At 33.3% G+C, this 72,089-nt stretch overlaps 1 protein-coding gene across 1 annotated transcript; it reads right to left on the bottom strand.

The window, feature by feature from the left end:
* Window positions 1-46,128: 46,128 nt before the first annotated feature.
* On the bottom strand, window positions 46,129-48,677 carry LOC107945745 (uncharacterized). The gene is made up of 4 exons (XM_016879851.2): window positions 48,024-48,677; window positions 47,730-47,779; window positions 47,186-47,256; window positions 46,129-47,060 (listed from the first exon to the last, which is right to left on the bottom strand). The coding sequence occupies exons 1-4, from the start codon at window positions 48,282-48,284 to the stop codon at window positions 46,369-46,371; spliced, it is 1,074 nt and encodes a 357-aa protein (XP_016735340.1). The 5' UTR covers window positions 48,285-48,677; the 3' UTR covers window positions 46,129-46,368.
* Window positions 48,678-72,089: the final 23,412 nt, after the last annotated feature.

Raw genomic sequence — 72,089 nt, 5'->3', positions numbered from 1 at the left:
AAGTTTTTCTAAGTCATTTTTTGCACCGCCGTCAAAGAAAACAGAAGAAGAATTTAATCAGACACTTTAGCATCTAGGTTTCCATGAAGAAACAAATCATTCAACATGATTCTAAAAATCAGGCTGTCGATAGTGTAGAAAGTGTTTGGAATGCTCCAAATTTAGTTTGTAAGCATTGTGGAAAACTTCATGTTGGTAAATGTAGAACATTTAACTTGATGCGTGTTACAAATGTGGTCCAATCGATCATTTTTTGTGAAATTGCCTAAGAATAGCAGGAGACAATGATGATAGAAGTGATAAACAAATGTCGACACCTCAAAAAGGTAGACGTCTTGGTCAAAATAAAATATTAGAGCAAATCGCAGCGGGACCAAAGATATAGCTGCTCAATCTAAATTTAAAGTGTCTGTGCGAACATACGCTATTCGAGCCAGGGAGGAAGCTATCGCGCCTGATGTTATTGTTGGTATATTCTATCTATTTGATGTTACTGTATATGCACTGATTGACCCTAGGTCAACTCACTCATATATTTTCACTGCATTAGTAATGGGTAATAATTTCCTTATTAAGTCAACAGAGTTTGATGTTCAAGTTAGAAATCCATTGGGTCAGAGCGTGATAGTTAATTTAATATGTCATAAGTGTCCTTTGAAAATTCAGGGTTGTGAATTTATTATTGATCTGATGTTGTTACCCTTTCAGGAATTTGATATTATTCTGGGGATGGATTGGTTGACATTACATGATGCAATGGTAAACTATAGATTAAAACGAATTGGTTTAAGATGTCAAACGGGTGAAATGATTTCAGTGAGTCTAATAGATCAAATAGTGTTACCAAAGTTATGTCAGCAATTACGACACAAAAGCTTATTCGTAAAGTTGATGAGGCATTTTTGGCTTATATACTTGATACTTGAGATTCAGAGTCGAAGCTAGATCAGGTCCTGATTCTAAAAGATTTTACGGACGTGTTTCTGAAACGTGAAGTTGAATTTGTTATTGATTTGACACTTGGAACTACACCGATATCTAACTCACCGTATCAAATGGCACCAATTGAGATGAAAGAATTTAAAGCACAATTGCAAGAATTATTAGACAGAGGTTTTATTCGACCGAGTGTGTCTCCTGGGGTGCACCTGTGTTACTTGTGAAAAATAAAAACAAGTCATTGAGATTATGTATTGGTTACATGTAGCTGTATAAGGTTACAATAAAAAATAAATATCTTTTGCCTCGCATCAACAATTTATTTGATCAGTTGAAGGTGCAACCATGTTTTCAAAATAGATCTCAATTATGGATATTATCAGTTGCGAGTAAAATATTGTTGTAACCCCCTAAACCTAGCCTAGACGTTATCACCAAATCTCGAAGATCACATTGGCCATATTGATGGCACAGGAAATCATTTAGCTATTTTCTCTTAAAAATTTTCGTTGCCAAAAATGTCATTTGTTAAGAAAACCGAATTTTCTTTGAAAATGTTTATCTTTAGAAAACTCAAGTTTTTTATATTTTATTCAGAAAGTGTCATACTTCAATTAAAACGTCGTAGTGGATAATTTGCATATCTAAAACTCGTTTGTCATTTTTAAAAAGTAGATTTAATATATATCTCATAAAATTTCAATTTTGTGAGCAGATAGTGTTAAATTATGAAAACAAAGTATTGAATTTTGAAAACATCCTTGTTGGTCCTTATTTGACTTTGTTATGAAAAATCCATCATAAATTCTCAATTTCACAATCTTTTAAATGATAATTTTAAAACGTAAATCATGCAGAAAAATCCAAAATCAAGATAATCCAAAGTCCAAAAGAAAATCCCAAGCAAAAGTCCACAATAATAAAAACACATCCCCAAAATATCGAGGACCAAAATAATATATTTTTCTGAATATGACCAAGAGCATCCCCATAAGCCATGCCCGCCCTAAACTCAATTATTATCTGAAAAGTTAGAATTAAAAAGGGGTGAGCTTTAAAAGCCCAGTGTGGGGTCAACACAAATATAATCACGTACATATCAAAATATAAATCTCATCATATCAATCATCATAATAATCATAACCTCTAATACTAATACTTATGCATGAACATGTCGAGCATAATTTAGAAATGATGCAATTTTATAAAAATTTCCCACCCATCTCTACTACACACCATATGTTGGGTTTCCCAGAACTCGTCCATCCACTAACACACTATTTGTAGACAAGCCACCACATAAATGTCGATAAAAAACCACATAACACATTGTGGACAAACCACCACATATTTGCCGATAACGGCCACACAATCGCAGGTAAACTACTACATAACTTCTACTTTTAACAAAACCCCACCCCATGCATGTGATATGGTAATTCAAATTTTTAACACATATTATTCACTTTTACACTTAGGCATGTAAACATGCTCTCATAATCACATATCACTTATTGATCACTTATAATCACTTTAACATGTTAAACATGCTTTTCACATTAGATCATGGATCTCAATTTTCACATACACATATATAAGTATTACATTCTTAAATCATCAGATATATCACATATACATCACATATCATGAGGATTAGATTTACACATACATCATAATCACAAGCATAATCATATCGATTATCATGCGTTTCATAGAATCCCTCAGTTAGAGTCACTTACTTGGTGTTCATCTTGTTAAGTTTTTCAACTCTTCATGAATATTTAGTGTATTCATGTTTTAATATAATTAAATTATTAATGTAATAAAATAATTATATCACACAAACAAATGGTAATGATCCCACACCTTATATCGTAGATCTGATTTGACACAATCCTTAATAACGATCTCAATTTGATCTAACTCGGAAGCTGAATCTAACACGTGAATAACATTTATTAGTTAGGATTCGTTTGAAAAATATTCATCACTAATAGATTGATTACCGAAATCCTCACCAACACTTACCCCACGATTTTGGACTCCTAAAAAGATGATTCCCAATGTGAAACTAGGGGTCTCCCCTATGATTATCCTTTCGTCCTTCAAGATTGATACGGCCACATCTCAAGTCCTACCTAGCTCAAGCAAGGAGCCTTTGGAGATGCCTCAAGGTCCTATCAGTCGATCACGTGCCAAACGATTCAAGGAGGCTGTTTCGGCCTTAGTAGACAAAGTTTGGGGCGAGATTTTGGTTGGGCACATTGAAGAAGCTTCGACCAACTCGTTGAGCACTCTGTGCACTCTAATACGAGCTGAATTAACTTCCATTCCAGCTCAATGAGCTCGAATCAGCTCAATTTCAGCTCAAACACTTACAATTCAGCTCAATATCAACTAGACATTAATATAGTAGCTGAAATATTTATTTGAGTCAACTAAATTAGTTTATTACATCTTATTAATATGTTTTATGCATGTTTTTAATATGTCAAGTTTTATTACATGATTTAATTTTGAATTAAGGCTGTCGAATTTAATGAACTGATTGTAGTGTCATTGTTGACCGAATTAATGTGTCAAGGTTTTATTCTTAATTTTGTTCAACTAAATATCACATTAACATTAGTTCATCCTATTTATGTAGGTTGGCCGAATGTGGGGGTTCATTTAGCAAGGTTAGCCGAATGTGGAGATCCATTTAGCAAGGTGCATGCATGATAGGTACATTGCACCTGGCGATACATGTATCAAATTGGTGAGCTGAATTTAACATTCCTAGGTGACTATTTAGCCAAGAGAGCTAACGTTTCCAACTCCAAAGCTGCCCATTAATCCATTCACATTTGTTGGATGCATCTTGGCTATTCGGCTCCATGTGTTCACACTCCATGACTCTTTATTGTTGAGTTTTCACATTTGAATTGGCTGCTCATTGCCCTCTTAATTGCTGGTCACTTTTCGGCCAAAAGTTGCAACATAAATGAGCTAATTTATTCCCATTGGCCGAACCTAGCAATCCATGCATCATCCAAGTTCTTCCAAGTCCATTGTTCCATCTAGAAGGTGACTATTGGAGCTCCATGTTCAGCTGAATCTAGCTAGTTCAATTAAGTGATTCATTTGCTTAATTTTTAAGGAATGTAAGTGACCATTCGGCTAGCTTAGGTGTGGATTATAAATAGCTGAATTTTTACTTTGTAAAGGACTTTTGGCCATTTTATTAATGAATTGCTGCCGAATTTGTGAGGCATTTTCTCTCAAATTTCATTCGAGACCCGTAAGACTTACCTAGCTTCTAGTGGCGTCTTTCCGAGTCTTTTCCGAACTTATCACTCCCTAAACCCGAGTGTGGCGTTCACCTTCATACCTTTGGTTCATACTGTCATAAGTATCGTGTCAAGGTTCCTAAATTGCCAATTTTGACTCTTTTTGGTCTTATAAGTGTTGGGTCAACACTCCTCTTTAGTGTTGGTTCATCCTTGACCTCTTTGAGCCAATTTGGTTCATTTCGTACCAAAAATATCATACCTTTTCATACCATTTATCCATTGCCGAATCTTACCAAAACCAACTCCATTTCTTCATTTCTACTTAAACCGAATTTAACCAACCTATTCACATCTTTCTAACTAGACCAATTCCATATCCCTCTTTGAACGAATCTATTTGACTTCTTTTAAATCAATTATATTTTCTTTTCTCACTTGAATCGATATTTCTAAATATACTTCTTCATTTATGATCGGGAACTAAAACGACTCAAATTCAACTACTAAACCGAGGTCGTATCATTTGGTATCAGAGCTGGTTAAAACGAGAAGTACGAGCACTCGAAGACATTTCGAAATAGGTACGTAAAAAAAAGTTCAAAAATTTTTTTTCAAAATTTAAAAATATATATATGAAATTAAAAAAAAGTGAATTGAAATTAAAAAAAATTCGTGAATTAAAAAAAAGGTGTTGTGATTCAAGTGTTGAAATTGAGAAAGTGTTTCGAGTCTGAAATTCTGATTATTCTTCCTACTCATCTTCTATTCTTCTACGCCACATTTAACTTAAAGCTTTTCTTGTTTCTTTAGCCTATCCATAACCTATCATTGACCATTGTAAAACCTTTTGAGGCCGACCCATTGAACTACGATAAAGTCACGACGAGTCACTTACGAAATCACGAGAGGAAATTGAGTGGAAAAAGGCACAAGAGTTACATCAAGTTAAAAGCCTAAATTGAGTGCAAACACGAGTGTGAGTGACACCATCTTTTCTTTTCGAGAGATTTGTGAGGTTTTTGTTGTGAGGTTTTATTTTCATGTCTCAAATTCCTGAACAAAATATGGCGGGAGGAGGTGGAAGGCAACCAATCCGAAACGTTGCGCCTGGAGGTGGAGTGCCGGATTTGGCTCAACAAGCCATGTTGTGAGAAATTCAACGCATGATCTAAGGCGAGTTAGAATCTGTTAACGAACGATTGGATCGAGTTGAAGTAAGGACTCAACGGGAACGTACACCCCAAGGGCCTTAAAGAGAGCGAGGCCAATTGGAAGTCAATCAAGACGACCTCTATGATCCGAGTGGAGCCGAAAGTGATCAAGGGTCAAACCAAAGTGAAAGACGAAGAGATCCAAGAAACCAAGGCAATCAGGATCAAAGACATATGGATAACGACTTTAGGAACATTAAACTTTCTATTCCATCTTTTCAAGGAAAGTCTGATCCGGAAGCCTACTTGGAGTGGGAAAAGAAGATTGAGTTGGTCTTTGATTGTCACAATTATATCGAGATCAAACAGGTGAAGTTGGCAGCCAGAGAGTTCTCCGATTACGCTATGATTTGGTGGGATCAACTCACCACGAGTCAGAGAAGGAATGGGGAAAGGCCAATATCTACTTGGGCCAAAATGAAGGCTGTGATGCAACGACGTTTCATTCCCTCCTATTACCATCGAGAACTCTATCAAAAACTTCAAAATCTCACTCAAGGTTCAAGGAGTGTTGAGGATTATTTCAAAGAGATGGAGATTGCGATGATCTGCGCTGATGTCCAAGAAGATCGTGAAGCAACGATGGCACGTTTTCTTGCTGGTCTCAATCGAGACATTGCCAACATTGTGGAATTGCAACATTACATCGAGATCATGGACATGGTACATATGGCCATTAAGGTGGAGAAGCAACTTAAACGAAAGAGTACCGCTCGAAGTTATCCTACCACAAGCACAACTAGATGGGGGCAAAGCTCGAGTAAAACTAATCCACCAAGTCGTGCCAAAGAGCCAATAGTGCCTGCCAAAACAAGCAAACCTATGGGCGACACGAGCAAAGGTAAGGCAACCGATTAATTTGCTAATTGTTCAAGGGATATTAAGTGTTTTAAGTGCCTTGGAAGGGGGCATATAGCGAGTCAATGTCCCAACCGCAACATAATGGTGGTTCGTGCAAATGGAGAAATAGAATCGGAGGAAGAAGAACTTGAAGATGAGGCCGAAAACGCTTCTGACAACGAATAAGAAGTTGAACACGCCCTTGACGGAGAACTCCTCGTTGTTAAAAGAAGTATAAGCATCCAAAGTGTCGAAGATGAACAACAACGAGAGAACATCTTCCATACGCGTTGTCAAGTACAAGGGAAACTTTGTAGTGTCATTATCGATAGAGGAAGTTGTACGAACGTGGCGAGCACTCTCATGGTGGAAAAGTTGAATCTATCGACCACCAAGCATCCAAATCCGTACAAACTTCAATGGCTCAATGATGGAGGAGAGCTAAAGGTGACAAAGCAAGTTTTAGTTTCATTCTCCATTGGAAAATATTCCGATGAAGTGCTATGCGATGTTGTTCCAATGCACGCGGGTCATTTGTTCTTGGGCCGTCCATGGCAATTCGATCGTCGAGTCGTGCACGATGGTTACTCAAATCGTTATTCTTTCAAGCATATGGGGAGAAATGTAACCTTAGCCCCATTGATGCCAAAGCAAGTTTATGAGGATCAACTTCAGTTGAAAAATTCCGTAGATCAAATGAGAGAAAAAGAAAAAAGTGAAAATACAAAAGAAAAGAACAATGAAAAAAAGAAAGAAAACTCAAAAAAAGAGAGTGAAAAGAAAGCGAGAAAAGAAAAAGATGAAAAAGAAAAAGTGAGTGAAAAATTGAATGTATTTGCAAAAGAAAGTGATGTTCGAAAGGCGTTTTTGGCAAGACAACCGATCCTTGTACTTATGTATAAGGAAAACTTGTTTAATACTAATGACTTAACCGGAGATCCCCCTTCTTCTGTTTTGACTCTCTTGCAGGATTTCAAAGACGCCTTTCTGGATGAAGTGCCATGTGGGTTGCCACCACTTCGTGGGATTGAGCACCATTTCGATTTTGTGCCCGGAGCCATTATTCCGAACCGACCAGTGTACCGAACCAATCTCAAAGAAACCAAAGAACTTCAACGTCAAGTCAATGAACTCATGGAAAAAGGCTATATTCGAGAGAGCCTTAGCCCATGCGCCGTACCGGTTTTGTTGGTACCAAAGAAGGACGGAACGTGGCGCATGTGTGTCGATTGCCGTGCTGTAATTAAAATTACTATTAAGTATAGGCATCCAATACCGCGCTTAGACAACATGCTCAATGAGTTAAATGGTGCGAAATTGTTCTCAAAAATTGATCTCAAAAGCGGATACCATCAGATTCGAATACGTAAAGGTGATGAGTGGAAAACCGCTTTTAAAACAAAACATGGTTTGTATGAATGGTTGGTCATGTCATTCGGCTTAACCAACGCCCCTAGTACTTTTATGAGACTTATGAACTATGTTTTATGAAATTTCATTGGTAAGTTTTGCGTTGTGTATTTCGATGATATTCTCATATATAGTAAATCATTGGATGAGCATATAATGCATTTGCGATCTGTTTTGGAAGTACTTAGGAATGAGACTTTATATGCTAATCTTAAGAAGTATACATTTTGTTCTAACAAAGTGATTTTCTTAGGTTTCGTGGTCAGCTCGGAGGGCCTTGAAATCGATAACGAAAAGATTAAGGCGATTCAGGAATGGCCGAGACCGACGAGTATAAGTCAAGTGCGAAGCTTCCATGGCCTAGCAAGTTTCTATAGGCGTTTCGTACCCAATTTTAGCACGTTGGCCGCACCGTTGACAAGCACCATCAAGAAGAATTCAACTTTTCATTGGGGCGAAGAGCAAGAAAATTCTTTTAACATTATTAAAGATTATCTTACTAAAGCTCCATTGTTAGCATTGCCTGATTTTTCTAAGACATTTGAAATTGAGTGTGATGCCTCAGGTGTTGGAATAGGTGCCGTGCTAACTCAAGATGGGAGACCGATCGCTTATTTTAGCGAAAAGTTGAATGGAGCCACTTTGAACTATCCCATCTACGACAAGGAGATGTATGCACTCATTCGTGCTCTCGAGACTTGGCAGCACTATTTGTGGCCGAAAGAGTTCGTGATCCATTCGGATCATGAAGCGTTAAAGCACATTAAAGGTCAACACAAATTAAACAAACGCCATGCTAAGTGGGTAGAGTATTTGGAATCATTTCCCTAAGTCATAAAATATAAAAAGGGTAATGAAAATATTGTAGCTGATGCTCTTTCAAGAAGGTATACCCTTTTTTCGTATTTGGACTCTAAACTGCTTGGTTTTACATTATTAAAAGATTTATATCCTACTGGCAATGATTTTGGAGAAATATTTGTTGCGTGTGAAAATGTTGCTATTGATAAGTTTTATAGGTGCGACAGTTTCCTTTTTAGAGAGGGAAAATTATGTGTGCCGCGGAGTTCCGTTCGAGACTTATTAGTACTTGAGGCGGATAGCGGAGGCCTCATGGGCCATTTCGGTGTTGGAAAAACCTTAGCAACTCTCCAAGAGCATTTCTATTGGCTGAAAATGAAAAGGGATGTTGAGCAGATTTGTGTGCGATGTGTGACGTGTAAGAAGGCCAAATCCAAGGTTAAACCGCATGGACTGTATACACCGCTCCCTATACCCGACACACCTTGGGAAGACATTTCCATGGACTTTGTCCTTGGATTGCCTAGGACTAAAACGGGGAAGGACTCGATCTTTGTTGTTGTTGATCGTTTCTCAAAAATGTCTCATTTTATTTCATGTACAAAAACTGATGATGTCGTTCACATTGCTAATCTTTTCTTTAAAGAAATTGTTCGTTTGCATAGCATCCCAAGGACGATTGTTTCTGATCGAGACGCAAAGTTTTTGAGTCACTTTTGGAGGTCGTTGTGGGGAAAGCTCGGAACTAAGTTGTTGTTCTCAACCACCTGCCACCCCCAAACGGATGGCCAAACAGAAGTGGTCAACCGAGTGTTATCAACCATATTGCGGGCCATTATACGGAAAAATATCAAGTCATGGGAAGAGTGTTTACCGCATATTGAATTTGCGTATAATCGATTCATTCACTCAGCAACTAAGCACTCTCCTTTTGAAATTGTTTATGGATTTAATCCGTTAAATCCTTTGGATTTAGCATCTTTACCTAACAATCAACTTATCGATGCAGATGCTAGAAAAAAGGTAGAATATGTAAAGGAATTACATCGAAAAGTTCGAGCCAACATTGAAGCAAGAACCAAAAGTTATGCTCGGAAGGCGAACAAGGGTCATAAAAGAGTTATTTTTGAACCTGGTGATTGGGTTTGGGTTCACATGAGAAAGGAACGTTTCCCAACCCAACGTAGATCAAAGCTACTACCGCGTGGTGACGGACCTTTTCAATTCTTGGAACGAATCAACGAAAACTCCTATCGGCTTGATCTACTAGGTGAGTATAACATAAGTGCGAGTTTTAATGTTTCTGACTTATCCCTTTCTGATGCAGATTCTGATTTGAGGGCAAATCGCTTTGAAGAGGGGGAGGATGATACGGCCACGTCTCAAGTCCTACCTAGCTCAAGCAAGGAGCCTTTGGAGATGCCTCAAGGTCCTATCACCCGATCACGAGCCAAATGATTCAAGGAGGCTGTTTCGGCCTTAGTAGACAAAGTTTGGGGCGAGATTTTGGTTGGGCACATTGAAGAAGCTTGGACCAACTTGATGAGCACTTAAATCACATGGAAAAATTGTAAAAGAATTAAATAAGAAAGTGTGAACATTAGGACTTGAACCTTGGACTATTAGGATAGCTAAGGAGTTAATAAATCATTGGACTACTCACTTCCTTGTTCTCAAACTTGCACAAATAAAAAAAAATATGGGATGACATTTGCTAAGGGTTTGAAACAAATTTGCACTAAATAGAAAATTAATGAGAGCGAAGGGTTTTGAACTTAGATCATCAAGGACAACTCTATCAATACTCAATCACTATAATTTATATTTATTTATTATCAAATGAGAAAAATATTATCGAAATAAAAATTCAGTCGTTACCACTCTCGGTTCATTAACTCAATTTCTACTAACCCAATTTTTGGGATGTGACAATTGTGACGCCCCGAAAACTATTTTTCGAACTTGTTATGGTCATTATTAATTTTTGGTGATGTCGTTCGAATTAGCTAATGCCCCTACTGCTTTTATGGATATAATGAATTGGGTTTTTAACCTCATTTTGATAGACTCATGGTTGTGTTTATTGATGATATGTTGATCTAATGAAATAGTTGTATGCAAAATTCAATAAATGTAAGTTTTGGCTTCGAGAAGTTGAATTTCTTGGTCACATAATTTTTGCAGATAGGACTCATGTTGATCCAATTAAAATTTATGCCATTGTCAACTAGAAAGCTCCAAAAAAAGTTTCAAAGGTACGAAGTTTTCTTGGCTGAGCAGGTTATTATCGCCATTTTGTTAAAATCTTATCTATAGTTGCTTCACCGATGACCAGGTTGTTACAGAAAAATGTTGAGTTTGTTTGGTCATATAAATTCTAACAGAGTTTTGATCAACTGAAAAACATGTTAACAGAAGCTCTAGTACTGACTCAGCTTGAATCTGGGAAAGAATATGTTGTTTACAATGATGCATCACTCAACAGATTGACTTGTGTGTTGATTCATGCTGAAAAAGTAATACAATATGTTTCTCATCAGTTAAAGCTACAAGAGCGAAATTACCCAACTCGCGATTTGGAATTGGCCACAATAGCTTTTAGTCTTAACATTTGGCGACATTATTTGTACGGTGAGAAATGTCATATATTTACGGATCACAAAAGCCTGAAATATTTGTTGACTCAAAAAGAACTAAACTTGAGACAACGACGGTGGCTAGAGTTATTGAAAGATTTTTTATCTGGTAATCGATTATCATCCCGGAAAAGCTAATGTTGTCGCGAATGCCCTAAGTCAAAAATCATTGTTTGCTTTGAGAACGTTGAACACTCGATTGATTAGGAATCATGGTGGTTCTTTTTTTGTTGAGTTAAAAGTTAAGTGATTGTCTCTTCCGCAAATTCAAGAGTTGCAAAATAATGATTCGAAGTTGGTAGCTAAACAAGAACAGGTTCAGGGTGAATCATCTACAGAATACAATGTTGATGTTGATGATACATTGTATTTTTGCAATAGATTATACGCTCTGAATAATTTGGAGTTGAAACGAGACATTTTGTCTGAAGCTCACAGTAGTAGTTACTCTATACATCCGAGTAGTACAAAAATGTTTTGCGATCTAAAATAGATGTATTGGTGGTAGGGTATGAAACACGAAATTTTTGAGTTTGTAGCTAAATGTTTGATTTGTCAACATCTGAAAGCCAAGCATCAAGTATCGTCTAGATTATTATAGCCTATCATGATTCCTAAATTGAAATTGGAGTGGGTCACAATACATTTTGTATTTGGATTGCTTGTATCACTGAGAAAGAAAGATTCAATTTGGGTTATTGTTGACAGATTGGCGAAGTCAGCTCATTTTATTCCAATTAGAACGGATTATTCGCTGGAAAAATTAGTTGAGTTGTATGTGTCCGAGATTGTCAGATTTCATGGAGTGTTGTTGTCTATTATTTCTGACTAGTACCCAAGATTTACCTTTAGATTTTGGGGTAAAATTCACGAGGCTCTGGGCACTAAACTCAATTGTAGTACAACATTTCATCCGAAGACTGGCGGACAGTCAGAATGGGTGATACAAATTCTAGAAGACATGTTATGGTATTGTATTCATAAGTTCGAGGGTAGTTGAGATAAATATATTTCGTTAGATTAATTTTCTTATAATAACAACTATCAATCCAGTATTAAAATGACACCATTTGAAGATGTATAAAGTAGAAAATGTAGACCGACGTTGTACTAGTCTGAGTTTAGCAAATCTAAGTTAGTTGGAAACGATTTGATTTGTGAAACTGAAGACAATGTTCATATTATTCGTGATTGTTTGAAAGCTGCATCTAATTATTAGAAGTCGTACACATATTTGAAAAGAAATGATATAGAATTTGTTGTTAGCGATCGAGTGTTTTTGAAAGTTTACTCGTGGAAGAAAGTACTATGTTTTAGTAGAAAGGGAAAATTGTTAAACTAAGCTTTATTGGATAAAAGATTTTGATATAACAAATTAAAAGTGTTTGTGAATATAAGTTAAAATTGACAAAATAATTTTTAAATTTGAAGTCTAAGAGATAAAACTTTCAAAACCATTTTAAAATCAAGTGCAAATAATTTTAACCAAGTCAAAATGATTTCAATAAAGTTAAAATCATTTTAAAATGATTTTCAAACAAGTCAAATTTGCTCCAGGACAAAAGGTATCGATACCTTATGGACAGCTATTGAGAATTTTGAAAATATCGATACACTTAGAAAAATCGAGACGAAAAAGGCATTCTGTTTTCAAAAACCCTAAAAATTATCAAAACCATATTTTTGGTGTCGATACTTTTTGAAAATAATCGATACCTTTCTTAAAAATGATACCAAAATAGCATTTTGTTTCTCATAAACCCTACGAAGTACCAATCTGGTATCGATACCTATTTTAGGAAGTATCCATAAAATATTTTTTATGTATCGATTATTTCATTCCAACAGTCACTGAATTAGCAGTTATGAAAAATATATCAATACCCTTTTTGGAGGTACCGATACTCGCAGTTGCAGGTGAAATAAATGCTCTAGTTTTACATCCCTAAAGGCCATATTAACTTCACCAACAACCTTAACAATTAGAAACCTATTAGGGGGTAAAAATACCATATTTCAAAGTCCTACAACATCAAAGAAAGCGCTTTAAGCAAAAATCATCAATCAAACAACCTTAGAGCTTAAACTTTCATATTCTTCTTCGATACACTTGTGAGATTTATTTCTATTCTTTTGCTCAAGTGTGTCTTATTGTATTAGTGCTTCGATTTGCAAACAATTTTATCTTGTAAGGATTGTTTATTTGTTTGCTCATTTGTATCTTTTTCGAAAGGTTTGAAACTTAATATTTGGGGTAAAAATCTTAAGAAGTTGTAAGGTTAAGCCTTGTTCTCAATGGTTGAACAAATTAGTAAATTTGAAAGAATCCTTGGTGGTGGAAAGGCAAGGTAGTGCAGTAGGAAATTGGGGCCGAACCACTCTATATTCTTTGTGTTCATTATCTCATTCTTTCCTTTCTTTCATCAAAAATTTTAAAGGCCAATTCACCCCCTTTTGGCATTTTCAGTTGCTTCATCGAGCTAACAATTGGTATTAGAGCTAGAACTCTAAAAATGTTTTACCACCAAGAGAGAATATCATCAAGGTATTAACCATAGAAGCTACAGGTCAAGAATTTCCTTCATGGCATCGGAGCAAAATTCCTCTATATTGGGAGAAGGCCATTCCACTATGAGGCCTCCACTATTTAGTGGCACCAACTACTTATATTGGAGAACAAGAATGAAGCTATTCATCCAAGCTAAAGACTATGAAGTTTGGATGATAGTTACTAATGGGTCATCCATTTCAACAAAAAGGGTCGAAGGTGTTATTGTCTTAAAGGAAGAGAGTGAATGGGATGAAAATGATATCAAGAAGGTACAATTAAATGCAAAGGATATGCACACTCTATTTTGTGCTCTTGGTCCAAATGAGTAAAATAGGGTCTCATTGTGTAACTATGCAAAAGAAATATGGGACAAGCTTGAAGTCACCCATGAAGGGACAAGTAGAGTTAAAGAGTCCAAGATAAGTCTTCTCACCCTTGATTAAGAATTGTTTAAGAAAAAACTGGAATAAGGAATTAAGAGATGGTCGACCGCTTCACTCATATCGTCAATGGTCTCAAAGCTCTTGGGAAGACATATCCTAACAAGGAGATGGTAAAGAAGATGTTGAATAGTCTCCAAACCAGCTACTCCAATGAGTTCTTCTACAAAGCTTGACAAAAATGAGGAAGGTAAATGCGTCGATTTAAAATTATATAGGTCAATGATTGGTTCTTTGTTTTATCTTATTGCAAATAGACTCGACATTATATTTAGTTTATGCTTGTGTGCTAGATATCAATCTTTTCCTAAGGAACCGCATTTACAAGCCCTTAAGAGAAACTTTAGATACCTCGGAGATACTTCAAATTTAGGTCTTTGGTACTCTAGAGACTCATCATTTAGCTTGCATACTTACTTGGATACGGATTTTAGAGGTAGCAAATTTGATAGGAAAAGCACCTCCAGTACTTGTCAATTTTTAAGCAACATGCTAATTTCATGGTTTTCAAAGAAACAAAATAGTGTTGCATTAAGACAACCGAAGCGGAATATATTTCTGCTGGTAGTTGTTGTGCTCAAATTTTATAGATGAAACAACAATTTAAGGACTATGGAATTGATGTACATACCATTCCTATCAAGTGTGACAATATTAGTGTTATTTGTCTCACTAAAAATCCCATCAAACATTCTAGGACTAAACACTTTGAAATTAGACATCACTTCATAAGAGATCATGTCCAAAAGGGTGACATAATTTTAAAGTATATAGACACCTTAAACCAATTAGCTGACATTTCTACAAAACCATTAAACAAAGAAAGATTTTGGACACTTTGGGGAGAACTAGGTTTAACAACCTTGCATTGACTTTGTGTTAAAATCTTTTTTTACCTTATTTGATTATTTTATTGTAAAAAGCTTGTTTAGTATAGATTTCACGGCTTTTATATGCAAAAAGGTAAGGGGAGTTTCATGTGAAAAACTGATCTATTTTGAATTCATTTCCTTTTACTTATTAGAGAAGTGGTATCAATTGGCCATTTCTTTTAACATATTTTTCCTTCATGCATTTCATGCATTTTACTCACACACATATTTTCATGCATATGAAATGTTTAAGAATAGTTTTGGAGTCATTTTAGGACCCTTAGAAAATTGTACAACCTAAAAATCTTGTTTTTGCTATTTTACTACACTTCAAAAACAAAATGGTAATTTGGTATCGATACCAGTTTAAAAATATCGACACTCGTGGAAAAATATCGATACCACTGAGGTTTTAAAGGTATCTGCTACTGTTTTAAAACAAAGAACCCTAAAATTACTTTTCCCTCCACTGAAAAACCTCTAAACTCCTCTCAAAAAATTTTCAAATTTCTTTAATTTTTCGACAAATATTGGCCCTTTTACATCTTCAAACATCCTTTCCACAAGTTTTGCTCATCTTTGCTTGAAGATTTTTCCTATTTCAACATTTTTGAGGTAAATACCTAACACTTTCAACTTCTTTCTTTTGAAAAATGTAGGTAGAAATCATGTTTGTTGATGGTTTGTTAGGATATTTTGAACAATATATATCATGTTTTATTGTAAGAGGCAACCTATTCCTAAAGATTTTTGTTAAAATTTTTCTCAAACCCAACCCACCAAGTGTTTGATAAAATTCCTTAAAGAGATTTTCTTTTTTGGTTTTATTATTTTTCTAAGTGGTTCATAGTTAGAATGGCCCCAGAGAAACATTATAGGACTAGTGCATCTTCTTCTAATCCATCTAGTGAGTTGGAGTCATGGTTTAGCACATGCTTTCAAAATTCACACTCTCGATATATTTTTAACTCATATTTTGCGTCAAAACGTGTTTGGGAGGCTAGGAAAGTTGATACAACCATGTTAGAGGCTATTAGCTTTGCTTATCTCCCTATTTTAAAAAATTGGGAATGGATGACATTTTTATGTATTTCTTCACCAACTTATTTAAATCTTGTTCGAGCTTTCTTTTCAAATGCCATCACCTCATTTTAATTGGGAACTCCTATTCGCCTTACTCTTGAAGAGTTTTGCGATTATCTTCACTCACCTTCTAGAGGTTCCTCCAATGAAAAAGGCAATCCCTCCCTTTTTATCCAGTCTGGATCAGCATCCGAACTCAATTTTCATGATCGTGTCCACCATTTAATTCTCACTTGGAACCTAAGACCTATCAAAAAGCATGACAAGCTTTGAAACACTAATTATTGGTGGCTCGATTGTTTTAAATCCAATAGGCGTCCTGACCTTGCACTTATCTTGTTTAATGACATTATGAAAGCTATTGGACGGGGGATGAATAAAAATGTCACTCTTCCTCATTGCACATATTTGTCATACGTTTTTAGGCAATTAGGTATTAGCACCCATAGAGACTCCCCTATTACTTCTAACCAACCTATTAGTTATGGGGCCCTACATCATGTAGGATATCATTTCGATGCTGCCACTAATACTTCGATTAAACTAACCATCCAGCGAATAATGAACATGACGTGTCGGTGCTACTTTTGACGATGTTTTAGAACCTGAGCCCACTGCTCCACTGGCTTCTTCTTTGCATGCTGCTCAGCCCTCCTCCGACGTTAATAGTGCTATCTTTGGTGTTATCTATTCCTTAAGGAACAACGTTTGAGATCTTAGGGAAGATGTTAACTCTCGTCTCTCGACTTTAGAGACGTAAATGGCATCTCTCTTACCCTTTATTTTCATACATTTCATTTTCATAACATTTACACCTTTATTTTATTTATATATTTATGTCTATATCTTTTTATTGCACTTTATTGCTTTCTTTGTATTTTAAGATACATTTTTTTAAATTTCTCATTCAATTTTATCTATCTTTTGATGAGCTAACTTCTTTTCTCCTTTACCTTTATTTGTCTTTTGATATAACAAAAAAGGGGAGAAGAAAAGGTAAATCAAGGTAAATTAACTGATTACTCTTTAATGATAACTAAATGCAAATTTTTGTTACCAATTTTTTTTAAAGTAAAAGTTAATGACAAATTTTATTTTGGCCTCAAATTTAAAATGTCTTTTATTAAGGGAAAGCAATTATTCAAAAACAAATTTACCAAATGTTTTGTTATAACAAAAAGGGGAAGATTGTTAAACTAAGCTTTATTTGATAACAGACTTTGGTATAATAAATTAAAAGTGTTTTTGAATATAAGTTAAAATTGACAAAATAATTTTTAAATTTGAAGTCTGAGAGATAAAAGTTTGAAATAATTTGAAATTCAAGTGCAAATGATTTTAAAATGATTTTCAAACAAGTCAAATTTACTCTAAGACAAAAGGTATCGATACATTATGGACAAGTATCTATAATTTTGGAAATATTGGTACCGTTAGAAAAATTGAGACCAAAAAGGCATTCTATTTTTAAAAACCTTAAAAATTATCGATATCATATTTTTGGTATTGATGCTTTTTGAAAATAATCGATACCCTTCTTAAAAAGGACACCAAAATAGCATTTTGTTTATCATAAACCCTAAGAAGTATTGATCCGATATCGATACCTATTTTAGGAAGTATCGATAAAATATTTTTTAAGTATTGATTATTTTATTCCAACAGTCACTGAATTTGCATTCATGAAAAAAAATATCGATACTCTTTTTGGAGGTATCGATTCTTGTAGTTGCAGGTGAAATAAATGCTCTACGACCATATTAACTTCACTAACAGCCTCAATGGTTGGAAATCTATTAGGTCTTTCAAAGTCCTACAACATCAAAGAAAGCACTTTCAAGCAGAAACCATCAATCAAACAACCTTAGAGCTTAAATTTTCGTATTCTTCTTACATACACTTGTGAGTTTGATCTCTATTCTTTTGTTCAAGTGTATCTTATTGTATTTGTGCTTCAATTTGCAAACAATTTTATCTTGTAAGGATTGTTTCTTTGTTTTCTCATTTGTATCTCTTTGAGAGGGTTTGAAACTTAAGATTTGGGGTAGAAATATTAAAAAGTTGTAAGGTTAAACCTTGTCCTGAAAGGTTGAACAAATTAGTGAATTTGGGAAATTCCTTAGTGGTGGATAGCTAAAGTAGTCGAGTAGGCAATTGGGGCTGAACCACTCTAAATTCTTTGTGTTCATTGTTTCATTCTTGCCTTTGCTTTCACCAAATTTTTTAAAGGCCAATACACCCCCTTCATGGCATTTTTGGATTGCTTCATCGAGCTAACAAAAATTGAGTCAGAGGTTTATCGAGTCGTACAAGGTTATTGAAAGAATCATTTCTGTAGCTTATAGATTAGCTTTGCCTCTTGAACTTGAGGAGATTCACAATGTTTTTCATGTTTCGATGCTGAGACGGTATAGATCAGATCCTTCACATGTGATTACTCCCAATGAAATTTAATTGTAGTCAGATTTATCGTATTCTGAAGAACCAATAAGAATTTTTTCTCATGAAGTTAAAGAACTCCGGAATAAACAGGTATCGCTAGTAAAATTTTTTTGGAATCAGAACAGTATTGAGGAAGCTACCTGGGAAACCGAAGAATTGATGAAATCATAATATGGCAATTAGCCATATTTTGTAGTGGGTGGACAGTTCATGCATGTTTTTAGTGAAATCCTTATTAAATTACAAAGGTAATATGGTAATTAAATAAATAAAATCATAAACAAATAGGAAAACCAAGTGATCATCTTTTCCATTCAGCATTTTCATCAACCGAAACCCTATTGTTATAGCTTGAAGCTTCAGTCACTTTTCTCTCTTGCATGTAAGTGTATTTAATATCCGTTTTGCACAAATTTTATATTTTTGAGCTCGTTTTGGTAGATAACATTCGTGAATTTAGTGTGTTCTTGAAGTTAAATAGTGAATTACTGTGTTTGGGTGTTAAATAAAAATATTTTGGTAAGTAATTTTGTATAATTTTAAGTTTAGGGATTTAATTGAAAATTATATTAAATTAAGCAAGGTTTTGTTTTGAAATTTCAGCATGTATGAATTGATTTAGTATAGTTAAAAATTTGGTTCTATGGCAATAGGATTTAATTTTGGAAAATAATCTTGTTTCAGGTTTAGGGATTAAATCGAATGAAGTGTAAAGTTTTTGGGAAAATGTAAACATTATTAAATAGGAAATCATTTGCACTAAATTGAAAACTATATGAAAATTGAGGTTGATAAATTTAAATAAACTATTTTATAGATCAAGATTAAGTAGATAACCGAGGAAAAGAGAAAGTTGTTGAGTAGTCCTTGAACTTTCATTGTCTCTACAGTTTAGCCCTAGTAAGTTCATTAGGTTTAATTTAGTATAATTTTACATATTATTGATTGCGAAATCAACTGTTGAATATTTTTGGTATAATTGTTCTGTTATAGACTATTATGAGTAGAGAAAGAAATTGTGCGAATGTTGTTAAACGATGATGTGATTTGAGCCAAATGAACGTAGGATAGAGTATAATTGGCATGACAATAGGTTATACTACGCGCGGTACGGGATTGGATTGCGATGAGATGATGATTATTAACTTGTTACAATCTACTGAATATACCAATGTCCAGCATTTCTTGCGAACTATCATGTTATATTTACACTGATTTTGGCGCATTACTGGGGGCAAATGTAAAGCCTTCAAGCTAGGAACTTGGTGTCAAGGCCTATTTTCGGTTGGATTGTCTCATTTGAGCTTTTTGACATGTTTTGGGTGGATAACTGCGTACTCGTATCTGTTATATCGTTCATTAGGCAAACTTCCAGTGATCAAATGACTTGTTACTATTCTGCATAGTAAATTTCATGATTTATCGATATTATCGAAACTTGATATTGGATGATCTCATATAATTTATTATATTATGTTACTTGTGTATGGATATAAATAAACTCACCTGTTAAATGACTGTGGTTGATAGGAATTAATGTTTTTTAATCTTGTTAATGTAATTGCTATGTTTCTACGGTAAGTTTTATTGTTTTAACCATTGAACTTACTAAGCTTTGTTGAAGCTTACTCGTGTATTTTTCATTTATTTTCTTGTAGATACATTTTGTGTAATCGAGCGATCAGATTAACTCAAAGAATCACACTATCTAGATATTTGTTTGTTGGTTTTTGATATGTTTATCTTTAAGTTATACGGCATATAATAGATGTGTTTTGTATTGATGTTGAATACATATTTTATGTGTTACATATTTGGTTGATTTAAAGTTGATTAAACTTGGTTTTAAATTACTTATGTATGTGCTTTTGGTGTTTGAGATGAAATGTGTATATAACTATGATTTTTGGCTAGTTGGTATAAATATTTTGGAATGGTTTGAATTATGGTAGCATTGAGTGTGAATAGATAGAATGAAATGATAAGTTTGGTAAGTGTATTTATGTATAAATCAATAAGTTTGACTGAAACTTATTGAGTATGTGATACGAGCTCGCCTAAGAAGTTAGATGTCGAATCCATGGAATTGCCTTTGGGGCCAATCACTCGAGCACGTGCCAAGAAGTTCCAAGATGCCGTAGCAAGCTATATTGCTCGAGTGTGGAGTGATGGGTTGGCTGCACATAAAACGCCCAGCTCAACTAGCTTGATTCGCACCTTCCTACAAGCTGATTTTAGCTCGTGTCAGCTCAATTCGGCACTTAACTAGTTCAATGAGCTGATTACATTTATTTTGAATAAATTAAATGTGTAGTGTTAAGTTAGATTCATCTCAAATCATTTAATTAAATAAATGTGTTTAAATCTGGACATTTTAATTTAACTTATTAAATGTGTCTTATATTAGTACATGTCTTTAATATGTCCCTATTAAGTCATAAATTAAATATGTTTAGTTTAATTACAAAGTTTTAATGTGCCTAGATTAAGACAAATTTATTAGGAGCTGCTAATTAATTTGTCTTAGCCGATTTGATGTGCAGAATTTTTATGTGTTTTAGCTGCTGATTTTATGAGCCTTAAATATGTCTTAGCTGAATGTATTTGATATTCTTTTTAGATGAATCATCTAGCTTAAATACAAAGGAATTCAATTAAGGAGGAGCATGTATTTGAGCACATGCATGGACGGCAATTAAAGTGCAGCTGCCTTGTGACTTTTCGTGCAGCTCAATGGACTTCCAGCTGCTGTTTTGAGCTTCTCCAAGGGTCAATTTCGTGGAGAGCAATGGCCAAAGGTTGCTTCATCAATTCCAACAGCTATTTAACTTGGTGGCTGCTCATATTCGGTCAAAGAAGCATGTCTTTTTAAGCTAGCCATTTCTCTTCTCCAAAGCAGCAATTAAGCTCTTTCAAACCATTATTTGAATGTGAATTTTCACCATCAAAAGGGCCAGCTGAATCATCTCTTCTATAATGCTAATATTCAGATTTTTATTTCATGAATGTATCTAGGAAATTTCTAGGAAGTTACCTAAAGAAACTTAAGGCATAAGAATCTGATTGAATAGGCTATTCGGCTGCCTTAGTCTAACCTATAAATAGACCGTATAATTCACATTTGAAGGTTAATGAACAATTTTAGAACTTTGTTAATTTGTGAGTTTGTTTTCAACTCTCGTTTTTCTCCAAAGACTTGTGAGATTCATCAAACATCTTTGTGGCGTCAAACCTGTCTTTGTTTCTATCCGAACTTATCACTTTAAACCCAAAAGTGTGGCATTCGAATTCATACTGAGGTTCCTATCATCTTTGATAGCGGGTTGAAGTTTCTAATCATTTATCCTATACTTCCATCAACACCTTACCGATCTAAGCATTCTCACAAGTTATGGGTTAACACACTCCTATTGTGTTAGTTCGGCTTTTGAATCCTTAGCCAAATTACATCCATTGTTTTCTGCTTTATTTCTTAAACTATCAAACCCTTTGAGCCTAAAAAACCTTTTTCTCTTAACCCATCTTGTAAAGCCTTCAACTTACTCCTTATTCACGATCGGGCAAATCCTATGACTTAATTCATTAAATGAGGCGAGTGCGTATCAGTATGAATTGTGGATAAATTTATTTATTGAATTGCAGTATCAATGATGGCACATTGGTTAGGCACTTAGGTTGGACATTTTTGTCATGTTTCGAGCTTGTTTAGTTGTGTTTTTAGTAGGTTTAATTGCGGGTAAATGGATTGCTTATTGTCTAAGTAAACATATTTAGATAAACCTGCATTTAAAGGCACAATTAGGTGGCACACGGCTTGGGACACGAGCCGCCACACAGCTGTGTACTTCACACAGTTTCTTTACACGGTGATCTATTTCAAGTCAGTATGTAACACGGCCTACGACACGACCTTGTGACCCAACATCGAATTGAACACGTTCTAGCTCACGGACAGCGATAGAGTCGTGTGAAAGTATTTCGAGTATACACACGGTCTGGCACAAGACCTATGACATGATCGTGTAAGGGTATTATGAAAGTTACACGGTCTATCACACGGTTGGCCATACCCATGTCTCCGTGCCACACGACTGTGTGACCCCTGTTTTCACAATTTTTTGATTTTTCCAAAATTTTCTAATTTTTTTCATAATGATCCCCGGATGTTCCCAAACTTTTTTGGGCCCCATAGGCTCGATTTAAGGCCCACAAGTGTATTTCTGCTTGATTAAAATGAGTTATTGAATGTTATTATATAATTTGCATAATTATTTCCATTTGAAGTTAAATGTTCTAAATTATATTGTAATACTCTATAACCCCCTAATTTGGCGACGGAGACAAGCTAGGGGTGTTATAAAAAACATCCACACGTTCCCTTCTTACCACATATAAATACCAAGTATCGCTTAGTGGGTCATGAGAAGTGTCAAAATACATATAGAAATCATCCATTAGATATCCTACAAAAATTGAAGAGAGTATATAAAGAAGATTTAAAGAATTTCAGCAAAATCCAATTATGTTGCACTGATGAGGTAGAAATTAATGTCTCGGCTTTCAAACAGGAAGTAAGTCATAATCTACTTGTTTTGAAAATGTCTGAAATGATGTTAGGAATGCCTTTTTCGGCATGATGGGTCAATGGTTCACAGAATTAGTACGAGTCAGTCCTACAGCTCTGCAACCTTCACCCCCTGTTGTACCTCCTGTGGCATCCTCGTGTCCTCAAACGACTGAAATACTTCAACTGCCCCTAATTGATAAGATTAGAAAGTATGGTGTCGAGGAATTTAGGGGTAAAAAAAATAACAACCTAGCTAGGGTAGAATACTAGCTTGAAAACATTCAGAGAGTTTTTGATGAAATGGCATGTGCCCCTAATGATTATCTCAGATGTGCCATGTTGTTTCTTACAGATGAAGCTTATAACTGGTGGTTGATGTTAACAACGATAGTACTGAGTGACAGGATTAACTGGGAATTCTTCAAATCCAAGTTTCAAAAGAAATATATTATCAAATGATATATGGACATGAAAAAGAAAGAATTTCTTCAATTGAAGCAAGGAAATAAACCTATAGTCGAGTACGAGCACGAATTTGTACATCTTAGTAAATATGTTTGAAAAATTGTGTTGGCTGATGAAGAAATGTGTATCCGTTTTAAAGATGGGTTAAATGATGAGATTAAAATGTTAGTTGGTGTGATGGAATTGCGAGGGTTTGTGGTGTTATCTGGTTGGGCTTAAAATATGGAAAAGATATGCAACAACAAGAAAAAGAATGAAAGAAAAGCTCAGGGATTCAGTAAACAGAGTTCCCCTAGACCATTTTCTGCTCCACCATCAAAGAAATCGAAAGAAGCTTTCAATCAATTTACTTCATCATCTGGATTCTCGGGTAGAAATAAGTTAAGACAAAATGATTCAAGATTTCAGTCAGCACCTACGGATAGAGTCGACAATGCCTGTAATCCTCCAAGACATGTATGTGAACATTGTGGAATATTTCGTACTGGTGAATACAAGACCAAGTTAGATGCATGTTTCAAATGTGGATCAATGGATCATTTCATTAGAAATTTCCTGAGAAAAGTAAGAGATAATGATGAGCTAGTGTAAAGCAGTTGTGTACGCTTAAAAAAGGTAGATGTCCTAGTGAGAGCAGCAATATTAGAGCTAACCTAAGTGGGACCAATGAAATAGCTGTTAGATCAGAAGTTAGAGGACCTGCTCGAGCGTATGCCATACAAGCTAGGGAGGAAGTTAACGCAGACGATGTTATTGGTGGTACATTCTATTTCTTTGATATTACTATGTATGCACTGGTTGACCCTAGGTCAACTCATTCACATATTTTCACTGCATTAGTAATGGATAAGAATTTACCTATTGAGTCAATTGCGTTTGATGTCCGAGTTACAAATCCTCTATGTCTAAGTGTTATAGTTAACTTAATATGTCAAAAGTGTCTGTTGAGAATACAGGGTTGTGACTTTCCTGCTGATTTGATGTTGTTAACATTTCATGAATTTGATATCACGATATTATGGTGAACTGTAGATTGAAATGAATTGATCTGAGATGTCAGACCGGTGAAATGATTATAGTTGAGTACGATAGATCAGACAGCGCTGCTAGAGTTATTCCAGCAATCTCTGCTCAAAAATTGATTTGAAATGGTTGTGAAGCATTTCTGGCATATATACTTGATACTTGAGAATTGGGATCAAAGATTGATCATGTACAATTTGTTAATAAGTTTATTGATGTGTTCCCCGAAGAGTTACCGAGATTACCGCCTGAGCGAGAAGTTGAGTTTGTGATTAATTTGATGCTTGGTACTGCTTTAATATCTATTTCACAGTATCGAATGGCACCAACTAAGTTGAAAGAACTTAAAGCACACTTGCAGGAATTGTCAGACAGAGGATTTATTCAGCCGAGTGTATCTCCCTTGGGTGCACCAATATTGTTTGTGAGAAAGAAAGACGGGTCCATGAGGCTATGTATCGATTATCGATAATTGAATAAAGTCATGATAAAGAATAAATATCCTTTACCCCGTATTGATGATTTGTTTGACCAGTTGAAAGGCGCAATAGTATTTTCGAAAATAGACCTGAAATCTAGTATTATCAATTGCGAGTTAAGAATATCGATGTGCCGAAAATTGTTTTTCAAACTTGTTACGACCATTATGAATTTCTGGTAATGTTTTTTGAATTAACTAATGCTCCTACTGCTTTTATGGATTTTACAAACGATTCGTTAAGAATATTTCGATAATTGCTTTGCCGATTATGAAGTTGCTTCCAAAAAATGTTGAATTTCTTTGGTTGGATATATGTCAGAAAAGTTTTGATCAACTGAAATTTTTATTGACAGAAGCTCTTGTATTGACTCAGTCTAAATCTGGGAAAGAATATGTTGTTTATAGTGATGTGTCGCTCAGTGGGTTAGGTTGAGTATTAATCCAAGATAGAAAGGTTATATCCTATGTTTCTCGATAGTTAAAACCACATGAGAGAAATTACCCAACTCACGATTTAGAACTGGCCGCGATTATTTTTGCTTTGAAGATTTGGTGACATTACTTGTATGGTGAGAAATGCCATGTATATATCATCATAAAAGCTTGAAATATTTAATAACTCAGAAAGAAATGAACCTGAGACAACGATGGTGACTTGAGTTATTGAAATATTTTTTTGATAATTGATTATCACCGAGGAAAAGCTAACGTTGCTACTGACACGTTAATCCATAAATCACTGTTTGCCTTGAGAGCGTTGAATGTTCAGTTGAATTTTAATTGTGATGGTTCTGTTTTAGTTAAACTGAAAGCTAGGCCATTGTTTCTTTAGAGAATTCGAGAGTTGTAAAATGATGACCTGAAATTGATAGCTAAATGAGAACATATTTGGAATGATCAGTTCGCAAGGTTTAGTGTTGGTGTCGATAGTATGTTGTACTTTCACAGTAGATTGTGTGTTCTAAATGATCAGTCCCAACCTCATGGATTATCTTAAATGAAATCAGAAACTAAGAAGTGAGCTAATAAGCTCAATGTGAGTCATAACTCCTGTAAATAGTAATATGCAGTAAATATAAAACTCGAGTCAGTGAATATATAGAATATTAAAAATTGTACATAATTCACAGTTTATGCCATGAATACCATGTCAGTGCAAATTTTTCAAAAAAGTTTCTACTCAACTCCGCTACACACCATAATAAGATGTCCCCAAAACTCATCCAGCCAATAACACACCAGTTTGTGGACAAGCCACCAGAATTGTAGACAAGTTGCTAGTATTATGGACAAGCCACCAGTATTGCAGATATACTGCTAGTATTGCAGACAAGCCACCAGAATTGCAAACAAACTGCCAGTACTTCTGTTTTACATAATTGTCCCAACCCTAATGCAATATGACATGCTTTAACAATAACAGAAACAATATAGTATGCATGATTAAAAATACGCGATCAGTGGCAGAAATAGTAGGCATGATTAAAACATGAGATCAATGGCAGAAATAGTAGACATGAATTGTCATTCGATCAATATTTCAGTTTCAGTAATCATGATTTTATCATGTAATCAATTTTTTAACAGAAATTGTGGCATGTTTTAAATATACAATCTTATGTATCAGTTTCAGTGAACATGGTTTATCATGCTATTAGTATTAATAATAGAATAATGGCATGCTTAAATATCACAAAACATACGAACATTCTCAAATCATATACACACATTTTTGGTAACACGAATTTCTTAGATCAGATATACTTACTTGTAGCCAATCCTTTATAAATGATTTATTTTCCACCAAGATCACTTATGCAAACGATTAGTTGTAAGTAAAATCAAAGTTTTAAATGAAAATTATTATTAAATATACTCTTAATTTATTTATGAATAGATCATCCACAATCCTTTAATGGTTAGAACCCACATCTAAAATAAAGGTCCCACAGTACTAGATCTAATCCTCCACTCTTCAACGTTACAAATCTAATCAGATCTTGCCTTGATCGAATCATAGAATGATATTACATACATCAAAAACACATATGTGTCAGTTTCGGCTTAACAGTCTAATAAGGTCCTCTTATGAAATCAAATGAAATCAACATATTCTCTCACCCTTTCAACGAAGATCCAATAATCTTTTTGTTCTAATGCAAATTTAAGTGATCCGAATTGAGACCTTCAAGAAAACACAATATTCATGAGTTGAACATATAAGATTTGGCCCTAATAATTAAAGAGAAAGAATTGAGATACAATTGGGCAATTCATCACTTACGCTTTACCGTTTAAATTGAAAACTACGATTCAACAAAGATCTTGGGTAGGGGGAAGAATAATGGGTATAGAGAAGAAAAAAATGAAGATAAGTTGAGTATGAAAAGTAAATAAAATATATATATCCACTTGAAAAAGGGACAATGAATAAAAGAGATTCATTTACAATCAAAGGAAAAGAAGAGAGGAGAAGAAAGGAAGAAAACGGATGGCAACAGTGGCGGCGTAGAGGTGATGGAGGTCCGGTGATGGAGCAATGGAGGCACAAGAGGGGGAAAAGTGAAGGGAAACAGTGCAAGTGTGGTTATGCAATGGTGGACGGTGACAAAATGAAATAAAAGTGGTGGCACAAAAAGGTGAAGTAGAGAAAATGTGAGAAAATATGGAAAACCAAAATGAAAAATTAAAGATTCTTTGGTGGTAAGGGCAAGAAAAACAAGTCAAATGGGAGGAAAATGGAAAGGAGAGAAACAAGTGGGGGAAAAGGAAAGGAGAGGAACCTTGGGAATAAAAATGGGAGTAAGTATGGAAGGAAGGAGGAATCATGAGTATATCGCAAGTAGTTTGGGCTATAATGAGTTTTGACTAAGGTGTGTGCTGAAATTAAAATAAAATGTAGGAGAAGGGACTCGAACTTGTGTCCCAAGTGTAGATATACTTGTTCTTAACTACTAGGCTAGCACTCGATCTTGTTCATAGACTAACAATAACTAAATAAAATTGGGGCGTGAAAGGGTGACACCATGACGATGGTTATCATCTTGTCCTTCAAGACGACATCGTGACTATGATATATAGGTCCTTCGAGGCAAAACCATGTAAATAGTATATAGGTTCTTCGGGGTGACACCTTGTAAATGTTATATAGTTCCTTCGAAGTGACACCATGTAAGCGGTATATAAGTCCTACAATACGACACCTCTAAAGAGGTTTACTGATTCTTTGGAATCAAAAGTCCGTCTTTAGACATGACATGATCCAATGGTGAACAGGTACACTTTATGGCAAAGTGGAGTCCGACAGGATAGTAAACACGAAAGCCTATCAGGGCATAAAAAGGGAAGTCACTGTATGACTCGCGTAGTGAGCAGTCTGACATGATGAACATGGTGTGTCTAAAAACACTGAAAAGTATGTCAATAAGAGGATCCTCCAATAACACAAAAGTAAAAGGAATCAGTAGAAGCATTTTTAACACGATATATGTGAAAGGAAGGGGTATTTTCTTCAAAGTATGTAAGTGTCTGCCATCTAAGTCTGCTAGTGTTTGGCAAGTAAACCAACATTGGATGAGATAAAGCTAATCGATGAGGTAGATTTTAATCCTAAGAATCTGTGGTAAAAAACTACCAGAAACTGGGAAAGTTCGCCAAGGACCTTCTTAAGAATAGAGTTTGCCAAGGACTATCTGTTAGATCTGTTGCCTTAAGTGTAGTATTTTCATCTAAGTACACTTGTAATTTTTTGAACAGATTGTTTAATAAAAATTTTTACGAATTAAATTAATATACTTTGTATTATTGTCCTCACATGGTTTTGCACGTAAAGCAAAATGGAAGCAATTGTTTCTTACTGGTTTTCTAATGTTTAACTAATATTAAGAGATATTACGTAGTCGGATCGTAATACATAAAGATTTCTTATATTAGTAAATGAACCTAAACATGTCCTTAGTGTAATTGGAAATGAGCAAACTAATTGAAAGACTAATATGTCATATATCAAGTCCAATTGGGAGATGTTTTGTCTTGGGCATCGGAGCGGATGACTCCCAGAAGATAGAGACATAAATGTGATTGGTTAGACTGAAAGTATATCAGACAGGACCTAAGCATAATAGATCCTAAATTTTTTTATGGATTTATTCACCTTTTATGCTCATAGTGTGGCATACCTAAATCTTGAGTGGATGGGTGACTATGTATGTGTAACTCGTACACTTTGATGTAAGTAAAAGCCTGAGTTCAAATAGATAAGGAACCAAAAGCTAGTGCATTGGGTGTATGACTTCTGTAGTATGTAGCGTCATTCAAAATAATGGAATTCATAGCCCAACACATGGGTAAATAATATGATCTCATCGGCATTATATGGTTGATGAAAAAAAAACGTGGCCACGGGTCGTCCGTCTTTGAGATGGATGACTTTATTACTATTTGATAGTGATTGACTTTTCATAAAGGAAGGTGTAATGGTTACCATGAGATAAAATAGGATCATATTGGGAGAATGGTTATCATCCCAAAGAGATCAATGATATCTTATAAAGGTAACACACTTATGACAAGGTCATTGGATGAGCACTGAGTAGTTGCTTTCGTAATGGTATGTCGTTGGGGAGAGCTTGGTCATGATACTATTGTGGAATGACTTTTTGATAAATGATTTTATAATTAATAGGCGAAAATACAAAACTTAATTATAAATCATTTGAATCTCAACTACATAAGTCTAATCAGTCCCTCCGCTGGCTCATTGAAACCAAAAATGAATTGCATATTTGAATAGAAATGAACAAAATGAATAGGAAAATAGAAATGATAAACATTCAGGAATGATTATGGTTTTCTTCGAAATGGAGAAATGGAATCATTTGGAAATGAATGTAGGTTTCCAAAAATGGAAATGAAAATGAAAATGATCTATTTGAAATCCTATATAGATTACATAAAAATGATTGGAAGAATGAGTTTATATTTTTAAACTATTTTGAAGCCCGAAAATGAAAATAAATCATTTGGTCATAGTGAACATGTTGAGTTGTGAAATATGGAACATATTTTCTCAAAATTTTACCAATGGCAAAATCATCAAAATTTTACTAGGGGTAAATTCATCAAAATTTTTCTGGAAGAAAATAGGGATAAAATTTTTTTTTTATATATAAATATTAAAGTTTATTTTGGGAAAATAGAAAAACTAAATCAGGTTGGATCACATTACAAAGTACCGGGTCAAAAATTCCCAAGAAGTACTCGTAATTGGACCCAATGTGAGAGAAGCCCAAAAACCCCTCATAAACATGAAGGGGTGGCAACCCTAGTAGAAATACTAGGGTGTGTCATCCACTCTAGTCCTATTTTAAGTAGGATGTTATTTTTCTATTTGAAATAAACCACTACAACTCAACAAGGGTTCTGCCTTCTCTTCCTATAAATAGATGGCACTGGTAGAGCTATGAACACAACTTTGAGAGATTGTTTTTTTATCGAAAAATAGAGAGAATTTATTCTCAACTTTTTTATCGAAAAATAGAGAGAATTTATTCTCAACTATTATATTACATATACTTTTTCAGAATAACAATTCTACCGATTTCTATTAAGAAGAGGGAATTTTTGTTTTCACCCTAAAGTAAGAGAAAAAATTTTCTAGTTTTATTTTTCAATTCAATTTGTTCGAGCCCACACTCAAAGTAGTTTTTGGTATGAGAATAGTGAAGAATATTGTTTGGTTGAAATCTAAGAACAACAAACATCCGCTAAGCCGAAAACACAAGCACAAATTCGATTAAGGTTTATTGTTACAAATATCACAAACCAGGTCGATTTTTAAAATTTTAATTTTCCATTGTGTAAGAAAACTATTTTCAAACCGTGATTTGTCAAGCACTATCTTGGGTGGGAAGTCTGCCAGGGAGAATCTAAGAAAGAGGTAGTCCGCCGGGAACCATCTGTTAATGGGAGTTCCTGGTATTTGGTCTGAAGTGGGAAAAGTCCTATGAGACTATCTTATATGTACAAGTCTGCAAAAGAAAGGGTGCTTAATCATTAGTCGAATCGCATATTTAGGGTCGCGAATGAGGGTATCATTAAATGGATTTCCTTAAAATGAGAGTTCTATGCAATAGGCTAAGTCCTCAAAAGGTAATTGTCGGGGGAATGCAATAGGTCCATATTAAGTCAATATGGAATGAAGAGGTTAAGGTAAGAATCCGCAGTTGTGGCGAGATATATGCTAATTCGCCAATAACAATTATCAATTTGTATAATTGTGTATATAGTCATCTTCAATTACTCAAACTAAGAAAAGTAAATTGGGAATCTAAGATGAAGCGAGACAAGGTCAAGTCCCAAAAGGAATTGTTATTAGAATAGCAGGCCTATGTCTAAATCAGAAGATGTGTCCACCATTAGTTTGCTCAGAGAATGCAATACATCAACTAAGCTAGAAAATCAGTGGAACCTCCTAATATACTCAGGGAGTTTAAAATTCTTCGATTTTATTTTTATTCCTGAAAATATATAGAGCTTTTTATGAGTACTGTTGTACGGAATCTCATTAAATTCACTTGAACTTATATGAGTTTTTACCTTGAATGCAGGGTCAAGGATTGAATCAAGGGTTGTGTGAAGGGGACAAGCCAGACACTGTCAGGCTCGCATGAATGGTGTAACGCCTCAAACCTGATCCGATGAACCAGATCCAAATCTAAGGTGTTACCACTAAAATACAATGCACTTAAACCTATTTATTCAAGTTGCAAATGATTACAACTACTAAATTTCAAACATCTTAATAAAATACATATGTAACACCCCAAACCCAGTCTAAACGTTATGACTGAATCTGGTGATGTCACATTGTAACACCCCTTACCCGTATTCGACGCCGAAATAGGGTACGAAGCATTACTAGAAGACATACATTTGCATACGTATTAAACCAAGTTACAAAATTTCATCCGAATTAAAACTTTCAAATTGTTAACGTGAGTTTATAATTCTTTACAACATATCCTCGAAATATTATATTCATAACAAATAGGGCCTACGAGACCCGATAATTACTCATGTAATTCAAAGTTTTATTTCCATTTCATTCAATTCACAATTAAAAATAATTTCTCAATCCAATATATATATTTCAATCATCTAAGAATATAATTCAAGTTACACGAACTTACCAGGCTAAATTGCAGAAATACCAAAATTCAGGGACATTTTGGTAATTTTCTATTTTCCTCGAATTTCCACCCAATCTTGATATAAATTAATATTTCATTCAATTTATTAATTTAAATAATAAAACAATTAACTTCATGCAATTTGGTCACTTTTTGACATTTTTACAAATTTACCCTTAAATTATTACTTTTATTCAATTTAGTCCCTGAACCTAAAACATGCAAATTAGCCATTTTTAATGAAAACTCATGCTAGTTGAATAATCATATATTTTCCTCCTCCTCCTCTCCATTCCACATCCGTAATGCATATAACATGCTTATATGTAACATTATCTATAATTTTACTATTTATTTATTTGTTCATTCAAAGCTGTTCACTTGAGTAATTGTCACAAAATTATTTATATCTTGATCTATGTAAATCCGAATTGAGATACGTTAATTTTCACTGAAACTAGGCTCACATATATTTTTACTATTAAATTTTCAGAATTATTGGTTTAGTCAATAAGTACAGTTTATTCTTTAAAGTCTTCTCTGTTCTGCTATCTGACAGTTCCGCCCCTTCTTCACTAAAAATTAATTATCTCCTCTTACAGGATTCAGATGATGTTCCTGTTTGTTTCTCTTGAAAAATATACTTATTTATGATTTTAAACATATAAATTTAAGCCCATAATTATTTTTCTCCAATTTTTTAAAATTTTCCAAAGTCAGAATAGGGGAACCCGTATTCATTCTGACCTTTTCTCACATAATTTATTATATCTCATGATTTACGATTCCATTACTTACACCGTTTCTTATATGAGAAAATATACTTAATAAGATTTAATTCCATATTTTTTCATCCTCTAATTAAATTTTCATAATTTATGGTGATTTTTCGAAGTTAGCCTACTGTTGCTGTCCAAAACTATTTTAGTGCAAAATGTTGATTACTAAGTTTATAACTTCCTTATTCATTTTCTCTATAATATATTTCATCACTTTCTCTTATTTCCCTTCACTAATATATCAAGAACATAAGAATTTATTTAAGAAAACTCTACTATAACATCATTTCCATGCTTTTTCAATAATAACAAACATAAAAATATATTGAAATCTTGATGTTCTTACCTTGTCCTATTGATTTCAATCTTTAACTTGATTTTCTCTCTCCTCCAGCTTCTATTTCTTGAATCTAACTTGATATTCAAGCTTCCCATTGTCTCCTTGTTATCTTTCTCTCTTGATGGATATGAAAATTCTTTTGATTTCTAAGTGAAAATGGTGAATTTTTGGTGAAAGGACCAAATTGTAAAGAAAAGAAAGTTTCTTTATTTCATTTCTCTTCATACGTTGGATGCATGGGAAGAAGATGAAGATTCTTCATCTTTCCTTCCATATATATACTAAATAGAATAATAATAAAATAATAAAATATCATTTAAAAATTAAATTAAAATATTAATAAACCAATATTTATTTAATTAATTAATCTAAAATATCACCAACATCATCATTGCCTTCTATATTTCTCTCTCTTCTAATTGACCATTTTGCCCTTTATAATATTTAAAAATTTCATCCTTAAGTCATCACTTAATTTTGTAAAATTGTGATTTAGTCCCTCAAAATTCTTCACGTTTTCAATTTGGTCTCAATTCATCCATTTTCCTTAGTTTCTAGATTATTCCACCCTTAAAATATTTACACTATTGGTCCTTCAACTTTTTTGTATTTACACTTTAATCCCTCAAATTTCAAGTATTTACTCTTGGGCAATAAAACTTTTCTCACTTTTGCGATTTAATTATCTCTTGAATTAATATGTCATAATATAATTCTCAATGTTGCCATAACTCAAAATTTCCCTTTTTGTCACTTTATTTCCTTATTTTACTATCAAGGATACCTACTTTCTTACTGTAGTAATTTTTGGGGTATTACAGTAGTAATTTTCGGGATATTACAACATACTTGTAAGCAATGAAAAAATTCAAATGGTATACATAGAGAATTTAATTACAATTAGGACTAAACTAATGCCCTAGTCTACATTGTTATCATTGTAGAAATTTCTACAATTATTAGCTTAGACTCAATCTCACCATCAAGCTCGCTCTGTATGCATAATAGCCCAATATGACACTCCTTTGGCACAATCCTGGCGTCGTCTCTCCAAGATAAGACCCTAAAAAAACCCACCTGAAACATAACACACAGGAGTAAGATCGAAAGAACTTAGTGAGTCAAACACTCATTTTACTTGCGCACTACATTTAGTGTTTCAATTATCGTCTCTTCACCTTTATTCTTCATTTTCCCTTTGACGATTACTTCCTCAATTTCCTTTCTTATACTCATGTTCACTTCCATACCTTACCCTAAGGCCTTTTTCCATCTCTACAGTGTCTTTGAAACCTTACCTACATTCTTCAATCACTAAGCCATGACTCCATTGAGTTTCAAAAAGAGACCCATAAACCGATGATTGGTATTTCATTTAGAGCTGACCATGTTTACACTTATTCCCAAAATATATTTTAATCACTTTGCTATATCTCTTTAATTCCCTATCTCTATACAACTCTCAATCATATTAAATATCTTACTGTTATACCTATGGGCACGTCTCGTACTTCCTAGTCTTAGTGTTATACCTATGCACACGTCTCGTACTTACTAGTCTTACCGTTAGCTTTTAGGGACAATGTGGGATACGCCAATTGCATAGCACAGAGTCCACCATAAGAGCGTTCTTCATGGTTCATCATTAGAAGCCCTTCCAGATTACACCACGAGAGTAGCCCATCCTATGCGTGCCATAAAAACCTTCTTTGTAGAATTTTCCATAGAGATTGTTTCTTCATAATCCACTACAAGGGCATTTCCTTCATACATTGCTACTAAGACTTTCATTTTAGAGATTTCCTTTCATACTGTTTCTTCAAATTTTTCCAAAAATTCCATTCTTTCAGAGTTCTTCATACATTTCATTTCTTTCATTCAAGGTTCTTCATAGTGGCGTTCCCTTTAGATGGTTGCCACAAGGGCCATTCTTTTAGAAAATGCCACAAAGGCTTCCATTTCAGATACACCACAAAGGCTTCCATTTCAAATATGCCACAAATGCTTTCATTTTCTAGCGTGTTCATGATAGGCATTCGCCTAGACTCATGTTTCGTGAGGTTTGCCCCTCATCATCTTGGGTCACGCAAAAAACCCCATTAAGTAATAACCTTCCTTTAAATCATCCCATATAATGCCATAACCCACCAATTATGGTCTTACACAATATAGTGTCATGGAATTTTCCTTTCATAGATTGTTATTAAAGTCTCAACAGACCCCTTTAAACAACTTCGCGGAGACAGAGACAGACTCACTAGCAAACCTTTCATATATTGACACCATTTTAGCTTAACACACTATTCTTCTTATACGTTCAAAACATGCCTATGCAATCAAGCTTTAACTTCAAATTATTTATCACGTACTCTATACATGTAAGGTTCAGATGAATCATACATGTAAGCCTCAATTAATATTCACACATCAGCATATTCATCATACCATCATTTTCTAGTTTTAGTTCATAGTTCATTTGGTTATTCATGGAAGCATCTAGAATAAACAACATACACACATGATTCAATTTAGAGACTCACCTGATTCTCACCTACAGCAGTTCCAAACTCTAGATCCAGACTTCCCTTGTAATATTAGCAGCAACTACTTGACATGGAGCATCCATAGGTAAAGATCAAAATCTATAACTTAACTTAAGTGAAAGAAGGAAATACTCTAGGTTTCTTTAGATATAAACAAAAATACTTCTTGAAGAAGGAAGAAGAAAAACTCTCATTTTCCAATCCTGATTATCTAGATATTCAACCATTATTCCTATGGAAACTTGACATGTAACACCCTGTCCGGCAAAGTCCTTGAGACTGGGTAGGGTCCAAAGAAGAGAGAGATTTAGGGGATATGCTTTAACTAAGTAAAGTGTTGTAATTGACTACATGATTAGTCTGTGAGCACGCCCTTTTGGCGAAGCCTTCGTTGTAGGAACAAGTCAGAAGAAAAATGAAATGATGTGGTTCTATCTACCCAATGGTGTTCATGGTGGAACCATAAGGAGAACAATTCAAATGGGAGTAATAAAGGATCTTGCTTTAGGAAACTAGGTACCTTGAATGGTGATATATGCCAAGTTTGTTTGACTAACAGTTCCAATTGTATTCTAACGAGTAGTCAGGAACAAGTCATGTATCGAGGTCACATGTACATAGATATATGTGGGGATAGATTGTCATGCATGTCTCCATACAACTGTAAACCACTGATCCATACGGCTTAATGATTAGGATTGTAACAAGTGTCAAGTTATCATAAGGACAAGGGTTGTATAAATTGAAAGTATCAAATACAAAGAGAAGAGTCTTCCTCTTCCTCTTCGATGAGCATTTCAGCTTAGATCAAAGGAAAACCAAGATAGATACTTGAGTTGAGGCTAGGGAATGGAACTAAGCTTTGATATGCCCCTTTTGAAGGTAAGATTCACGATCTTACACGCTATGCTACCTAAGAGAAGATCTGTTTAGCTTGGCAAAGCAAGTATGACAAAGTTTTACTTAGTAATTCTAGTGCTCAAAGAGCAAGAAAATGAGTTAGATGAATAGGTCTTGATAAGTTCTCATAAATTATCGTTTAGGGCCTGTCGATCTACTCGATGGAAACCTAGGTCTAATGTCTGAAGTAGCTGATAGTGAGTAGTAGAAGCTTAAAAGTGAGTACTTCGTGAACTCCTTATGAACACTTTGAATGTTTCTAATTATCTGTTGTACATATGTTTACATACATGTTTCATCTATAATAATGGCCTTCTATGCAATGGAAATGTGAATGATGTATGTGTGATATGCTATCCTTGTGAAATATTTATGCTTGATGGGCTCGAGTGTGATGCCTAAGTAACAATGCGCCTCTAATATGAAAAAAAGGTATGAAAATAATGAATGAGTCTGAAAGCATCTATGTGCATAAGTTGCATGAGTTGCATAAGTCTGCATGTTGAGTTTTCTTGTGTAGGAGTCCGTTGGGAGAGTAAACACGAATTCTGATAAGGAAAGACCATGACCATGGAAAGCGAAGACCACATAGTGTAAGACCTAGTCTAGGACCATAGCGTCATGTGGAAATAAAAAAAAGACAGTTGGGTGAGTACTAGGTGATGAGGGGCAAACCTCATAACGATGAGTTTAGGTAAATCTCTATCATCAAAAACACCATTCCCTGTTAAAGTGATGCCTTTTTGGTTGATTTTGTTATATGAGAGCCTTTGATGTTGTATTTGTTAAATGTGCCTTCGTGGTGAAGTCTATTATATGAGGACACCTTTGTGGCTATCTATCTATTGTGCAAGAATGCCTCTGTGACTATCTATGTCAAAGGGAAGAATCTTTGGAGTTACCGTCAATGAAGTACGCCTTGATGTCGTAGTTTGTAGAGTGGCCTTCGTGGTAATGTTTTGAAGACAACACTAATTGGGCGGATTCTAAGGAAGAAAGTCTGGGACACGAATACAAGTAAATAGGGGATAGTCTCACTAAGTTCTGTTGAACTTACCCATTCATGTTTTATGTCTGAGGTATGAATGATGCCATGAGGGATAATGCCAAGGCTGTACCGAGGAAATGGCAAAGTAGGACACTTATGCATACAGAGTGGAACTGCACAGGCATGATCGAGCTTTAGGAGTCATATAATTAAATTAAGAAAACTATTGTGCGAACCATTGTTGTACGAATGGGTTAACCACGTAATAATAGTCAATGTCATAGCCCCGAACAATATGAAAAAGAGTTATGCTGAATAGTTACATATATACGTATGTATTTTTTTTGTAAGACCTTGCCAATTGTAAGGGTGTGATAAGAGTTTGAAAGTATTGGTATTCTTAGACTAGAGTTATTTAGTATTAATAAAAGGAAAGGTATTATTCAGTATGAAATGTGATAGCATGTATGAAATTTGTACGAGTCTAAAATTGAGTAGTAACACTTGAGATTCAGATTCAGTCGATCATGTCGAGTAGAGGGCGTTACATGACATGTGTCATAATCCTGTTCAATCTATCGTATAGGTGGTTTATTGCTATAGAGAAACGTGTACAAAAACCCAACATTTATATATATATCAATTTCATTGTTTGTTTCTAACCACCCTGTTAGAACATAACTAGCACCGTGACTAACCAAACTTGGCATACCATACTTTTCAATGATAACCCAATTACCTAAAATTCCATAATACATCACCAAGCTTCTTTCTTAATAATTTATCCTTTCTAAGACAATTCCTCACAATAATCCAATGTCTGCTACACGCCCACTTTTACAGGCTAAGAATATTGGTTGGGCGGATAGCACTACTGATGCGATTTCCTGAGACTTGGAATGTTTGGAAAATTTCTTGAATGAAAGGATCGTCTTGAATGGTTCAAAATAAGGTGGAAACCTTAACCCGAAGCACTTGAATGCTTTAAGGACCCGAAGTTATAATAGAGCTCGACCCACTTAAACTTGACAAATACTCGAACCTTGGAATGATAGAAGTGGCCACACCCTAGGATGGATTACAGGATGATAAGGCAATTGGTGAATGCGACAAACTCATAAAAAGTTTGTTAAGTTCAAGAAGTTCGGTTAAGAACCTTAGAGAGAAAATCTCACAAATAAGTTTTGTATTAAAATGGTCTTCAACCTTACAAATGACAAGACTCAAGCTATTTATAGAATCCTAAATGGCTAATGAAATTTGACATCTAATGTGTTCAAACTAGTCCTAAACTTGTTCACACTTGTATTTAACATGTTCACACACATAGCATTAAAATTCGGTGCATGCTTAAGGATGGTGCATGTTTTGGCCGGATAGTGATGTTCTTTTACTTGGTGAGTTCATGCATTCATAGCCTTAAACGAAACTCCTTATTCCATAAATTGTTTAGCCATTTAATTCCCTTAAACCCCTATGGCTGAATTCTCCTTACATGGGACACACATGTTCTTAAATGATGCTTTAATTGAGATTGTGGTGCATGGATGGAAAAATGCTTCTAGAAATTCCTTCCTCCACCGTCCATGCATCTTCATTAAATGTTGGAATTCTTCACCTTTAAGGAATGCATATGACATGAATTTGAGCATCCATGTGATCGGGTACAATGCATCTCCATTGATGGTTGAATCTTGAACATTCTAGAAGCTCTTTTTATTTGGGACACCAATTGGTCACCTACAACCAATATAAATATGCATCACTTGAGCCCAATTCCATCACTCAAAATTCAGTTAAGACTATAAAAACACCAAACTAGACACTTGACTTGACTCTCACACCTAAATCATATAACATACTATGACACACGCACATATGCAATATTTAAAAACAAAAAAAAAACTCAAACATGGTATAAATAACACATGCATGAAAACTAACTTAGCATATTAGAAATAAAGACATACGAACACATACATAATACAATCTATAGACAAAACAAAATTAATAATAATCTAGACACATGACATATTAAGACAACAAACATGAAAATATCAAACAAAACACTCATTTGATGCTTTGGGCCCCTCTCGCTTAGGCCAATTTTGAGTCCTTCGATTTGAAACACATAATGTGACTGGAATCACATCAACTATGCCACTCAACGTACTACTCGATTTACCCACCAATTTCAGAACCCACCAAAATCGAGTGTTACAAATGGCGTCATAACTATATCATGCATATAAGGGGGCACCCCTAGAGGCCATACCTCGGGGGTTATTTTAGTGCACCTATAGTAAAGTATTCAGTTATACTTTGTAAATAGTTATTATGCCTAATTAGGTAAAATGTTTGTAACAATTTAGTGCTTATATGATAATGAATATAATAAAAGTTTAAATTTTGGAATCTAACATTAATCTTGAAATTGAATAAGATTGATTAGTATCAATTTATGTATAAGTTCGTATTGTCTAAGCCTGTAAGTGATACGGCCACATCTCAAGTCCTACCTAGCTCAAGCAAGGAGCCTTTGGAGATGCCTCAAGGTCCTATCACCCGATCACAAGCCAAACGATTCAAAGAGGCTGTTTCGGCCTTAGTAGACAAAGTTTGGGGTGAGATTTTGGTTGGGCACATTGAAGAAGCTTGGACCAACTCGATGAGCACTCCGTGAACTCTAATACGAGCTAAATTAACTTCCATTCCAGCTCAATGAGCTCGAATCAGCTCAATTTCAGCTCAAACACTTACAATTCAGCTCAATATCAACTAGACATTAATATAGTAGCTGAAATATTTATTTGAGTTAACTAAATTAGTTTATTACAGCTTATTAATATGTTTTATGGATGTTTTTAATATGTCAAGTTTTATTACATGATTTAATTTTGAATTAAGGCTGTCAAATTTAATGAACTGATTTTAGTGTCATTGTTGACCGAATTAATGAGTCAAGGTTTTATTCTTAATTTTGTTCAACTAAATATCACATTAATATTAGTTCATCCTATTTATGTAGGTTGGCCGAATGTGGGGGTTCATTTAGCAAGGTTAGCCGAATGTGGAGATCCATTTAGCAAGGTGCATGCATGATAGGTACATTGCACCTGGCGATACATGCATCAAATTGGTGAGCTGAATTTAACATTCCTAGGTGACTATTCGGCCAAGAGAGCTAATGTTTCCAACTCCAAAGCTGCCCATTAATCCATTCACATTTGCTGGATGCATCTTGGCTATTCAGCTCCATGTGTTCACACTCCATGACTCTTCATTGTTGAGTTTTCACATTTGAATTGGCTGCTCATTACCCTCTTAATTGCTGGTCACTTTTCAGCCAAAAGTTGCAACATAAATGAGCTAATTTATTCCCATTGGCCGAACCTAGCAATCCATGCATCATCCAAGTTCTTCCAAGTCCATTGTTCCATCTAGAAGGTGACTATTGGAGCTCCATGTTCAGCCGAATCTAGCTAGTTCAATTAAGTGATTCATTTGCTTAATTTTTAAGGAATGTAAGTGACCATTCGGCTAGCTTAGGTGTTGATTATAAATAGCTAAATTTTTACTTTGTTGTTATCTCGTTTTAATCAGGTTAGAAATTTTGTTAAGTTACTCGAGTTATTTGTAACGCTTGGTACCCGGGATCCAATGATCGGATCGGATATAGGGTGTTACAAGTAATTATCTACTTAGTTATTTTATTCAACACCTTCTTTAAAAATTTTGAATTAAATGAAATTTTATTATCATTATCAAGCAAAATTAATAAATTAAATGTTTAATTTTTTTTCAAGGAATGAAAAATTTTGAATGACTTATCAAAACAAATCATTTGAGTAATTAAAATATATCAGGTACATGTAATAAGATGAGCTGAAAAAATAAGATCCCTACTAAACATATTAAAAATGTAAATGTAAATAATAATTTTTTCTTTTGAACCCATATTATTTGGATATTTGACCAAAACTCTAATCACTATTATATATATAATTTTATAAAATATATAAATATATACACAAATTTTGTATTGAATATAAATTTATCGAGAGTGAGGGATTCACTTATACTAGTACAAAACTTAAGTAGTTTTATGCTATTCCATAATATTTTATATGATTAATATTTTAATAATTTAACTGTTGAATTTATCATGATATTTGTATTTATCATGTTTGTAAGTTTTTCAACGATATAATCTCTCTACCATATCAATTTAAAATATTGTCTATACTAATATATATTTAATAGTCTGAAAGTTTTATACCTAAAATGAATAGTTGATTTTTTTTATTTATGTTAAACTTTACATGTATAATCTCAAATAAACGAAAAAATAAATGAAAAAGAAGGGAAATGTTTGTGCTTGCTTATATATAATTGTAGTCGAAAAGACCCCACGCTTTTATGGTTAGAGTTATTAATTTACATGTGGATAGCATCTGCCTTTTTATTATGTAACCAAATCGGTCATCAAACTTGTTAGATAATCACTTCTTGATCCGATTAGTTTGATTAATTTCATCATCGATTCAATTTTAATTAGATTAATTATTAAATGTTTATAAAAATAACAATTTAATTGATTTTTATGATATTTAAAATTCATTAACAATTTATTAAGCAATTAAAAATGTAATTTTTTCTTAATTATAAAATATATAATTTCATAGTAAATAAAAAAAAGATAGACGATTTTTTGTAAAAATCATTAAGTTAATTATAAATATTAGAATATAATTATGAATATAATTAGATAAGTCATAATTCTCATATTAAAATATACAATTTTTTTAACAAGGAAAACTTTATCTTAGGAATAGATGGAATTACAAATATTAGGATTCAAATTCAATATCTACAAGATGCTATCTTTTAAATTTAAATGTAAAAACCAAATGGATTAAGCTTATGTCTATTGCTATTTAAATATTGTGTTAAAGAAAAAAAATATTTTAGATTAGATATATTTAGGATGTAAGTGAAAATTTATATAATAAATATATTTTAAAAAATTAACATAACAATCAAACGAGATTTTGATTAAAATGGTAAAGGTATTAAACATTGCATTTTAGGTTTAAATTTTATTATGTACATTCTTTTAGATTTTTCCACTATTTTCATTAAAGGTATAATTTTAATCTCACATTAACTAGAGAACACTCCCATATCTCACATATACCTTATAAATAAGTACATTAACTAGAGAATACTCTCATAGCTCACACCTCTTCACTATTTTCATTGGAAATTAATTAATTAGCTAGAGAACACTCTTATGCTCACACTTACTCTATAAATAAATGTCAATTCCTTCACTATATTCATTAAAAAGTTAATTAATCCCACATTAATTAGAGAATATCTCATAGCTAACTTCTTCACTATTTTCATTAAAAAAGTTTAGACTAGAGAGTACTCTCATAACTCACTTCTTCACTATTTTCATTAAAAATATTTTTAATCTCTTAAATAGTTAATTTTTATCTCGCAATGGCTAGAGAACATTCTCATGCCACACTTATCTTATAAATAAATGTCAATTTCTTCATTATTTTTATTTAAAAAGTTCATTTTAATCCCAGATTGACTAAAGAGCACTCTTATATCTCACATTTACCTTATAAATAAGTGTCAATTTCTTCGTTAGTTTTATTAAAAAGTTAATTTTAATCCTACATTGACCAAAGAATACTCTCATAGCTCAATTATTCACTATTTTCATTAAAAAGGTTAATTTTAATCACACATTAACTAGAGAATACTCTCATAGTTCACTTAGTTAATTTTATCCTACGTTGACTAAAAAACACTCCCATGCTCACACTTACCCAATAAATAAGTGTTAAGTTTTTTTTACTATTTTCATTAAAAAGTTAATTTTAATATCACATTAACAAGAGAACACTCTCATGTCATACATTTACCTTATAAATAAGCACATTGACGAGAGGATACTCTAATAGTTCATCTTTTCACTATTTTTATTATAAAAGTTAATTTTAATCCCACATTGACTAGAAAGTACTCTCAGAGCTCACTTCTTCACTGTTTTCATTAAAAATTAATTTTAACTCCTTAAAAAGTTAATCTTAATATTACATTGGTTAGAGAACACTCTCCTACTCACACTTACTGTAAAAATAACTGTCAATTTCTTCATTATTTTCACTAAAAAATTAATTTTAATCCCACATTGAATAGAGAATACTCGAATAGCTCACTTTTCACTATTTTTAATAAAAAATAATTTTGATCTCGCATTAACTAGACAATACTTTCATAGCTCACTTATTCAATATTTTCATAAAAATAAGTTTAAACCCTTAAAAAATTTAATTTTAATCCCACATTTACTAGAGAACACTCTCATACTCACACTTATCCTATAAATAAGTACTAATTTCTTCATTGTTTTCATTAAAAAGTTAATTTTAATCCCACATTAACTAGAAAATACTCTCATGGCTCACTTCTTTACTATTTCCATTAAGAGTAAATTTTAGTCCCTTAAAACGTTAATTCTAATCCCACATTGATTATAGAACACTTTTATGCTTACACTTGAAGTCATAATTTCTTCACTATTTTTATTAAAAAATAATTTAAATTTAAATTTAATTAAATCTTAGTATACGCACTTAAATTATAGCATCTGTAAAAAATTTATATTATAAAAATACAATTAATTAAATGTATCTTTCAATTTAAATACAATAAGCTCGTACATTGATTGTTTTATAATTATAATCAATATTACCATTTACACAAATCAACTTATTAGAATTTACTTATTAAATAACTTATTATTAGATTCAAATTTTGACAAATTTTTATAGCTCTTAAAATTTAATTTATACACTAAGTCCGTCCCAGCGTCACGTAGATAAACAAACTAATTATAATATATGTTCTAAATAAGAAATGTAACAGTAAATATTAAAAATATAACTAATATTAACAATATTTGATAAAACAAAATAACTTATATAAATTATAAACTTATGCATCGCTTCATATTAAAATAATTCTATCTTTATTTCAAAATGCAAAAATGCTATCTTCTTAAGATTAAAATATTATATGTTCAAATAAATGATCAAAATTTTAAACAATAATTATATATATAGTAATGATACATGAAAAGGATGACAATTTAATTGATTTTTATGATATATAAGATTCATTAACAATTCATTAAGAAACTTAAAATACTAATTATGAATAATAATGTGTAAATTCTACTTAATTATAAAACATATAATTTTATAATAGATAACAAAAAATAGATAATTTTTCATATAAAAATCATTAAATTAATTATAAATATTATTATAATAAGTCATAATTCTCATACAAAAATAACAAAGAAAATTTTATCTTTGGAATAGGTGGAATTACAAATGTTGGGAGTTGGGACTCAAATTTGATATCCACGATATGCTATGTTTTAACTTTAGATGTACGAACCAAATGAACTAAGCTTCAACTCTATTGCTTAATAAATATTTGTGTTAAAGAGAAAAATATTTTGGATTAGAATTATATAATTAATATGTGAGTAAAAAATATATTTTACAAAATTAACATAGCAAGATGTTATTTGAAATGGTAAAAATATTAAACATTGCATTTTAGGTTTAAATTTTATTATGCATATTTTTTAAAATTTTAGATAAATATAAAATAACATAGATACTACTATATTATAAAAAATATATAATTACTCTTATAATAATTTTTTGTTATTTTACAAAAGAAATGAATTTTCAATAATTTCTTAATTGAGTTGAAACTTATTTGATGAGTACTCTCAATTTAGTTAACTTTTTAAATAATAGTATACATATAATTTACTATAGCTGAAATCTTTTGGATCAAAATAAGAAACAAGTCTTCACTTATATGGAGTGATGATTAAAACTCATACAACGATTCAAACCTATCACATCATCCCACCACAATATAAATATATAAGGAACACAATTTTTACCCATGCAATAACGCGATGATAGTTATACCATATATTTTACCTCTATTTCTAATTCTTATTCAAGGCACACATAATTATCCAAAAAGGAAAAAAAATATTTAAAATAAAGAATAAGGTTCAATTTCCATGTTATAAGCAGAAGTCAATAATTCTAACTGAACATGCTTTCAGATTCAATAGCTCTTCCTTCGATCAAACCTTGTGTTGCGCAGCCATGAACGTGACTGCATTCTCATGCACTTTTATTGGTCAAAAGATGCACAGTAACTATATTTATGTGTTTATATAATAATATCATTTGTTAAAGTACTTTTAGACCAGGAAATCCACATCCTACAATCAACGGGAAAAAAGAAGGCTCCATTCTATTTATTTAACATTAAGCCCATCATCATGCCTGAACAGAAGATTTAAAAAAGAAAAGGAAAAGATTAAAAACATTTGATCAAGCACCAGTCCATTAAGAATCTCAAATAAAAACGAAGTTGGGAACAGTTGCACCAGGTATATAATAATAATAATAATAATAATAATAACTGTAACCTCAAACCTTTTATTTATTTATTTTCATACACTCTCAGGCTCAGCTAGTTATTATCATCTGCTACTGCAATTGCATTGTCGTTTTGGCCCAGCAAACTACTTATGGATCGAGCTTTAACCATTCCAAGCTTCGCTCTCTTCTTTGTCATCATCAATGGCTTCTGATCCTCTCCTTCTGCATCATTCCCACCACTTTCACCATGCAATTCACGCTTTGCTAATTGTTGGGACGAAGAAGAAAGATTGGACAACATCAGACCTTGATTATCACCATTATTAGGCTGTCCCTCCTCCTTTGATGCTAAAGATCGGCTTCGAACACTAGTCATGCTCCTCAACCTACCTTTGCCCAAATGATGCTCGCAAAGAGAGTAACCAACGAGTGTTTGTTGGCAACATCTCCATCCCCTTCCATTAACTCGACTGCACCGCGACCCTTCCATGAGTGCACCACCTCGACCTCTCTTTTTTGCACCACTAGAATTGTTATTATTATAAATACTAGTGCAAGCAATGTCTTTGCTCTCTTGTTCTTCACCATTGCTTTGCTGCTGCTGCTGCTGCACAAGTTTCTTGTTCAGCTTAGTCTTCATCTTGCTGGTACTGCTCTTCATCGGCCGCTTATTATTTGTATCTTTCGCCATTATCGTATCATCATCGTCCCCTGTTGTTTCAACGCTCCCTCTTCTCTTCTTCAATGGAAATGCTTTTTCTCCCTCACCCCATCTCCCAACAGCTTTTAGTTTAAGTGCAATCAAAACAACAACAACAACAAAGTGCAACCACCTTCAAATACTACATCGATCAAACACTAGTGGTTTCATTCTTCCGTTTTGATTAACATATGCAGAAGATTCTTACCTTGATGATGGGAAGAACTCGACTGTGGAGGAGACCCAGTTCCTAGTTTTGCACCCAAAACATTTTTCTCCCTAGCAAACCAACCCAACCCAGAAGATCCACAACCACAAACATAAATTTTTTTTAAAGAAAAAAAATGGAAAAAAATGAATGAAATTAGTGCAAAACATGGAGCAAGATGTAAATAACATTGGTTGAGAGTTGAGACGGGGACCAGCATCCGATGCTAACGTGCACCGCATGGACATATATATTAGTTAACCAAAATTGAAGATAAAAGAAAAAAGAAAAAAAGATTAGATTAGATAGGAAGGTATGGTTGCTAGCCAAAGCTGAAATAAAAACACCTAAAAACAGTATTTCCAGTTACAGTATTATTTTCATTTTTGTAGAATTCTTTCATTTTAGTGTTGGTGTTGGTTAAAAAGTTAAGATCAAGACCCTTCTTTTTTTTTTCACCTTTTTACTACAAGATTTTATGAAATAACAGAAGAAATTTGGTTTTTGTTTTTAATTTAAACTTTTTTAGCCCTTCAGTTCTTACCTGGTGTCATTAATCTTCTCCTCTTCTTCTTCTCCTCCAGGCTTCAAAACCTACAAAAAGAAATAAAAAAGGTCCCACTTAGCAAGTTTGTAATTTTACCTGATGCAACTTTCATGGGTGCAAATTAATCAAAGTAAAAAGAGAATTCAAACAAGAGATGCTTTATTTCTTTTTGTTACGTTGAACACTAGTGCAGTCTCAGAAACAAAGTTAAAACTATGATAAAAATGAAAGAAAGGAAATAAGATGTACTATTTAGTTGTTTGTAAGGATTGAATCATTGAACTAACTAACCAAGTAGTCTTGTTTGTTCTTCGTGAGTTGTTTTCCATGTGTTGTTCCATCACGGGGTTGGGTTGGCAGTGCTTGGCCGATCGGATGATCAGATTGAGAAGGGTAGTGAGGATCAAAGCAGCAAGGAGTGGGTGGTTGTTGCTGCCGTAGCGGGAGTTGCACCACCGCTACCGGAGGGCGGTTAAAGTTGGGATCTGATGAAAGGGGTACTGGTGAAATGGAAGAGAAAGGTAGCGGAACCTGTCTTTTCCTGATCCTCATCGATGCGAGATAAGATTTTCCCTTTCTTTCTCTCTCGAGAAAATAAAAAAACAAAACACTCAAGGAAACCAAACCAAAGCTAAGCAAGATATAATCAATCTTTACAAGGCAAAGACAAGAAAAAAAAAAGTCTGATTTTGCTTTGAGAGAGAAATAAAAGAAAGGAGAATATATGGAAAAATAAATGCAAAACCCAAATATTTATAATAATTACTACTAATTTTTTTAATATTATTCAGTAATTTGTTTCTCTCTCTAACTTTTATTTGTTGCACCACAGAAAGGGGAAGAAGGGGTGATGCACGTGGGGAGCACGTGGGAAGGTGGTAACCGGTTGAGAAGGTAAACGGTGGAGGAATCGGGAGGGGAAGGCCAGGGTGGAAACGAGGGGAGAAACCAAATGATGGGAGTGGGTAGTTTTATCGTTTATACTTTTTGGATGAGATTGGTGGGTCCCTCTCTTCTCCTCTCTAACAGCAACGACTCTGATCTGTTAATTGATGCCCCCCTTTTTATTTTTAAAAAATTATATTAACTCTACCTTTTTTTTTCTATTCTATTTTTTATTCTTCTCGATATATCCTAGATAAATAAAGTGTTTCAATTCCTATATTTTTTTAATCATTTTTTTTCTAATTTTAAAGGGTAAATTATACTGCAAGTCATCTTAAATTACCGTTGTTCCTATTTTGGCAACTTTAATTTCTTTTCAATTTAGTCACTTTAATTAATATAATTATTTGAATTAGTCACAGATGTTAAAAATTTCGTTAATCCATCGAGTTGTTAACATAATATTTTTTTAACTTTGACAAAAGTTAGAGACCTCTCTATATTAGTCAAAATCACTTTATTTTTATTTGCAACATATGTGTTGGGGATAGACCTGATTAAGCAACGAATAAGTAAAAATAGCAGAAGAAATTGAGAATTTGAACACACAAATTTAACGTGAAAAAATCCCTCCAAAGAAGATAAAAAATTACGAAGAAAGATAATTTTACTATAATGGCAAAAGAATGAAGACTACAAAAGATAGAGATAAAAACTAAACCGCGAAACTCGAAAATAAAGAACCCTCTAAACGTAAACACAAAATTTACCAAAAGTGTTATGAGTTTTAATTTTTTAATGGATGTCTTTTCTAAGGTTATAAAAGAGCCTCTTTATAGGCTAAATTCGTAGGTCAAATAATAATAAACTAATCTAGACTAATCAAAGTTCGACTGAAACAAATAAATAGAGTTTAACTGGGAGATTATCTCTACAATTTGACTGAAATATGAGGCATACTCAACAAATCTCCACCTTGACTCATATTTCCACAACACCATCTTTGCCAAAACTTGCCATCGGCCTATCTTGAACAATGTAGGGAATTAACTGAGTCGAATTTGTGCTTAAAAGCAAGAAGACCTCTAGCCTTTGACTTGTGCACTGCCAAATCAAAACTAACTCGAGTTTGATTTTCACGAACACAGCGCCTTAACTTTTCAAAACCTGTATCTGAAAGAGAACATCTCTTCAACAAAATGTTCATACATTTTTCCCTCCTATGACTAAGTTGCCTCCGCTCCAAACTAGTTGACTTCGACTCTGTAATGGACGAGAGACGCTTGATTTCACCGGTCAGTGTTGAACCTTCCAAAATATAAAGGTTATTGGTCCTTTTACCTTTTAACAAAACGAGAGCCCCATGAGACACCTTAATGTTGCTCGACTCGATGTTGATTCTGCAACCTTTCGAGTCTAAAATACTCAAGGAGATGAGATTCTTTCGTAAATCAGGTAGAAACCTGACATCTAAGAGTGTCCTAATCATCCTTTCGTACATATTAATTTTAACAGTCCAATGTCGATTACCTTACTGGATGAATCGTTTCTCATGCGCACAACTCCATCTTCAACTGAACTGTATATGGAGAACCATTCTCTGTTGGGACACATATAGAAAGAACATCCCGAATCTAGGATTGACTCAGACATAAGCTCGGAGCTATCACTCGTTGACAGTAATAAGAAATCATCACCGCTTTTGTTGACCAAATTAACACCAGCTACATCTTCCTTGTTACTCTCAACAACCCTTTTATTTCACATATTATAATAATCTACTTTGACGTGACCTAACTTATTACAATAGTGAAACCTTTTGTCTCGCTTCTTTGATGCTACCAAAATGGAAGTTTACCTATCTGCCTTACTATCCGAACCAAACTCATTGTTGAGTTTTTCTTTACTCAACAAAGGACCTTTCACATCTTTAAATGAGAGTTTGTCTCTGCTATAAATCAAGATCTACTTGAAAGACTTGTATAAAGAGGGTAAAGAGCACAATAGTAGAGTAATAAATTGACTAATGTGATCTCTAATAAGCTCACATTCATTCATGCAAAACGTAAATAGACGTTGTTTCAACACTAAACGGTTAGCTAGAGACTTGATCGTATAAAGAGTTCCTAACCTTCTAATGTGATCCCACCCTTTTTGATGAGCCTACTTGCTAGCATGACATCACTAACCACCCTTTCTAATGTAGAAATGTCTGAAATTTATTCATGATTTGTTTCCAGTATTGAGGTTTCCTTTTTTTTCGTTCTCTGTTTTGTTGCTGAAAAACTAAGAGAAAAATGAAACTCTGATCTTGAGTTCTAAACTTGTTTTAGTCTTATCATAAAAGTGAGTTAGCTAAAACTAGGTTCAATCAAGGTTATTATTTTACCTTTTCCATGTTCCATGCTTCTTAAGAACAAATAGAAAAATAAAAAATCCTAACATCAAAATTAAATATTAAAAAGGGAAAGGAAAAAAAGAAAAAAAATTGCTTTACACCTATATTTTAAAGAGAAAATTTGAGTTTAGAAAGTTCATTTTTTTTCTTTTTAAGTAAAAAATTAATATTTTTGGTAGTTTTCTTGGTCAATTTTCTATAATTCCTAAACTATTCTAATGGTTGGTGACTGCTTTATTATTCATTCTAGTACCCTTTTATCGAATAATTCTATGATATAAGGTTATGGAGGAAAATATGTATATTTGGACAACAAAATATAAAAAAATGAAGCTTAATTGGTTGTGTGATATGAATGATTTTCATTTTTTTTGTTAACAAATGATGCATTAATAACATTAGCTTCATCAAAAACTTTAGCCTAGTTGTGGTAGTTGGTGGTCGTAGGGTGGTCGCTGGTGTCATGCTGGTAAGTAGGGTCATGATCATGGTTCATTGTTGCTATCATTTGATTCCTTCTTCTTAAACAGGATTTAAATGTTGATTATGCCACCATTGAAATCTTCATGTTGCAAATAAACTAAAAAATAATGTATTAGACTAATTATAGAGAGCTCTCTGGCTTTAGTCAAAAGTAAAAAAAAAACAAAAAAGCCATGTCAGCAATCCATTAGTAGATTAATGAAATTTTTAACAGAAGTGAGCAATCCAAATAATTATCTTAATTAAAGGGACTAAATTGACAAAAAAAATTAGCATCACTTAAATAAGAACGACACTATTTTAGGGTGACTTGCGATCTATTTACCCAATTTTAAATTATTTTGTAATTGAACTTATATAAAAAATATTCTCAATGGAAAGAAAATGATACCAATTAAACTGATAAGAATAGAATTAAATTATAAAAATTATGTGTTTGATTGAATTAATAATCAAGTTGTTGTTTACTTAAATTGAGATATGTTAATTCCCTACACTATTGAGACATGTGTAAGCATCCAAGGCATCGTTAATTTCCCCGTTGACTCCATATGAAGTAATGTCTTGATGGGCCATCTGTCATCAACTTCTTTGGGTATGACCACCTATTCTTCTCAAAAGGAGCCATCCACCTGGTTTTTTAAGTATAAACACTCCTCAAGTGTGAGCACACCATGATATGATAAGGAGTGTACTGGGAATGATACAAATTCGTCTTGCATAAAGCACATGTACTTTTCGAGAAAAGGTTTATTGCTATAAATATCATAAACTGGCTTAATTTCCAAAACTTTTAAACTTCTGTTGCAATTGAAAATCGTTTTGTTAACCGAATTTTCCAATAATTGGTATCAAAGTAAGGTTGTGCTATATTTATAATATAAATCGATACTAAATTCTCTCTTATTCATGTTGGATTATTTTTTATAAGGTGTGTCATTCTTTGATTAAATGCATAATTTGGGATTAAGTATATGAATGAATATATTTTATTATTTTAATAAATATATGTGATAAATAATTTTTCCAAAATTGAGATTTCTAGAAATTGATTGGGTGCAAATTTAGGCTTTGTTAATTTTTTGGATATGTAATTAGATTGTGACTATCATCTATACATAATTTTTTTTGAATAATTCATGTGAACTAGAAAAAGACTTAGGGTTTTTGTAACCAATTTTTTTCGACGAATCTCGGATAACCGAGACATATCCAAAACTGTTCGAGACGACGCAAAATTAACCTAGCCAATAAAAAAATACCAGTAGTGGGCCGAATGGAGAAAGTCGGGGGTGGCCGATAATGGGCCGATTGATGGTGGCAAGTAGTGGTTTGGCCGGCGACAGTGACGGCGTTAATGATAGTGCCATTGGTGGCAGCGACAACAGTAACCTATGATGGGGACGGCATTTCAATGGTAGACCCCTTCGGTGATTTTCCAAGTCTTTTGGATTTTGGAAAATCCAAAACCAGAATATTTGACTTTCACATAGAAGACCCAAATATGCTTCAAGATAATAAATGTAAATTTATTTATTTTTTTAGGATGAAATCATGGAAACTTTGGGTAGTCAGAATCATTTAATTCATGCCTTTTTTGATAGCATGATATTTAAATTAACTAAAAAGTATGTTCATGCATATATATGATAAGCATGCCATATATTTTAGGAAAAGTATAACACCCCTAACCTGTCTCCGTTATCGAATTAAGGTTACGAAATGTTACTAAGAAAAATAGGACATTTCACTTCACTTCAAAATAATTAAACAAATAATTTATAACCATATAACAAAAAAAATCAATTCATAGTATATATACACTTATGGGCCTTAAATATGGCTTCAAGGGCCCTAAAAATAGTTTAGAAACAATCCAGGGTCAAAATGAAACAAAATAGAAAATTTTAGGAAAACGTGAAAATTTGAGAAATAAGGGCCACACGGTCGTGTGACACAGTCCAGACCGTGTGAACATTCGAAGTCAAGACACATGGCCGTGTCCCAGCCCGTGTGTCCGCCCGTGTGAGTATTCAAAAAAGGGTCACACGGTCGTGTCGCAAGCCGTGTGGGTACTGCACCTAAAATCAATAATTACACATGGCCATGCGTGGTGACTGTCTGTGGCACACGGCTGTGTGACAGCCCATGTCCCAGACAGTGTGCACCATTTTTTACCTCTAAATCAAGAAATTTCATACATTATTCCTTACACAACAAGACATGACATATCTAGATTAATTCCTAGGTTAAAAAACACATTTAAACCATCAATTACATGCCAAAATTTCATTCATCTCAGGCTTATCCAATATATCATTCAAAGGCACCACAATTAAAGCTCAATCATTCAACTATCCTAGATAAGAAAGACCATAAAATTAACTTTCCATTTATGCACAAACCATTTAACCAGATTGGCCAAATATAAACACACCCATAATTTAACCATACCAAAATATTATCAACTAGTTTTGGCTATTAGGAATCAACCACCCAAAAACACTGCAAACATGTACATTCAAAACTAAGCATATCACTAGGAAGACCATTATAGCATAACATTTCATATTTACAGCAAAACACGTATATACATGCCACATTTCAAAACGAAATACAAAGCTACCACCATGGTTGGATAGTTTCAGCTTTCTGTCGATCCGTCCGATCAATCCACATATTTGGTAACTACAAAAGAACCAAAAATGAAATAAGTAAGCTAATGGAGCTTTGTAAGTTCATAGTTTAAATCATCAAACTAGACTTGCCATAATTGATATAAAAAATATAAAAAGATAACATACAGTTCCTAATATCCAAATACACATTCACCAATCTCATTATTTCATGATCATGTATCAACGTAAACATGATTAGTCACATCACAATTAACCTATCAATTCCATAGTCAACATATCATCTATATAGATGTGCTCATATATAAATAAATATTTCATTAAACATTTAACACTTTCAAATATATTGAATATGCATTACATTTAAATCCACAAGTCAACTATACATTTCATTAACACTTAGCCTGATGAACTAAGTAACTCGAGTCGGATACTCGGGTAACTACACCACACTAGAGGCATCATAGATGCATAATAGAGGCACCAAATTGCAGACAAAGGCACAAATGTGCAAGCAAAGGCACGAAGTGCAAACAGAGGCATGAATGTGCGACCGAAGGCACTGAAGTGCAAACAGAGGCACGAATATGTGATCAGAGGCATCAAAGTGCAAACAGTGGCACCGAAGTGCAAATCTCATACAAGCGCACATACTAGCCTTATTGGCATGCTAATCGTATCCTATGCGATTACTATGTTCAACCGGGAAGTAAACATAATTTCATTACTATTTCATCTATTTAGAGGCACTTCATCATTTTCGTACTCATTTTGTAATTCTATTATAATTATGCTCATAATGTAAATTAACCAGAAATACTACCATCATTTATACATTTCCATACGTACTTAATTGCACATTCCAAAATATATATAACTATTGAAGTTTCACATATTTATCTACTATTTAATAGAAAACAACAAATAATCACAAGAAACTTACATTTACATATTGAAATACTATGAACTTACCTACGATTCACTTTCGGTTTAAACACAGGGACTACTCCACAATTTTTCCATTTCTTCGGTTATTGTCTTTTTGGTTCGGTTCTTGATCTATATAATAACTTAAATACAATCTATTAAATTCACATACATTTCACACTCAATTTATTGCATATGACCTTTAACTTTTCTTTAATTACACATTTTCCCTAAACTTTTACATTTATCACAATTTAGTTCTTAACCTAAAAATTCCAATTTTAATAAAATTCTTAAATATCCCAAGCTAACATAATGTTATTCTAAACTAGAGCAGTCCACCATTATTCACTAATTATACAATTTCCATGAAATTTTAAATATTTTATCATTTAACTCCATTTACTAAAACTATCAAAAATTCAATTAATAAACTAATTGAAATCAACAACTAACACTTCAATTTAATCTCTTAACATCAAAATAACAAAAAAACTTATCAATGGTACAATCTAAAATTCTTAACAGTTTTAAAAACGAAGGTACGAATAAGTAGCACCTAGTTGAAACAATCTCAAAAACGTAAAAATTGTTAAAAATACGTGAGAAAAACACTTACATGCAATGAAGTAGGGGTAACCGAAGCTTGAAGGAATTTCTTATGGTGATTCCGGTGGAGGACAAAAACAATTGAGGAAGATGACACAAATTTTGTTTTTGTTTCCTTTCATTTATTAATTGAACTAATACTTTACCCTTAAAATTTTAACTAAATAATTAACATAGCATATCCATACTTGTCCATTAACCACCATTTATATAACACCCCTAACCCATATTCATCGTCGGAATAGGGTTACGGAGCATTACCATACAAACGAAACATTTAAACATACATTTCATACATGATCATAAACACATTTTAAAATAATCGTTCACGTACATATTTTCCCTTAATCGAGTCCTTGAGGCCCCTAAAATTACCTTAGAAGTGATTCGGGACTAAATTGGAAACAATTTGGAAAGTTTAGGAAAAAGTTACAAAATTTACAAAATAGGGGTCACACAATCGTGTGGCCAGGCCATGTGCCTCACACGGCTGAGACACACGCCCATGTCTTAGGTCGTGTAACATTCGAAATAACCCCACATGCCTATGTGCTAGGTCGTGTGTCACACATGGCTGAGTCACACGCCCGTGTCGCAGGCTGTATGGACAAGAATTTGCCCAAAATCAAGCCATTTCCAACATCAACTCATGCATCCACTTAAAGACCTTTAGTGCACATTATTAAAGCATCATAACCTTACCAAAACATACATATAATGACCAATTTAATGGTCCCAAATCAGTCAACCAATATGCTAATCAAGGCACCTCAAATGCAAACATTTAAACTTACCTAAACATGAATTTATTTGATCACATTTCCATCATCAAATCTAATTCAACTTCTAACAAATCATACGACAAATATGACCATTACTATTCCATTACAAAACGTGCAACATGATATAGTCACAATGACACAAACTAATAAGGCATCAAATGTACCAACATAGTTAACTTACATAATGTATACTTACCAAATCACTTTCAAACCATTTTCAAACTATCATCAATATGCCAAGTGAATCATGTAAACAAGCACTTTAAAGTAATCAACATCACATAACTTGGTAAGGTATCAAGGTGTACCAGACCAATATAGCTTTCCAGAGCTTACACATACCAAAACATCATTAACACACGCACTATAATACCATTACAAATCATCATATACATGCCATTATAAACCGTAAACAAATGACTCAAAAACTATCGATTTGTCCTCTGGATAGTGTGATAGATCCCCGACGAACTTCCAACCGATTGAGCTTCCAATAATTTGTAAAGTAAACGAAAATAATTACGTAAGCAATGAATGCTTAGTAAGCTCGTATAAACTTTAAACATAACAATCCATTTCAATAATGAGCGTTATAGGATAAATATAAACCCATACCAATGTTATAATAAATGAGTAAGTCCATCAGCATCATATATATTTTTCATTCATAACATAATAGGATTTTATAAGACATATTACGCAATCATCAACCTTTTCATAAGATTATGAACCATTCCACTTACTTATACTTACTTTCCATTCCTTTCCAAATGCTTAACATAAGACTAAACAACATTATCAATTCATGACTTAGTGTATTTATCCATGATATAGGTAAATTCATTCATAGCATAAGTAGATTTCTCATATATAAGTACAACATTTAACTCATCAATCCTTTTATATCATCATATTATATCCCAACTATGAACTTACTAGTTCATTCCCTTTTCTTACCAGTTTCATTTGTATAGTACAAAGCGTAAACATAAAAATAAACCATACGCGTCCTTGTCATCCACAATCTCAACTAGTGAATTGTAACATTCAATTCAAAATCAAATATATGACAAGTCCATCAAAATCACTAAACAAGTTACCTACTGAGATTTACAATCCGATGAATGACTTACGAATACGATTATACCGATAATCCAACCGAAAGACACCAGATGCTCATAAGAGCTAATCCATCCAAAACACACCAATGCTCATAAGAGCTATCCATCCGAAACACACAAAAATAGAGAGTATAACACGAGAGTTCACAAAAAATGTTGAACCTCGGTCCACTCGGGAAAACAATCTCCAATCCCCCATAACACACCATATCTCAATTGTACTCTACCCCGCGTTCAATCCGATCTAAGTATTGAATTTCAACAAATTTTCTCAAATAACTTACACATTTATAATCAAATATATCAACCATACTATTTCATATCATCCAATATATCATATAGATGCTAAATTTTAAACCGTACGAACTTACCTGACTAATTTGCAGCAATGACTAAGTACAGGGGCTATTTGGTAATTTTCTCTGCTCTTCTATTTTCTACTCGTTCTTGATCTAAATTAATAATTTCATTCAATTCATTAATTCAGACAACAAAACCAATTCATATTATGTAATTTTCTCAACTTTTCATTTTTATTCGATTTAGTCCTTATGTTTTAATCATGCAAATAAACTAATTTTATTGAAAATCCATACCACCAAATGTTAATAGCTTCCATTATAGCCCACATTTGTAACAATTTCACATCAAGTCCTTGAATTATTATTACTTTAGCAATTTAATCCCTAAACATTTAAATCATTAAAAATTACTTAACAAAATACTTATAAATAACAACTAATACTTCAAATTCATAATTTAACATTTACAATCACAAAGATTCATCAATGGCAACATTCAAAATCTTTAACAATTTCAAAAACGAAGGTACGAGCTAGCTAGACCTAGTTGCAACGATCTCAAAAACATAAAAATTACAAGAAAACGAATCAAATTTACCTCCTATGCAAAGCCAAGAAGTAACCAAAACTCCTTAGGTCAAAAATGGTGCTTTCGACCAAAGGTTGAAGAAAAATGAAGAGAATTTGATTAATGTTTCAATTTGTTTCATTAAACTTTAACTTATTTACAACTTTGCCATTATACATACCAATTTTTTTTATCATTTTTCATTTCAATATGGCGTCCAACATTTTGACTAAGGTTAAATTACCATTTAGGTCCTTCCTCATTTATTAATTAAGCCATTTGATCATCTAAATGTTATAATTACCATATTTTGCACTTTTTATAATTTAGTCCTTTTGAATTAATTAACTATCTAAACATTAAAATTTCTTAACGAAACTTTAACACAACCTTAATAATACTCCATAAATATTTATTAAAATATTTATAGAAACGTGGTCTCGATATCTCATTTTCCAAAACCACTTGACTTTAGGGTCATACCACTTGAACCTAATATTCTCTCAAATAGGATAAATTTCTTTTACAATTTAGTTCTTTTTCTTAAATTAACTAAGTAAACATTAAAATTTCTTCACTAAAACTTAATTCGACCCTAATATAGCTCCATAAACATTGACTAAACTATAAAACACAACTTCACATATCAGATTTGTGGTCTCGAAACTACCGTTTTTGACACAACTGAAAAACGAGATGTTACAACTCTACCCCCTTAAGATATTTTGGTCCTTAAAAATCTTACCAGAGAAAAGGTTCAGATACTGAGATTTTATGTTTTCTTTCGTTTCCCATGTCGCTTCTTCTATCCAATGTCGATGCCATAAGACTTTAACTAACGGTACAAACTTATTTCTCAACTCTTTTATTTCTCAAGCTAATATTTTCACTGGTTCCTCATCATAAGTCAAATTGGGATGTATCTCAATTTCATCCGTAATTAAAACATGCGACAGATCAATACGGTATCATCAGAGCATCGAAATGTGAAAAACATTATGAATTCTGTCAAGTTCTGGAGGTAATGCCAAGAGATACGCTACAGGTCCAACTCTTTCTAGCACTTCGTACGGTTTGATAAACTTGAGACTGAGTTTTCTTTTTTTGTTGAAACGTAACAATTTCTTCTAGGGTGAGACTTTTAGAAACACTTTCTTACCGATAGAAAATTCTATATTTTTACGTTTCAAATCAGCACAACATTTTTGACGATCAAATGTAGCTTTCAAATTATCTTGGATAACTCGAACTTTTTCTTTAGTTTCCCTAACTAAATCAACCCCAACTATCTTTCTTTCATTCAATTCAGACCAATATAATAGATTTCTACATTTACGTCCGCATAAAGCCTCGTACAGAGCCATTTTTATGCTCAACTGATAACTATTATTATATGCAAATTCGGTTAACGATAAATACTTTTCCCAGCTGCCTTCGAACTCAATAATACAACACCATAACATATCTTCTAAAATTTATATTATTCACTCACACTGGCCATCTGTTTGGGGATGAAAAGCAGTATTGAAATTCAAATTGGAGCCTAGAGCATTATGTAATTTGCCCTAAAATATGGAAATAAACCACGGATCACGATCAAATATAATCGATAGTGGTACACCATGTAAACTCACAATTTCTAAAACATACAATTCTGCCAATTTCTTGAGCAAATAATAACTTCAAACAGGTATAAAATGAGTCGATTTCATTAATCTGTCAACGATAAACCAGGTTGAATCTTTTCTTTTCTGAGTGAAAGATAACCTTGAAACAAAATCCATTATGACTATTTCTCACTTCCATTCTGGAATCATCACAGGTTGTAACAAACCTAACGAAACCTATTTTTCTACTTTCACCTACTGACAAATTATACATCTGGACACAAATTCCGTTATTTCATGTTTCATTCAAGGTCACTAGTAACCCTATTTCATATTATTATACATTTTAATACTCCCAAGGTGAATCAAATAAACACTACTATGCGCTTCGTTCAACAATTCTCACTTTAACTCGGAATCATTCGGTACACAAATTTGATCTTGAAAATATAAACAATCATCATTCATGATATGAAAATCAAATTTTTGGCCACTTTCCACTAGATTGAGCCTCGACAATAATTTTGAATCAACTTTCTAAATTTCTTGAATCTTTGATAAAAACATCGGCTTTACTATTAACTCTGCCAATATAGAACCGTCACGCTCCAAAGTTATATTTGCATTCATAGCTCTCAGAGCAAACAAATATTTTCGACTCAAAGCATTTGCAACAACATTAGCTTTCTCGAGGTGATGATCAATTACTAAATCATAATTTTTTAGTAATTTGAGCCACCTATGTTGACGCAAATTCAATTCTTTCTACATCATCAAATACTTCAAGCTTTTATGATATGTAAAAATATGGCATTTCTCACTGTATAAATAGTGTCGCTAGATCTTCAGAGCAAAGACCACTGCAGCCAACTCCAAGTCATAGGTTGGATAGTTTAGCTCGTGAGGCTTCAATTGTCTCGAGGCATAAGCAATCACTTTATCGTTCTACATCAGGACACAACCTAAACCACAAAGGGACGCATCACTATAAACGACAAATTCTTTCTCAATTTCAAGTTGAGTTAAAACTGGAGCTTGAGTCAAAATTGGAGCTTCGATTAACATATTCTTCAACTGCTTGAAACTTTTCTAACATTTATGGGTCCAGACAAAACTAACATATTTTTGCAATAGCTTAGTAATTGGAGATGCTAAAATGGAGAAGTTTTTAACAAAACACTGATAATATCCTGCTAAGCCCAAGAAGCTACGAACCTCGAAAACATTTTTGGAATTTTCCAATCAACAATCACAGATATTTTATTCGGATCAACACAGATTCCATCAGTAGAAATTACGTGACCCATAAATCAAACTTCTCGCAACCAAAATTCACATTTACTGAATTTTGCATACAATTGTTTTTCACACAGAACTTGTAATACTACCTTCAAATGCTTAGCATAATCTGACTCATTCAATAAGTAAATCAAAATGTCATCTATAAACACCACAACAAAATGATCCAAATATGGTTGAAACACCTGATTCATCAAATCCATGAATGTTGTAGGTGCATTAGTCAAACTAAATGGCATCACTAAAAATTCGTAATGATCATATCGAGTTCTAAATATAGAGTTCAGTACATTAGGCTTTTTAACTTGCAACTGGTAATATCCGGATTGCAAATCAATCATTGAAAATACCGTAGCTCCTTTCAACTGATTTAACAAATCATCAATACGAGGTAATAGATATTTATTCTTGATAGTGACTCGATTTAACTATAGGTAATCTATGCATAATATCATCGACCCATCTTTCATTTTCACAAACAGAACAAGAGCACCCTAAGGTGACACACTTGGCTGAATAAACCCGTGATTTAATAATTCTTGCAAATGTGCTTTCAACTCTTTCAACTTGGTAGGAGCCATTCTCTATGGAGCTATTGAAATTAGAGCTATTCCCAGCACAAGTTCAATTACAAATTCAACTCTCTAATCGGTGGTAGCCTCGACAATTCTTCAGGAAAACATTAACATATTCTGACTATATGTACTTGATCGATTTTTGATTCTGCGACTTTTGAATCTAGAATATCAGCTAAATAAGCTTCACACCCTTTTTTGATCAATTTATGAGCTCAAATTGTCAAAATTACGTTTTTCGCACAATCGATCCCATCTATCTTAATACAAATAAATTTACCACATAGATGTTTCAAACTAACTTATTTTCTTCGACAACTCACTATCGCATCATGTTCAGACAACCAATCTATTCCCAAAATAAGATCCCATTCATCAAATGGTAATAGCATCAAATTAGCAGGAAAGCCATAACCCTGAACTTTCAGTGGACATGATTTGCAAATCTGAGTAACTAAAACACACTGACCAAGTGGATTTGATACCTTAACAATGTACTCAGTTGACACATTAGGTAATTTCTTTTTCTCTACTAATGCAATGCATATATAAGAGTGTGTTGACCCAGGGTTAATCAATGCATATACATCAATATCTAAAAGATAGAAAGTACCAGCAATAACATCCGAAGTAGAATTTTTTTCTCAAGCTCTAATTGCGTACGCTCTAACAAGTGCTTTAGCTTTATATCGTTCAGTTGTATCACCAGCCTTTCCTCGACCAGCAGTAGTATTCGTACCATTTTCTGGCCTCCTACCTCTCTATGATATAGCTTCAGGCTTGCTAGATTTATTTCTCAAATCACCATGATGCTTGAGACAGTCCATGAGAAAATGATCAGGAGATCCACATCGAAAACAAGCTTCTAAATTAGATCGACATTCACAGAAATACCTTTTTTCGCATTCCTCACAAACTGTCTTCTCAACATTTCTCACACTACCAACACAAGCAGTCAGTGAATTAATAGATTTTAAGTTACTCTGTCTTGAACTATCTCTACCAGTAAACTCTAAAGGAGCAGTTGATCAATTTGCATCATTTCTGAATTTCTTTTATGAAAAAGTCTGAACTGATTTAGATGACCCTCATTTGTAGAAATCTCGAGATCTCAAATCAGACTGCCATTTACTCTTGCAGATTTCTTCATTTTTCTAAGCTCATTCTGGGAGTTCGAAAAATTTATGTAATTTCAATGCTGTAACAAACACTCAAATTTCATCATTCAAGCCATCTTCAAATCTAATGCACATCTCTTATTCATTTGATACGATATTATGAGCATACTTGCTTAACTGCACAAACTCCCATTCACACTCAGCTACAGATCAATTCCCCTATTTCAACTCAAGAAACTCTTTCTTTTTCTAATCGAGGTACAACCAGCTAACATATCTCTTCCTGAATTCTGTTTTAAAGATGTGCTAGTTAATATGATCACTGGATGTCATTGTAGTTAAAGTATCCCACCATGAATATGCCTCGTCTTTCAATAACGAAACCATACATCTTAAAGAATCTTCTAGAGTACACATCAATTCTGAGAAAACTCTCTTCATATTTACTAACCAAAACTCAGCTTTTGAACGATCATCATCAACTTTACCTCTAAATTCTTCCACTCCACATTTCCAAATTTTATCCACCGAAAGGCGAGGGACTATCAGAGACACAGGGTTTTGAGGACATGAAGGTATTGACGGAGGCACAGTAGGGGGTAGAGGTTGTGAAGTCATAGGGTTTGCTCATTTAAACTCACTGAATCATTCATTCATCATACTAAAAAATGCACTTTTCATTTCATCACCAAACGATTGCGGAATTGACGCACTATGACATGCTTCTAGGTTGAAAGCTTGAACATTACTCTCAGCTTCATTAACTATGGTCTAATTTGATCTGACCGACATCTTTTATCTATAAAAAATACAATGTTAGAACGGATGAAAAGCATCACACTATCACAGGGTATATGTGGCATGTATATTCTAGAACCATTACAAGCCACGGTAGTTTTAGAATCGACTAAATCATAGCTCTTACACCACTAAATGCAACACCCCTAACCTATCTCCGTTATTGAATTAAGGTTACAAAATGTTACTAAGAAAAATAGGACATTTCACTTCATTTGAAAACAATTAAACTTATAATTTATAAACATATAACAAACAAAATCAATTCATGGTATATATACACTTATGAGCCCTAAATTGGGCCAAAAAATAGTTTAAGAACAATCTAGGGTCAAAAGGAAACAAACAGAAAATTTCAGGAAAACTTGAAAATTTGAGAAACAGGAGTCACACAGCTGTGTGACACAATCCAGACCGTGTGAACATTAGAAGTCAAGACACATGGTTGTGTCCCAGCCCATGTGTCCGCCCGTGTGAGTATTCAAAAAGGGTCACACGACCGTGTGCCAAACCATGTAACCAACTATTTTTGCCCACATGTTCGTGTCACAGGCCGTGTGGATACTGCACCTAAAATCAATAAGTACACACGGTCGTACGTGGTGACCGTGTGTGGCACAGGGCCATGTGGCAACTCGTGTCCCAGATTGTGTGCACCATTTTTTACCCCTAAATCAAACAATCTCATCCATTATTCGTTGCACAACAAGACATGCTGTAACATCCTGATTTTGGGCCTAGTCGGAACAGTGTTTTCGAGACCACAAATCCGATGAGGAAAAATTTATTTTTCTTATATTTTTATGGTCTATGATTTCACAAAATGATTTCATGAAAATTTTGTTTGAAAATTTTGACGTTTGGGCACTCAATTTAGTCAAAAGGACTAAATTGTAAAAAGTGCAAAAGTTGAGTTCTACATGTTAGAAGTGTCCAATTGTTATAAAATTTTAAATTGGAGGTACTTATATGGTAAATAGACCATTGGTTAAGTTGGTAGACAAAAATGGACATGAGATAATTGAAATAGAAAATTTTTAAGTTAGGGGCAATTTGGTAATCTAATAATAAAAATAATTAAAAGGGAAAAAGATGGAAAAAATCATCATCTTCTTCATTAGGACGAAATCAGCAAGGGGGAAGCCATAGTTAGGGTTTTCAAGCTTCCAAGCTCCAAAGTAAGTGATCCCAAGCCCCGTTTTTAATGTTCTTTACGTTTTTGAGATCCTAATAGTTTAATTTAGCTTATTCTAGCAATAATTTAACCTAGGGTTTATATTTGGAAAATTATCCATAGGTGAAAAGTGTTTATTTTGATGTTTTATGATAGAATATGAACCTAGAAATTATGTTAAACAACTTTTGCTAAGCGATTTTAAGTGAAAACGAGTAAAACGACATAATCGGTAAAAATACCTAATGTTCTTAAATACATGTTAGAGTGGGAATTTGATGTTGCCATAGAAGGGAAAAATGTTCAGCATGTCATAAAACATAAGAATAAGGGATGAAGTTTAATTTCCGAGCCTTGGGGCAAAAATGTAATTATGCAAAAGTTTAGGGGCAAAATCGTAATTTTGAAAAAGTTAGAGTCGAGGGCTATTTTGATAAATGTGAGTATTAAATGAGTTAAATTTGCTATTTTAGATCAAGAAGAACGAAACTCGAGGTTAGACAAAGGAAAGAATAAAGTTGAAGACTAAGTTGGTGAATTGGGCTATATTGGTACCGAGGTAAGTTTACGGTAAATAAATACAATATTTTAATAATTATTGTTAATGTTGTTATTTTCCAGAAATTATATATTTATTTCATGAATTTATTTGATGATGACCCAAGCATGAAATGATGGAGAATTAAAATTTAAAAGTCCCGTTGATACATAAGGATGATACTGGATACGAATGTCATGACATTTGGGTAAAGAGGTCCCATGTAAGACCATGTCTGGGACATGGCATTGGCACCGAGATGAGAGGTCCCATGTAAGACCATGCCTGGGACATGGCATGGGCACCGACATGAGTACATCCCATGCAAGACCATGTCTGGGACATGGCTTTGGCATGTTATGATCAGAAGATACCCGAGTATCCTTATTATTCCAATGTGGTTCAACGGGCTAGTAAACGAATCAGGTACATGAAAGTTCAGTTAAAGATAAGAAATGGCAAGCTCAGGTGAGTTATAGGAGTTAAGAATTTATTATATTAACATTTGATATTCAACGATGAAGCAAGAGAAGAGTAAGTTATGAACACAAGTATATTAAGTAATCAAGCAAGAGAACTAGTATGAGATTAACTAAAGAGTAAAATATAGATATAGACACTTGAGTTTAATTATTTGTGTTAAATATTGTTATTTATTTGCTAGTAAACTTACTAAGCTTTATGCTTACGTCTTTTATTTCTCTTTCTCCTATAGTATTGCAAAGTTGCTTCAGGGATCCTAAAGAAGTCGGAGATCGTCTACACTATCAAGAACAACTGCTCGGTATTTTATGTCAAAACACTTTTGAGTTATGGCATGTATAGGGATTTAGTTATTTTGTATGTTTGTAATGATGGTTTTGCTAATGAATGATGTGTAAGCATTTGATGATGTATGGTCATTAAAATGGTCAAGTATGAAGGTGTTTGTTGTTATGAAAAATTAGGTGATAAATTATGCATGGAAATCATGAAAGGATAAAATTTTGCAAAGAAACAGAATTCAGGCAGCACAGTGACGTGAATTTGAAAAATCACCTAGGATGGTATAAAAAGAATTAGAGGGTTAATGATATATGGAATTAAATATGGTTGAGTCTATTTTCATGTAAAAATAACCGTGTAACAAAAAGAAATTTATATTTTAAGATATGTGAATTTTAGTGAGACAAGGTCAGAACTGTTTTTGGAGTCCCCTGTTCTGAGTTTAAAAAATCATTAAAAATTGTATAAAAATGGTTATGAGTTATAGTTTATATTTATAGATTCATTATTGAGTCTATTTTCTGTAGAAACAAGTAAGAACTTCATATGAAAATTCTACAGTGAGAAAATTTATTTTTAGTGACAAGAGGTCAGGGCAGTCGATTGGTGAAAAATGAGAGACTTTAACTAATAAACTGTACTAATTGGCTAAGCCAAAAATTCTAAAAATTTTATGGTAGGAATATATATGAGTCTAGTTTCAGGGAAAATTTACAGAATTAAATTTCGAGTCCCGTAGCTCTAGTTATAATCAATTTAGTAACTGCTGCGCGATTAGACAGGTTTGCTGTAAATAGTGAAATTAATTTTCAAAGTAAATTTTTAAGCTCCTAATTAGTAACATAAGCTAAGTAATGCCTCGTGCTTGACTCCGGCAACGGTCTCGAGTAAGGGGTGTTACACATGCCACATCTATATTAATTCCTAGGTTCAAAAACACATTTAAATCATCAATTACATGCCAAAATTTAATTCATCTCATGCTTATCCACTATGCCATTCAAAGACACCACAATTAAAGCTCAATCATTCAACTATCCTAGATAAGAAATAACATAACATTAACTTTCCATTTATGCACAAACCATTAATCTAATTGGCCAAACATAAACACAACCATAATTTAAGCATACCAAAATATTACCAACCAATTTTGACATTAGGAATCAACCACCCAAAAACACTGCAAACATGTACATTCAAAACTAAGGATATCACTAGGAAGACCATTATAGCATAACATTTCATACTTACAACAAAACACCTATATACATGCCACATTTGAAAACAAAATACAAAACTGTCAACATGGTTGGATAGTGTGAGCTTTCTATCGGTCCATCCGATCAATCAACAAATTTGGTAACAACAAAAGAACCAAAATCTAAACAAGTAAACTAATAGAGCTTCGTAAGCTCATAGTTTAAATCATCAAACTGAACTTACCTTAATTGCTATAAAAACAATAAAGAGATAACACACAATTCCCGATATCCAACTACACATTCATCAATCTCATTAGTTCATGATTACATATCAACGTAAACATGATAATTCATGTCACAATTAACCTATCAATTCCATAGTCAACATATCATCTATATAAATATGCTCATATATAAACAAATATTTCATTAAATATTTAACACTTTCAAATATATTGAATATGTATCACATTTAAATCCACAAGTCAACTATACATTTCATTAACATTAGCCCGATGAACTAAGTAACTCCACTCGGATACTCGAGTAACTACACCGTACTAGAGGAATCATAGATGCATAATAGAGGCATTGAAGTGCAGACAGAGGTGCAAATGTGCAAGCAGAGGCACTGAAACAGAGGTACAGATGTGTGATCAGAGGCATCAAAGTACAAATAGAGGCACAAATGTGCAATCAAAGGCAACAGAGTGCAAACAAAGACACCGAAGTGCAAATCCCATACAAGTGTGAATACTAACCCTATTGGCATGCCTATCGTATTCTACATGATTACTATGTTCAACCGGGTAATAAACATAATTTCATTTCTTTTCCATCTATTCAGAGGCATTTTGTCATGTCCATACTCATATTGTAATTCTATTATAATTATGCCCATAATGCAAATTCACTAGAAATACTGCCATCATTTATACATTTCCATATGTACTTAATTACACATTCCAAAATTTTTATATAACTATAGAAGTTTCACATATTTATCTGCTATTAAATAGAAAAAAATAAATAATCTCAAGCAACTTAGATTTACATATTGAAATACTATGAACATACCTACGATTCACTTTCGGTTTAAACACAAGAACTACTCCACAATTTTTCCCTTTCTTCGGTTATTATCTTTTTGGTTCAGTTTTTGATCTATATAATAATTTAAAGATAATTATTAAATTCACATACATTTCACACTCAATTTATTGCATACAATCTTTAAATTTTCATTAATTAAACATTTTCCCTAAACTTTTACATTTATCATAATTTAGTCCTTAAGCTAAAAATTCCAATTTTAATAAGATTCATAAATATCCCAATCTAACCGAATGTTATTCTAAACTAGAGCAGTCCACCATTATTGACTAATTATACAATTTTCATGAAATTTTAAATATTTTATCACTTAACTCCATTTACTAAAACTATAAAAAATTCAATTAATAAACTAATCAAAATCAACAACTAACTCTTCAATTTCATCTCTTAACATAAAAATAACAAAATCTTATCATTGGTACAATCCAAAATTCTTAACAGTTTTAAAAATGAAGGTACAGGTTAGCAGGACCTAGTTGCAACGATCTCACAAACGTAAAAATTATTAAAAATGGGTTAGAAAAACACTTACATGCAATGAAATAGGGTTAACTGAAGCTTGAAGGAATTTTCTGTGCTGGTTTCGATAGAGGACAAAAATAATTGAGGAAGATGACACAAATTTTATTTTTGTTTTCTTTCATTTATTAATTCAATTACTATTTTACCCTTAAAATTTTAACTAAATAATTAACATAGCATGTGCATACTTGTCCATTAACCACCATTTAGGTTTAATTACTAACCATGTTCATTAATTTGGTTTTTGCTTAGCAATCAAGTAGATTTAACTAATAAAAGCTACTTTAGCATCTTTTACAATTTAGTTCTTTTTCTTTACTAAAACCTAAAACGACCCTAATGTAACTCCATAAACATTGACTAAACCATAAAACGACACTTCACATATCGGATTTGTGGTCCTAAAATTTCCATTTTCGACACCACTAAAAATGGGATGTTACCAAAAGAATGCCACATGTACTTGTCATGACATATTAATCATTGAAACAAAAAGTAAAAGCCTTGCATGTTAAAAGATTGAGTGAGAGAAGGTCCTTAAACAAGACCTATGAAATCCAGAAATGGTCTCTTGTGATAGCATGTCAATTTGTCGACCCTAAGGGAGGCATTGTCGTGTGGATTTCACTGAGGAGATTTCCTTAAAAGAGATAACTATTTTATGATAACATATTATATGATAACATATTATAATTTCCTGTCCTTGAGGTAGGTATGATCATGTGGAATTTACCGAAGAAGTTTTCTTTTTAATAGAAGACAACTAGTTATACATGTTACTCGTTGAGATTGTCCTAAGAAAACTCATTCGTGGTACATGTAATGATAAACGTTGAGTTGATGGTTATACACCCAAGATTATTGTAGTCAAGTAACTTCCCATGAAACTCTATTTAAGTTAGAATGATGGCCAAACGTGAAATGATTATTAGTATGTGTGATCACCTAAGGGATTAAGTTCACATATTAATTGGAAGGAAATTCATGCTTTACTAGTTGATTAAGATTGCCCCAAGGTGACTTAATTCAGTGGATGTAGGAATTATCATTGCAACGTTATAAATATTTTTAAGGTTTAATGGAAGATACATGCATCATCTTAATACATATTTTTTTTTTTGCAATTTGTTTTTCCAATATTTGCTTAATACAATGATATTAATGAATGGATGGTTTTATTTCCAGTTCGAAATGACACCTACTCCTTTACTAACCATACTCACTAAGAACAAACTGAACGAAAATAACTACATTGAATGGAAAAGGAACCTCATGATTGTACTAAGTTATGAGAATCTAAAGACGATTCTTGATAAGAAAAATGCCTTTTAGCCAACCTAGCTGAGGCTAAAAATCATTGGAAAGAATCTGAAGAGATAGCTCATTGCTATATGTTGGAAACGTGATCAATACTCTTTATAAGCAACTGGAGAGTTGTGATTTTGCCAAAGCGATATTGGACAAACTAGAGGACATGCTCAAAGGCCAAGCTGTCTTGGCTCAATAGTAAGCTATAACTAGTTTGATGAATGCCCAATAAAAACTTGATACTCTAGTTAGAGACCATATGATTACTCTTATGGGTTACTTTTCAAGGCAGCGAATAATAAGGCCAATCTAGACCAGAACACTCAAATTGAAATGGTGTTCAAAAGCTTGTCTAAGGACTTTGCTGGCTTTAGGGCCGCATATTGTTCGATCTAGTGCCCTGAGTATAGTATATTAATTTGTAAAGTTATAATTTTTTTCCGAATAGGTTGGTTAATAAAACAAATTCATAGATTACATTAATATACTTTGCATGACTATCCTTATATGGTTTCTGCACGCAAAGCAGAATGAAAGCAAATATTGCTCATTGAATGTGTAATGTTTAGACTAATACTAAGCGGTATTACTTGGTCGAATCGTAATATGAAAAGACAACTTATATTAGTAGAATTAGTAGAAAAACCTAAACATGTCCTTAGTATAATTAGAAATGAGCAAATCGATTGAAAGACTAATATATCGTCTATCAAGTCCAATTAGAGAGATGTTTTATCTTAGGCATTGGAGTGGTTGACTGCTAGAAGATAGTGATAAGCCATAAAAGTAACATATTTTTAATCCCATTCTTGATGCGTTTTTGGATGATTAATTATGTAAATTAGTGAATTTTTTGCTCTTAATCCTTTAAATTCTTGTTTCTATACTTAGGAGAGCATTTGGGAGCAAAATGAGCGAAAAACGAGCCAAAATCAGACAAATAGAGCTGTTTCTAGGATCCATACGTCCTGGGCATTTTCATACAGGCTGGCCACACGCTCGTGTGAGCCACACGGGCTGGCTTTAAGCTTATGTGCCAACCCGTGTCGATATCGCACCCTGCTTCCCAGATACGTGAAAAAAACCCAATTTTTAGGCTTTTTGAGCATTCTAAAGTCTATAAATACCAATTAGAAGAAGACATAAGGGGGTAGTCAGAGAAGATTGAAGAAATCACTCGAAGAACACCATCAGAGCCAACTCAGAAATGGATCTCCTTCAAGATTGAAGATCTCCTTTTAACTTCTTTCGAAGTTTTATTGAATTTCTTTATGTCTTGTGGTTTTACTATATTTGAGATGTTTTCATTTCAGATTATGAACTAAATTCCCTAGATACTTAGGGAAGATGAAACCTATGTGAATCTTATTATTTGATTTTTGATATATATCATAAATACTTGATTCTTGTTCTCAATTATGTATGCTTATTCTGTGTTTTAATATTTTCGAGATATTAATTCATGTTTAATGTGCTTATTTCAGTGGAGCAAAAGTCTATGTTTAAGAGTATTTCTAGCATAATTGAGTGGGGTTGCATGCAATCCTAGAAATAGGATGACATAAATCTACCGAATTAGATTCAAATCTAATAGGAGAATCCATAGATCAAGTTAATGCGA

Source organism: Gossypium hirsutum, chromosome D04, assembly GCF_007990345.1.
Source record: "Gossypium hirsutum isolate 1008001.06 chromosome D04, Gossypium_hirsutum_v2.1, whole genome shotgun sequence".
NCBI classification, from domain to species: domain Eukaryota; kingdom Viridiplantae; phylum Streptophyta; class Magnoliopsida; order Malvales; family Malvaceae; genus Gossypium; species Gossypium hirsutum.
This window is presented reverse-complemented; position numbering and strand designations above follow the sequence as displayed.

What these genes read in the sequence shown, in the direction of transcription:
- LOC107945745 (XM_016879851.2), bottom strand. Translation starts at nt 48,284, where the DNA reads ATGAGGATCAGGAAAAGACAGGTTCCGCTACCTTTCTCTTCCATTTCA. An exon ending in GAGAAGATTAATGACACCAG is followed by an intron (nt 47,257 to 47,729) that starts GTAAGAACTGAA and finishes TTGGTTTGCTAG; the next exon opens with GGAGAAAAATGTTTTGGGTG. An exon ending in GAGTTCTTCCCATCATCAAG is followed by an intron (nt 47,061 to 47,185) that starts GTAAGAATCTTC and finishes TTAAACTAAAAG; the next exon opens with CTGTTGGGAGATGGGGTGAG.